Source organism: Mytilus californianus, unplaced genomic scaffold, assembly GCF_021869535.1.
Source record: "Mytilus californianus isolate M0D057914Y unplaced genomic scaffold, xbMytCali1.0.p SCAF_13, whole genome shotgun sequence".
NCBI classification, from domain to species: domain Eukaryota; kingdom Metazoa; phylum Mollusca; class Bivalvia; order Mytilida; family Mytilidae; genus Mytilus; species Mytilus californianus.
Window position 1 is genome coordinate 27,590,964 of NW_026262615.1, and position 66,195 is coordinate 27,657,158.

Here is a 66,195-nt window from a genome sequence, read left to right on the forward strand (position 1 = left end):
AAATAGACACGAGATATACATGTATGTTATTTCTGACTAAATCGTTACATTTTAGTTTAAAAAATGAATAAATACAATTAAATAAAGTTGCTAATCGTCTTTTAATTTTACGTTAGACATATTTTTTTAAGCCTTGTTCCATATTTAAAGCCTCACATATGTCTTGTGCCGAGATATATGTGTCATTCGCACTTAATTGGCACATTCCATTTAAATGAATTTAGATGTAGAACTGTATTTATAAAGAATTTCAACATCAAATGCTTTCAAATTATGTTTATTTCATGGTCCCCGTTACTTGTGATATATAATATAGTATTTGCTCCATATCTTTCACACGTAGTGTTGTTTCAAATACAAAATGTATAAAATATCATATATTTTTAAGACAATTTCGAAGTATATATCAAAAACAATAAATAAAAAAGTAATTCATGCAATGACCTCGCTTTAGCTTGGGACAAAAACTCGATTAAAGCAGCCAAGCCAATATGAAAATGATAACCAATTTATAGCTAGAAACAAGTATATCCGTTCTAATAGGACAAACTGATCGAAAAACACTGAAGCAACTTGTGTGACGTGTGTATGGTTGTTCTATTTCACCCTATGTAAGATAAAGCTGAAGATATATTAGATAAAGTCTAGAAAAATGTGTTTAATCCTTATAATTCTCATCCAAACACTTTCAATATCTAATTTACAATTTTTTGTTCGTTGCCCACATTATACCGACTCAATTCCACAGTTTACATGTCGTAACTAATGAGTGAGTCGCCATGTTGACTTGCTCATATCCATAAGTGTGAGTATAATGTAATGGAATAACAAAATGAAACAACACCTATCTGAAAACTGCATTTAAATGAGATAGTATTCGACTTTGGAGTGCGTAAACGTCACGGAATAATGTTTTTTTTTCAGTTTCAATTTGAACACAGCAAAATCGACAAAGTGTTTATAAATAGGTTACGATCCATATCTTATTCGGTTCTTTGTTTTTCAGATGTTCATTTGTGTAAATTTACCGTTTATAAAATGTTGAATTTTTCGAAACACGATGGTTTTTCTCACATCATCAGGTGGAGATTGTTTAAGTCGTATTTTGCACAGCTTTTTTGTTTATAATGCTTTTCAACGTCGCTTTCCGACTGCCTTGATGCCAGCGCCACTGACAAGCAGTATGTCGACGAAACGCGGATCTGGTGAACCTAATTACTAGCTTAGTAATTTTGAAGATTTTTTTTTTATAGAATGATGATGTATAATTGACGGTACAAAGTTGTTGTGTTTATGGTAACGAACCACTAATTCGGGCCCGGTCTGAAAGAACATACAAGAAAGTATTGCATATGATAAATAGTTCCTACGTATAATTGTAACTTTGTCAATGATTAAAATATTTGGGTAATTTTAGTATGAAATGAAAGCTGAAGGACTTGGAATCACGATAAAACCTTTGTTGAAAGTATCTTACGAATAACAAAAAAAAATTAACTAAGAGGGCGTATCAGCCATCTTATTCAGATGAAGTACTTGTTTTTGCACTATCTAAATTCCGGGAACCAGTGCGCACAAATATGCAATTAAAGTTGTGTTGAATTGTTCAGTTTAAGTCAAAACAAGGTGTAGGCTTGACATGCCATGACTGTCGCTTTATTTGAGTTGAAGACAAAATAGCTATGAATGCTCGACATTGCAAAATTTATCAAAGAAAGCAATGGGCCAGGAATTAGTGATGTCATTCCATATACAAATGTATATATATTATCCTTTCTATTTTTATACTTGTTTCATTTCACAACGTTTGTGCTTAATTGTGACGCCTTATCCTGAATTTTCTTAGCCAAAGCTACCAAAAGTTCACCCTAGTCAAATTCGTTATATCGTGCATCAATAATATTAACATGTACACCACAGTGCATAGCTCAATCATTAACAAATTTAAATACCACTTTCATAACTATAAAAAAAAAATATAAAATACCGGTAAACTTTAAAGGGGAGAGTTTATAAACCTGACAAACCCAAACGTTCTTCATTACTCTGAATCAGTATATTCTGTAAAGAAAATATTAGCAAACTGAGAATTTGCACACCTTTTTTAACTCGATTTGGTTAAATATTAAGTATCAGTAGATAGAAAGCACTGTGCTAAGATAGACAATTTCAATACAAAAAAATAGTATATGTGAACTGCACTTGAATAGTCAATTATTTTTTATAAATACAGTTTTATCAAATTATTTAATAGGACGTTAAAGCTAAATGGTTGATATTAACTCATTCTGTTTTTACTTCTGTGTATAGTATTTTTTCGTACACTTTGCTAATTTACTAAACAAAATTTGAATTTTGTAGTGCAACCAAGCACTGAAACATTTTTTCCACCAGCTATCATGACGTCATCGGAGTCAAGCTCGTTACATACAGAATACTTATCTACGAACGTATCACAACAACCAACAGCTGACACACACATACAAATGAAGAGCAGTGCATCGATGCATGTGCAGTCTAACATAGGAAATACCTTACTGACAACTAAAGAAACACCAGATCTACTATCTTACCATACAAGCAAAACTGTAGCTAGTTCATCGATTAATACCAGTTTTACATCAGCCACATCATATAGCGCAGTTGTTACGAATAAAAAAGAAACAGAATCATGTAAAAATAAAAGTACACCTAAAACAACAACGATGAATTCAAGTCACCAATATAGTACGGGTATGTATCTACCCTTATTAGTTCATTTTATGTCTGAATACATCATGACGAACCTTCCAAGCTATTACAGATGGTGCATCCTTGTCGTAACTGCAGATATTAACAAGAATGTGGGTATTTTTTTTACTCTTAATAGTAAAAAATTTTCTATCTTGCTTACTGTATTCTAAAAGAAAAATACACAATGTGAAGTCATTTTCACCTATGTGTTGCCAAGCGTGTTGCAATTTTCGCCAATTTAGCAAAACCTGAATAGCTCTTTGTAATACTGCTTCTCGAAGTAAACTTAGTTTCGTTCATAGATGTCCTTAGAATTTAATTTTTTGGCATCACTTGATGACTTCATTATAAAATTAAAGTGTAATGTGCTCTTCAGAGCAACACCAATGGTTAAGTTCAGTCAATATGTACAAATAGACACATTTTCAATTACATTTCACGCTAATTTTTGTATATACAATTGAGTTCATTGTGTTGAAACGCATTAGGAATATTTGCATATTTGAGACTGCAAATAACGAAAATCTAGAAATTGTTATTAAGAAATATTGTATATATAAAAATAAGAAGATGTGGTTTGATTACCAATGAGACAACTCTCCACATGCTTTCTTCTCAACAGGTGTATAAATATGAGATTGATTAAGCAACTTCGATCATTCCGGTATAATTTGATTTTTAATTTGTGTATTTTTTTCTTTTTTGTTTTTTATTAAACCAATTTTCAGAGGTCAGTGCTTTTCCTCTCTTGATTTTTATAAAATGATCGATAGTTAATAGAAGATGACTACGATTTAAAAGGGGGAACTGATAAAACTACGTCAGTAGTTGTCTAATGTCATATCTTTATACTTTTCGTTCTATTTGGGGAATTTGGTGTTAATTGCATTATTTTGGTTGTTTCTGTGTAATTGGTTATCAACTTATGTAGTGTTAAAACAATTTAGAGATTGGAATATTAAAATGGCACCTGATTATTGATGAAGACTGTACTTTGTCGTATATGTTTTATGATTATTTTTGTCGTTTGCCTGCTGTTTCAATGACGTATACCCCATATTTCCTTTCATTCATTGGTTGACGGTAAATGCAAACAACCACCATATTTACCGTGTTTACAGAGATACTTGAATTCGACAAAATAATCTGATAATATTTTCTTCGTCTTCATTTTCAATTACTAAATGTTCACGAACTAGTTGTCTTACGATCAAAATAAGAGAAGACTTGGTTTTTAAATTAATGTTACCAGTAGAATTTAGAATCTAACTTTTGTTTAACAGTATATAACAGGCTATTATTTCAACTTGCAATTATTTTTAATTATGGAATTTACATTATTCCTTGTGCTTGAAATTTTTAATAAATTGCATGTTTATTCTGTATTCAAGCAGAAGAAATTATGAAAATTACATAATTAAAATATGAACCGTCAGTTCCTCTTCAAAACATTTTAAGTTTCACCATATGATTTGATATTGCATTGACTATGTATTGTTTGATGTATATTTTTGTGTATACAAATGTGGTACGAATACCATTTTTTATTATGATAATTTTCTTAACACAACGATTTGTACTTTTTAGTGGATTTAAGTTTTGGAAATACGTTAATTCCAGCTATTATCACCTCATCCGAGTCAAGTGCATTGCATATATCTACCAACGTTCCACCTACATCTATAGTTGAAACCAGTCTGTGGATGAAAAACAGTGTATTAATGCATACGCAATCGAACATAGGAAGTTCAATGCTGCAAACCAGTGAAATGATGCATACGCAGTCGAACATACGAAGTTCAATACAGCAAACCAGTGCCACATCTGAATTAATTAATGAATATGCAAACAAAATCTTAGCATCGTTGACAACTATTTCAAAATCAAATATAAATAGTAATATTGACATGTCAACCGCAGTATATAGTTCAGTTGTGAAAAATAAAAACGGGACGGACTTAAACAAAAGTAATCAGATGTCCAATACAACAATCAGGAATCAGAAAAATAATTCAAGTCAACAATTAAGCACAGGTACAGGTACTTATATGCTAAGTGTAAGCGCATATCTCATTTTTTGTGTTTAACTACAATATATTCAAGCCTTAACAATGCTTAAAGTAATTCCAACCTTGGCAATTGGTTTCCTTTTTTAACTTAGACATGTCCGTTCATGCTTTCAAATTACATGCATGCAGAATGTTAGTATTTCGTCATATGATTAAAAAAAGCACATTAACAAGTTATATTTTTATCCTTCTTGGTCAATATGCAAATTTCACTTTAGGTGGGCAAAATAATTAACATTTTTCCCTTACCTGTGTCCAAATCGTTCACTTGGATGTGTATAATTGCTCGTTTTGAAGCTGATATATTTTTCATAATGTTGGCGTTTGTCAAACGGTTTTGACAAAATAAATCTTAAAACAATGACTCGGAAATTCTTGGCAAAAGTTAAATGAGTCCATATCTTGTCAAATCAATTTTCTGTGGCAACATGTAAAGTAACATTGTACAGAGAGTTTTTCTAACATTTTATATTTGTGTTATTTATTTTTAGGCCCATTAGATATATTTACGTTGTGAAAACTACAATTTACTAAAGCGTATATTTAGATTGCAGATAATAGTCTGATTAATTGCTATATAGCTGCACATAGAGAATTTCAATTTTGTTCTGGGTTAACGATTTTGATGTGAAAGTGTAGATGATTATTAGTATTGTACACTAGTTGCTTGAAATGCTGTTTTTTATTTAGGTAGTAAAATCTGAGTTACGATAAAAGAAAATGATAAAAGGATATGACATTAGATATATACTAATACTGTCACAAACTTAAGACAATTTTGTTCGCAAGTGACCAATGCCGTATAACTTTTTGTATACTTGATAATTCTGCTTTTTTGTTTTCTTATTTTCCTTACCTAGGCTTAATTGTTGGAATATCAGTTTCCATACTTTGTCTAGTTGTCCTGATTATTGGTGTATTTGGCGTTTGTCGACTAAGGTAAGTTTCTTATATTATTTTTCATACTATATTAATCCCTCCGTTTTTTTTTCTAAATTATGTAAAAAAAATTGTATTCTTAATATGTCCTTATGGATTTATATTTTATGAAATAGAACGGTTTCGAGTTTTACGTAAAATTTATCTACAATCGACATTTGACATATGCATGTTTATTTATAAATGCAAAAATATGTTTCTCTGTTTAAATTCTTATGGTCGTGTGAAAAATGAAATATATATCGATAGTGAAAAGATAAATAATATTGCATTAGATGACGAACAAAGATGAACAAATTGATACATTGTACATGTAAGATGCGTATTAAATTTTAACAAAAATACAGTTGAAATGAATTTAACAAAAGACATTGTACCGAGGACCGAAGTTCTTTGTGCAAATGTTAAAAAGATTATACACACATAATACATAGAATAAACGTAAGACTTGATCGATTAACAGTATGATGAACATTGCAGTATATCACATGCATATTCAGGATGATAACTTGGTAGTTTTATGATAACTTGGTAGTTTTATGATAACAATATTCCTTACTTTATATCAGACTTAACAGACCCACCGATTTCGTGTGTTTCTTTGCTAGCTAATAAGTTACGGTAATCTTAGGCGGTTCTCAAACCAATGTTCTCAGATGCATTTTTCTAACTACAAACATTCGCTTTTGGTTTTCTCCTAGAGGGCGTGTATTTAGAAGAGACGCAACACATGCGAAATTTTAAAGTCATAATGGTAACCTGTTTGAGATTTTAATTCATATCAAACGATGATAAACGATAAGGCAGAAAAGCAGTACAAATGGCAACCACAGTAACTGTTACACTTAATTTCCACGTTAAAAATTCTTACTTATTATTGTTACTTTTTGAAAAAGTCTTATGATCATAAAGTTTATGTCTTAACGTGTGATGCATATATGTATAGAAGAAATTGATATGTCTTACCACATATTTGTTTTAGTCAAATCTATATAATCTTTTAGAAATCAACAAGCATTTAAAGAAAAGTCGTCATTGGACTTCCCTATTCCAATAAAGCCAATAAATGATCCAAATTATCATGACATTGATATTGATCCTAAGAAAGAAACAAATGTTATTGAAAATGATCAAACACATCCCGTGGTTTCTGCCAACGACGATGATATGCCGTTTCGACTGACAGATAATATCCCAAACTGTAAGACGACAAAACCTAACAATGCACATGACGCATATGCTGTTGTGGTAAAGACACCTGTTACTTTCAAAGCAGATAATAACTCAAACGGTAAGACGACAAAATCTAACAACGCACATGACGCATATGCTGTTGTGGTTAAGATACCAGGAAAGAACCAGGACAAGGACAAAAAGACATCTTTAGATATACCTGAGATTAACAACAGCATGAACCAACCTAGACCCCTTAGTGGTAATGAATCTGGTAATATATACGATAATTCCATAGGACATCATGATAACAGCGATCCAACATATGATACGACAACACGCACTCATGCAAAGGAAACGAAATATGAATCTGACTACGACCATTTTTGAAGTCATTATGAAACTTTAGACTTGAGAGTTGAGAGTTAGTAATCTACGTCAAGATAAATAGAACATTTGAAAAAGGAAAACGATATTAGTTTATTATTTATAAAAAGAGGATTTACGAGCATGTACATTATTTTTGCCTTGCAATAGGTTTAACAAATTACGGTGCAGTCCGGTGTATCCGCGCACCTAAGACTTTTGGCTTCACTTTGGTAATCTAAACCAATAATCAGGTAATAATTTGTGAACAAATTCGTGACATATTTTAACTTCATGAAATCCTCTTTATGTATGGTTTCATCTATAAAATTTTATGTAATATGTGTCCAAAATTAGGGAAACCCCTGTTTTGACAGTTCTTCAAATGTCTGGTAATTTTGAGCATGCCTTCTAAAAATAGCTAATTTTAGATACAGGAAAGATTTTATGCTACGAAATATAGTTCAGTTTGAACCATACAGACTTCCAAGAATGATGAGCAAAATTTATTTCATTTTGAAAAAAAAACTTGACTTTAAATGAAACCAATTCTATATGATTATGTATTTTTTTAATGGAAAATGGCTAAATATGGTTAATCATGGGATTGCAATTGTAGATTTATGCAAGAACTTATCAATTTTATTCTTTTTTGTCCCTTCGGAAAACTAAAACAATTACAAGAACGATTCTACTTGTGTTAAATTGCAGATATGACGAAATCAGGTAATGCGCGATATCACCGGCCGCGCGGACACAGGGGATTCCCCTGTAATCAATCATTCCTCATTCATTATACGCATACTACAGCTGCCTATATTGTCTTTTATAATCTTACATGTTAAAGTGCCTGTCATAAGTCAGAGACCTCAAAATTACCTATCTGTAGTTGTATCTGAATGTTTTGTTTCCTTTAGCATGTTAAGTGAATAAGATAGTATTGTTAAATTCGTTGGTGTAACATATTCATCAATAATGCAATTTTTTGAAAATTTATTACTTAACATTTTATAAATATATCTATTGTTGAATTCTTATATCTTTTTTTTTCTTTTTTTGTGGTATTGAGTTGCTTTCTAATTTGGCGTATAACTTTACAACTCTTTTTTGCTTCAAAATGAAAATTTAATTAGATGTTGACATTGTAATGTTCTTCTTTTAAGAGGTGTTTTTTTTAACTATGAACACCGAGTTTATAAATTCAACAGTACTCTTTCTTATTATCATCAGACATTGCACGTAGTAGATTGAAGATTTCGATATAGGGTTTGAAAATGTAACTTAAATAAAATGAAATATAGCATCAATACTATATGAATAAAGGTTTATTGTTACTGATTTTACGACAAGTGATATGAAAATATTTTTTTACTGTTCATGCCTACAATTTGTAACATATGCTTTTTTGTATTGCTTATATTGCTTCAAATTATCAGTTGTTGACATAATGGATTGATTGGGATAATTTTATTCCCTGAAAGATTTGAAGGTTTTGATCAATATGTATTTCATGTTTTGTTTTTGCATTGATAACTGTGTCATCTCATTAAATTGATTATGTGCTATGTATTGAACATAAACTTTGCTGTTTTTCAATGTTTCTAAAGGTGACATGTACAACCAATGTACAAAATATGTTATGTTATGTTCTTGTTCTTGTTCTTGTTTAAATAACGGTTTATGGAACGTAATGAAATAAAACAGTTGTATAAGTGCTGATGATGCAACAAAAGAAGAAAAAAAAAACTATTCGGTTTGCAAGGATTTTCTTGAACACCGTGATTTGTTGTTACTAACCTTTATAATAGAGGCGAAAGATGCCAAATGGACATTCACACTCAAAAGTTGAAAATAAACTGACAACCCCATGGCAAAACAAAGCGAAAAAAAAAAAAACTTTAGGCAAAGAAAATGTTCAAACTCTTTGGAATTTCAATAGTTTATGTCCATGTTATAAAAAGGTTAATACTACCGAAATCTGCGTTAGGATAAAAAAAAAAACACTTATATAAAAGAGTTTTCTAACGTGACCATTCTTGCATTTGTTGTTGTTGACTGTTTTCTGGCACTACGTTCGATTATTACAGGTTTTGTGGACTTCCTTCGTTTTGAATGTTCCTTGGAATTTTTGTGAATACTGTTTTTAATTGTTGAACATTATGGCATTGTAGTTGATCGATTTTCAAGCAAAGTAATAAACCAAGGCAACAAACATAACCAGAAGAAATTGCACGAAATACAAAAAGGAGCCAGACTGGGTGTGCCCACAGGTTAATAGTATACTGAAAGACATAAAACAGCAAAACAATATCACTAATTATTTGAGACACCGGCATATTGTATCGGTCAAAACATTCAAGGTGGTGATCGTAAAACGTATATAGATCATAAATATATGTTTTGGCAGTTTGTGTGTAAGGTACATAAATTCGTTCAGTCCATTTAGAAAAAAATATGTTCATGGTATATATCCGTTGTTGTTATTAACAAAGGGTCAAATGATGGAAAAACATTGCATTCGCTGAAAATTAAATCTATGGAAGTTTTTGGAAAAATATTCTGTTTTCTGATTTGTACTTGTCGTTAGAGTAGGAAATTACCCGATTTGCGGTATGGGCTTTGCTCATTGTTTAAGGCCTTACGGTGACCTATAGTTGTTAATTTCTGTGTCATTTGGTCTTTTATGGAGAGTTGTCTCATTGGCAATCATACCACATCTTCTTATTTTTATATTTCTATTTTTCAAGAAAATAATATATAATTATGCCGTTCAATATGTATGACTTTCTCAAAGATAAAAAATAATTCGAGTCTATACAACGATCGCTCCGCTGTTGCTGGCATACCTTAATAATCACAATTGAATTTTTAGTCAACTTTCGGTTTCCAATCATCTCTTATAATTCTATTTATTATTTTGCAGATATTGTATCACCATCTGGTGAAAAACGCTGATACAAAAAAGTAGCAGATACATTTTGAAAATACAATTTTATGTTACAACCGTGTTTCTGAAAAGCTTATTTTCTACGACAACAGATCAGAAACTTACTGATATTCATTTATATACATATGCGGTGTTTTGTATCAATGAATAATACATGATCATTGCTGATATTATTGTAAATTTGAAATTGGGTTTTGAACATCCTATTTTCGATTTTTTTGAAATTGTTAATAACAAATTGCAGAATGCGAGTGCAATGACGTCAGATTAAATGTTCTGAAGAAGAACAACTCTTTTACTTAATCAAATAAATTAAAAAAACCTATGAAAAATATTTGAAAGGTCGATGACGAAAAGTGTTTGGTCTAATTTGAAAGAGTATACAAAGCACTTTTCTTCTTGAAATTTTCACGAGACAATCAATTATAAATATTTAATATACTGGAAAATTATTTCAGTTCAATATCATCTACACGTATTTTTTTTTAGCTGGGATGAAATGAAACATATAATAAAATCATCATAGATACTCGGATTAAATTTTGAATGTCGGACGCACGTTTTGTCTACAAAAGACTCATCAATGACGCTCGAATAAAAAAGTACAAAAAGCCAAATAAAGTACGAAGTATTTCGAAATTAAAAAAAATTAAAAGTTTTGTACAGTTATAACCATCAAGCATAATTATAACCAAATCAATGAAAATTCATGTCAACAAGGAAGCACTAATTTGAGAAATCAAAACACATCTAAACATTTGGTATACGGTCTTTCAGTGATAGGAACTATCTACTTTTTAACTTATACACAGAGTTATGGTTCTCGGTTCGATATCAATTTAATATTTGAAATTTTTTATAACAAATGATTTTTAACAACAGGTTTTTACTGATGTTCAAATCTCGTCAATCGATTAAGATGAAACAACTCAAGTTTGCAAACAAAAACTGTGGGACTCGAATGAATTCCAAAAAAGAGCTAGATCGGGTGTGACTGCAGGTTAAGCGTCTATTACTATGCATACTTTACCCGCCATTCGAGTTCACACTCAGTCAAAATTACACAATCGGGAAAAGGACATAATCGGTAAAATTACACGTTAGACGACTTTACTGCTATTAAGAGATCTAACAACGCGTAAACATGTCACTAGTGAGGTGAGACGCAGATACATCGTATCGGGCAACAAACTCGTGATGTTGACCATTAATATTGTGTCGATTTTAGTTGTTTTTCTGCGTCATTAGTTCAAGCAGTGATCGTGTAATGAGCACACTCTTGTTAATGAAGTCCGTATAGTGTACAAAAGTACAAGCACGACGTATTAATTGAGATATGTAAACGCCATACAATGTAGCACAGGGTATGCTACAGAAAGAGAGGTCAAAAATACCAAAGGGACATACAAAGTCATAAGTCAAAAATTAATTGACAACGTCATGGCTAAAACAGAAAAGGAACAACAGACAAATAACAGTACACAAAACACAACAAAGAAAACTAAAGAATGAGCAACACGAACCACACCAAAAACCGGAGGTGATTTCAGGTACTCCAAAAAGGGTAAGCAGATCCCGCTCCACATATTGCACCCGTCGTGCTACTATTGCGAAATTGGCATATGGCAATTGGAAAGTTGAAATCATCACGTGTGTCATAGGTACTAGTTTGAAATAGTCCACGTAACTAAGGTTACTATAGTGACGAAACAACGTCAGTGACCTCCTATTCATAAATCATGAATAGATGACCGAATATAAACATTTCATTAAAGTTCGATGTGCATGTAAACTATTCCACCATTAGAAAAATATATCAATCATAAGTTTTGTCATTTTCCCCTGTCATTCACTTGCAGCTAAATAAAGAAAAGCGCGTCAAATTTCCAAATTGATTATTTCTTTGAATTCTCCGTTTGTCCTAAAAAATAGAAGCATAAAAAAAAAGCCGTAAGTAACTACAAATATAAAACATACACAAGACTTATCATCAACACCAGCATTGAGATTAAGCTAACTAAAGCATATCCACTAGGGTCCTGATAGGGAATTAACATAAACATGTTAGCGGGTTCATCCACTTAATTTAACTTTGTATTCACACGATATTCATATACCTTTTTAAGTTTTTATTTGAATGTCACATATGTGCGTGTGTGTGCGTGCCTGTAAGTCTATATGCTTATAGTGTTCTCTCTTTTCATATATATGCCTAGATCGACGAAGACAATTTGGGAGAACATAAATGAAACTGATTTGATATATATACCAACAATCTACAGAAATAACTAAACAAACATTTTTTTGAAATTTTACTCTTTTCATTGATCGAAGATAGAAAATCAGATAGACACGAATATATTTATTAAAATGAAAACAACACTTTATAAATTTCATGCATGCGACGCGCTTTTCTGCATTTACCTTTATTAGGAACGCTCAAAACCGAATGTATGAAAGCCAACATGTATGAGCACCAAAACATTTGAAGAACTATATGACCGAAATTTATAGTTTACCAAAAAAGTCACCAGTGTTATCTCAAATTAAAACCAGTTTTTTGTTTTTTTTTTTGCGAGAAATGTTGCTGTCAAGGATTTTAAACACACATGTTTATCCTTAAGCTTTCGTAATGAAGATAAACCCAGACAAATGCTTCTTACGAAACACATGTATAAGTGTTATTGCATTTGCCAGAACTTAATAGATATCGTTGCTAGTAGGCTGGAAGATCCCGGGGATATCATCAGCTCAATTGTTAATGATTCGGTAATGACATGAATTATAGCCTTATGTCTAAAAAATCTCCGTTGTTTATTTTAGAAATTATCTAGAAACTACGATTCTAACTCCCTCACGCCAGGTTAATCTAGGTTGATTTTGCCATTCTTTTCGGGTCCGTGTTGGTAATTCAGCTCTTCAAGTATTTAAGAATTTAAGTATTTATACATCCTTGGCTTTCAATATTTTTGTTTGATCATATCTGATAGAGATAAATCCAGAAAAAAACGGGTTTGATATATATATATGGCTTTCGAAAATTCAAAATAGTTAAATATCCATTAAAATTTCAAATGCCATTGGTGATGTAATATATGACATTCTTCTTAGTTACCCAAGAATGTATTAGATAAACTATTCAATTATAGATAAATGTTAGTGCATATTACACTTGGCAAATTTTGATAAATTTTACCGAAAATACAAAAGGACAATTTCATCAAGGAAGTGCATTTTTGGAAGAAAGAAAAATGGATTTTAATTATCTGCTTCTTTGTGTAATTTCGCATATTTCATCATCACACAGTAAGTATATAGTATGAAACACTACTGACTATATTCTAGTATTTGTAGAAGATATACAATGCTGTACTATGCTTGTATTCGTACCATAATAGAGATTGAAGTGATACTAAAGAAATATTCTAATAGTTAAACCTTGTTTCATTCCACAATTTGGATGCATACATGTATGAAAGTTTTAAAACATCGTCCAACACGTGCTAAGTGCATGTATGATGAAACCTTGTCAAAAAAAGATCAAAAGGTAATGGAATGTGTAACATAGTATTTTGAAAAATATAATCGTTTTTATGTTCAGGATCAGGTTTTTAATAGTAATATCGATTTCTGATCTACGCAAGAACAATCACAGTTGTGGGTATTTGAATATACAATTATACGATGAGGTACACAATTAAAGGCATTACCAGTACTCTGTCTGAGTTTTACTTTAAAAGTCGAATATTAAAAGGTCGACGTCGAATACATACGACATATCTATTTGATATGGGTATGATTGAATTAAAATATGTTATAAAAAAACAACAACAAGAGATAAAGTATAAATATAAGGGGATGTGATTTGATTGCCAAATAGAAAAATATCCTGACCACAGAACGAAGATGTAAACAAATGTTCACTAAAACGAGTCAGTTTAAATTACAGAAGATTGTAAAATAAGAAGAATAGGTACTTTGAACTTGTTTATGAAAGATTCTGGGTGACAATAAGACTTCGATGCAACATACGACAACAAAAAGTATTGTAAATAAAGCAAGGCATTGGCATATGGTTGTATTTAACTGTCTAACCGAATTTAACAATTAAGTATACAATTCCAACTATAACACACTTACATTAAGAGATGATAGTATTAATAAAGAAAATTAATATAAGTGCATAATAAAAAAAATACAAATAAATATCTCATTTGGTATTCTAGACTTAAAATATTGTCTATTTCTTCGAAAGTTGTGAGGTGAGGTTAATTCAAAATTGTTTTATTTCTCAATGAAAGCTCAAAATGTGCCAATGCTATCAGAGGTCTCAAATCAATCGAGTTCGACATAACGAGATTTAACTTTTAATGGACATTTACTTATTATATATGGAAAGGTGCATGACATCCAAAATAATAATAAGAAAATGGCGTGTTGAAATGAATGATTTGAAATTTTGATACTTCTTTATTATCATCAAATAATGATTAATAAAAGAAAGTTGGTCGTATTTATCCACTAAAAAAAGGACCCCACTGTGTTTTCCAAGCATAACAATGCGCGCTTCATAATTTGTTTACACGAAGACGATATAATGTTTATCGACTAGGATATAACAAATCAATAAAAATGGTTAAGTTGAATTGAATGATCGTTGTTCAATACTTTTTGTCACAAATGATCCATCACACATATGTTTCACAATTAATGGCAAACATCCGGTCTTATTATCCTTCGGAAAATAATCTATAAAAATCCTAAGTATGTTTAGAGCACATTAACATGATACACGTATAAAATCAAAGATGGGACTGACCAGTGATAACCCAGATGTGTTTAATACAGAACATTTCCACTTTTATACTGATCAAGGAAAAGTACAAGAATCTTTAAAATAACGTTCGACAATTTGAAGAACTTAGTTTAAAGTTAAAACTCAGACAAAACATTAAAACTACAAAGTTATTTAGCAATATTTTCTTTCTTTTCTAGCATATGTTGAAATCTTTCACTATAGTACTAATTGGTTTGAAGCAAACAATCATTGTTCAGTGACTGGAGGAAGGCTTGCTTATCCAGATGACATGAATCAAAATAGCTGCACTAATAAATCTATGGATATTTAGTTGGGTAAATATGATCAGGAAAGACTTACATCATGGATAGCAAAACAAGCTTAAGGTAATTTTTCGATTTTATTCTGTACCAACTTCTTTTTAACTTGCACACCAATGTTCAGATATACTTTTAATAATTATCATATCAAAATTATTTCGGATATAATCAAAGACAGAAATTTTCAGTTTTAAAACATGAGCATGTAACCGTAAAAAAAAAACAAAAACATATACAAATTGTCATTTTGTACGAGATTAGTGAAGTCTCTTTCAAACTTTCTTTTTTAACCAAAAAATAATATATAATATTTTGCCGTTTTCTATTGCTTGCCTTATCTTTTTAGGTTGCTATTTCATTACCGACAGGAGACAGCCAATATTTGCAAAATCATCCTTGCTGGATTGTTATCGGTCATGCCAATCAACATCATTTGGTTACAAGGTCAGATGATCTAAATTATACACCACGGACACTTTTCGAAACTTTTAATGCTTTGTGTATACATAAAAAATTTGACTGATAATACATTATTTATAATAAGTTTCACATCTTTTTATAGCCATCCGGACTTAACAGCAGTTATTATTTACTTATGTTTGAACCTATTACATGTATCTGTGAAGGGGTTATTAATTGTTAATTGAAATTTCACGATAAAATTTTTATTTGAATCAAGTTCTATAGCCCTTACAAAGTTCTCTGAGGCAGACATCATAGACTGAAATGAATGACTTTTTTTCTCCAATTATTTTGTTTTGTGGACGTTATTTTCACTTTAGATTTATAATGCTCTTTCCAGAAACCTTGGTGATCCTGTGAGAGAGACGCCATAATTGATAATGTACCTGATGCTCCATGTGTTTCTGAAAGAAGGAATGCTTTATGGTTATATAATAACAATGGTGTGTATTGTATGAACCAAAGGAAAATAACCGGGTGAATTTTCAGGAAATTGCGATTTTAGTGCTGATTATAAGCCTTTTTAACACAGGGAATAATATAAGATTTTGAATATTTTTATTCCTGATTACGAATTGAACTTAAAACATTTACATTTGAAAATTCTTTGAAATTCAATGCAAGCAATATATATATCCGACATCTCTAATTCAACAGTAGGTGATCAGGATTTTGTATGGAAATTTCTTTGGATCTAGACATGTTAAATATGTTTACCCATATGCTAATATTTAAAATTAATTAATTAATTTGCCGCATTTATTACTAGTGTTAATGTTTGATATATTTTTTTCATTACATATTCAAGGAACGCGATTGTAAGGAGCGTATTTTTTTTATTTAAAACGTTCAGTTCAACGATGTTGGAACGTCTCTTATCAAGATAATTTGAAAGCAAATATGTATGAACCCAATTGATTGAAAAGATACAAGCTTATAATTTGTTTCGCCAGACGCGCGTTCCGTCTCCTGAGACTAATCAATGGGGCTCGAATAAACTTGTGTGAATGTCAAATCAAACATGGTCTAGCATTTCAAGCCCAAAAGTCTAAAATGGTATTTCTATATGTTGGGGGTTGAAAAGCTTTATTGTTTTACTCTATATCTTAAGGTAGAACAGCATTACGTTTTAGAATAATCAAAATATAATAGTCAAAGGACAAAAACGTGAAAAAAAGACATAATTGTAAAACATGATATACCTAGTTATCAATAAGGTAATCAATGTAATAATGATGAGATATATATAAGTGCGTTTTTTTAAGTATTTTTTTTTTCTCTCTTGATTTAGAGGTTGCTTTAAGGGACGATGAATATACGATGGATTGTATAACTGCAAAGTGCACGGGTAACGAAACAATTTTTAGAGCGGTAAATTGCAGCTCGCATAAGTCTGTATCTTGTCGTAAGTATATACATAATGTTATATGCTTTTAATTATATACTTAATTCATGTGGTGTCTGTCGTTGATGGAAGATCTTTGTGCTGTATTTCTGTCACGTAGTGTTGTCATTTTAGCAATAGATTTTTTAACATTGCTATGTTAGCGGGAGGTTTGGCTTGCCATAAAATCAGGTTCAACACACCATTTTGTCTTTAAATGTCCTGCACCAAGTCATAAATCGATTGAGAGAAAACAAATCCGGGTTACAAACTTAAACCGAGGAAAACACATCAATTATAAGAGGAAAACAATGGAACAACAGAAACACAAAAGTGCAACAAAAACAAACGCCAACATACATAGAAACGAATTATTTGATTGCAACTGTCATATTAAAAGATATTACTGCGGTTTCAAATTTGTTTCCTTAAAATAATGATATAAAGATCAATATGTTTATATGGATTGTATCTGAATTAACGGGCTTCATAAACAAATTAATCGTAAAAATAATTAGGTCATATTCGTTTTTTATCAGAATTCTCATGGTACAACAAAACTTCAAAACAAAATATTAGTATCTAAGAAAGCACTCAGTAAAAGTTGAAAAGTATTTTTAGGTTACCACATCCCTGGCATAATAATTAATCCGTCATACATAGATTACATTCGTTAAACTTTATAACGTCACTACAGACATAAGCATTGCGATTGAATTCTTAAAAATTACGTCATTTCTTTGGTCGTAATGTTTAAATTGAATTTCCCATATGAAAACGAACTATCTAACAAATCTATCTTGTCTCATATTTTTTAATTAAATCTCACATACCTTTACCTTCCTGAACGTAAGCCTTATAAGCTTTGAGTTTTTATGTTTTGTCTTCATATTTTTTGTTATTTATGAACAGACCAAGCTTTTAACTTGTGTTCTAAACTTAAGAAGATGTTTTGCCAATGAGACAACTCACCACTAGAGACCAAATGACGTAGCCTAAGTCAACAGCTGTTGGAACACAATTGTTCATAAGGTTTCAAGAAAGAAATGTTGTATAACATCATGTTAAACGTGTCATACTTTGTAGAGGCACAAGGCTCTTTCTTAATTAATGCTGGCAAGGACTCACAAGACAACGGTGAAAAGTTCTGTAATGAAAATTCAGATCATTTGATCACAAAACAGATGTGTTCATCATTTGATATGGATGATCGGATAATACCAGAATTTTGGACTGGGATACAACGATTTCGATACAATACCACATACCGGACAGGTAAAGTTCTTTTGATTATTAATAACACTACCAAATGTATGCAATTTTTGTTTCTATAAGTACGTTTTTCAAAGTCTGTGTTTTTGTTTTATGATGTTTGATCTTTTTGTTGACCAACAACTTAACCAAATGTTTAATATTAAATTGAATACTTTTAAATACATATAGCCTTCGATCAATACAATGATAAGTTCGTGTTTCGTTATTTAGATTATATCGTTTGAATTTAATTCATGAACTTTGTTTCGTCATAGGCAATAGATGAAAAGATAATAAAAGTACAGGTAAGTAATAAACTGATTAAAAATGCAGTGGTGTTTGTTATACCTGCTTTTTGTTTAAAAACATATAAAGACATTTATTTATATCACTATTTTCACATCTTTCAAGTTCTATCATTTGCATGATAAGGTTGTACTTATGCTTAACTTTTGATGCATGTTGTGTCATCCACCATAAATATATCGTTTCAATGAAGTCACTAAACAAATGGTATCCCCACAACAAGATATAGATAATCGAGACTTTTTATACCCCTATGCATTGTGTAGAACGTTTCCATTCATACTTACAAGCATTTGTTTTGTAATGATCCATTTTAGTATGCAATATCAGACTGATATCTAGTACTATACAAACTGTTGAGTATTTCTCGCAAAGATATCTGCATATTGTATAACTTGAGAGAGATGTGTTTTAACTTTTCTTGAGAAGTTGTATTTGATTACAAATGCATAATGTTAAGGTGTACAGAGTTTCTACGGTGGTTAATTTTCGAATGACATTTTTATGATACTGGTAATCACTTTTAAATTAAGAAAGTAGAGACAAATAGAATAATAAAGTATGCAAGCCAAACGTATACGTATAGATCACATTTACATATTACACCAAAGTATCATATTCAATTATAGATACTCTCAGAAAAGAATGTGTTTTCAATGTACGGCAATATTCAGTTTGGTTTAAATACTATGTAGATAATTCCATATTAGGTTGCAGCTCCATCAGGTACGACCTGTTTAATTTGGTTCTTCTTTTAAGATCCTTTTCTATACTCAAAACACGTTGTTTGGTATAGCCCGAGCATACCCGATGAAGGTTATTCTAGAAACATACGAAGTGTGCATCGTGCGTTCATACAAGTATAGAAAGCAATACAGTATGAGTCTCACAAACATTTCATTTATTTTAACGTTTAACCATTATAACAGATTGTTTTACAACGACATTTTTTTTCAGTACTTAAATACTGCTAAATCAGAACTTGACGTGTTTTAGTTATTCGAGCTCAAGTCTTTGGATGATTGTAAAATTTATGAAATATCAACATCTTCTATTATTTACATTCATTATCACTATAATACAGTGAATAATCAATATTTTACAGGTATATCTAATTGTGTTTATGTTAAATGTCCAAGAAAAAGTGGCCTCAAACTAGTTGAATACTTAGAAAACTGCGAACGACTTCATCAACAGCAAGTCATGATTAGCGCACAAAGATTACAACTACTTCAATGAATTCAGACATCAGATGTTATTTGCTTTTATTATACTTTATGTCAAAATGCCAGATTTTGATTGGTCAATACGAGGGAGACAATTTACTCTATTCTATGGTAAATACTCTATTACCCTTCACGGAGACGCTTGATCAAGTGTGCGCTTTATTAAATACGGATGGTTGTTATGTACAAGACGTCATAGTTTATTACTTTGAATTTGAAATTTAATCGACAGTAATAACAGAACATTCAGTATAATAATTGTTTGACACATTCCCAGTTTCCATTCTCAATTTTATCTTGATGATAATATTAAATAACACATATCTGAGAGGTTGATAGAGCAGATTGTTCCCCCTCGAAAAGACATTGTCAACCTTGGCTTCGCCTCAGTTGACAATGTTTTCTCGGGGTAATAATCTGCTCTATCACCCTCTCAGCTATGTGTTATCTATATATTATCATCAAGATAAAATTGAGAATGGAAACTGGGAATGTGTCAAACAACCCGACCAAAGAACAGAAACAGCTCAAGGCCACCAATGGGTCTTCAACACAGCGAGAAAATCTCTTTTTAGTTTTGTTTTATCAAAAGGTTAAATGTATTTGACTTCTAAAACATCTCGTCTCAAGCATACTTTATTCAAGATATTCAGGTAGCACGTGCCATGCTCACTTTAATGAATATCACGTTTAGTTGACTATTTTAATCACAAATAATTATTAAACCCAAATTATTTAATGACGCTTTTTATTTTGAGCTGGTGGTATTAATTAAAATTGATCTATTTTTTCATAATATTTTACATGAAATGTTTTCCAGAGTCACAAAGAAATTATGTAATATTAACAAAAATATTCCGAGCGTTTAACCGAAGCTTGATAGGAGCCCCATAAGAAGTTAAGATTGAGAAAGGCATTAGATATTGCTAAAATTTTGTGCATGTTTGTTTTTTCCTTTAAAGCGGGTTAATTATGAATTAGTCTCATTACATGCTTTGATTGTAGACTGGCGTAGTGGAAAGTTTAAAACTGCAACTTGTTCTATTTATGGAATATTCTTGTCAATTGTTGTCTTTTGTTATATATCTTAAGGTTGTTTTTGTTTGTGTCTTTTGCGACAATAAGTGTTGATGGTAGACAGTCGACAGTCTCGTGTTTGTATGAAGTAACGAATAAGAACATTGCATACTATAAAGGCTACTTTAAATTGTAAAATAAAACATTTAGTTTTTCCTGTGTCTTTTGGTTTCTGTCTCATTTGCAAAAACCCAAATTTTCCTTTAGTCATTTGGTTGACAATTCATGTCATTCGTGTTGCAAATGAGCATTGGAAATACGTTAACATTATTACTGCTTTTTTGATTTAATAACTATTGTACCTTTTAGTAAAACCAAGTCCTGAAAGTTCGTTAGATCTAGTTGTTATTCGTTCATACAAACCCAGTTATTTGTCCTTCGAGGACATATCTACAAACGTACCACTACAATCTATAGCTGTTACTAGCTTGTTGACAAAGAGCAGTGTATCACTATATGCACACTAGTACACAGCAAGTTCAATACTGCCAACCAGTGTTACATTACAACTTATTTCCGACAATGCAAGAATACATGTAGTTAGCGCATCTGTAGACACCAGTGCAGAGTCAGCTATAACGAATACTATAGACATGTCAAACACAGTGTATAGCTCAGTTGTAACAGAACAAAATATAAAACAAGTCACAGATAATAACGGTAGGTACAGTAAAACAGTAGAAATTCATAAAAATAGGCATCTTCTAGATACATACATGAATTTTCAGCATTTAAATTCCAGAAAATGTCATGAATCACAAATCAAGTATCAGTCTAAATATCTACTGGTGATGTTTGAAAGAGTTGCAGCCCTTGGACTTTAAAATTGCACTACAACTGTACTTGATCCACCTTGCATTGTGTTCAAGTAATACTGTCCAACAGACTCAGTTGGTGTTTTCTTTATCAAATTTGTTATATTTTATCATCCATTGGCATTTTATCATTTTCTATACAGTATACAGGTATGTGTTTTACTAATTGTTGAAGGCCGTATAGCTACCGGTTTTCATTTACATGATTGTCCTTTGGTTTTTTATCACGCTTCATTACTTAAAATATCTCCCCCGGCTTTTAACGAACATTGTGTTTTTCCAGGCAAACTTCTTTGATAATTATAAATGATACATTGTGTTAAAATTTCGTTGAAAAAGGATATATTTGCTAGTACAGTCAACGGATTGTAGGACTATTCATGAAATATGTCATGCTCTGTTCCTATATTGAAGATAATGGTCTGATAATGTGAATGAAGATAAACTGTTGGTCTATTCTAAAAAGGAACAGAATATATAAAAAGGGACAATCAAACACCACATATCGAAGAAACAATGATAATACTATGGCAAAAAAAACCAATCACGAATAGACAGTCATCAGCCAAAATAACAATACACAGTAAACTTAAGATCAAGCAAAACGAGATCCACCAAAAAACGCGAGTGACCGGGGAGTCGAACGTTGGTTGTATGAGTGATCCGTTGTACAGTCCATATTTTCATTTTATACTGTACAAGGACATATTGAAGCATGAAATTGTATTCGTCCTGTCTGTTTTTATCTATTGGATAAATAACATTTTATGGTTGTTTAATGATAAATGACTATTTGAGTTTGTATATCATTCTTAATAACAAGTTTGATGTTAGAATGGTCCATGGACAACGACAACTTCATAAAGTCACTGTCATGGCGGAATTATGGCTGCTGTCGATTCTTCATATCCTTTCGATCCCAAGCGTACCTGATGCATGCTGTTCAAATAACCGTAACGTGCCATGTGTATTTTGATTGCGTTTAAACATTTATAAAACAAATGTAGAAACTATCGTTTAGATTTTTAAAAGAAGTCAAATACGATGTAGCAATAATAAAATAAGTAAAATAATAAACTCTGCATTTAATTCAAAACTTCCAATTCCATAACAAAATCAGAACAATCATTGACACATGTATTGTTTTGTTGGCTATTTGTTTTAGGTTTTTTTTGTCATATAGCTCTTCAACTGTTTCGGTACTTATACATCCCTCGGATTTCAAATGTTTGGCTTTGAGCGTTCCTGATGAAGGTAAATCCAGAAAAGCGCTTCGGACGCATGAAATTATTAAACGTGTTGTTTTCAATTTATTATATACATATTTTATATGCAAATTAACACAAATACGAAATCAGGTGTTAAATGAAAAAGTATAAATAGCTTGATAAGTAATCTGGTAGATCGTCAAGCTAGAGTGATGAACATTTACAAGTGAAAGTTACATTAGTGGATAAGTTAAATGTCATAGTCATACAAGTCTTATTTCATTGATGCGCGTCCTGGCAACCATGTACAGACCTGAGTCATGGCGTCAATGGATGAATTAGCTTTTTGGGGGGCATAATTGTATTGCATTTTATTGAAATTATTAGTAAAACAGGTTATTTTTAAGGAGTCTTTTTTATAATTAGACTCAAACTTTTCATTAGCAAACTTAACATTAAATCTTTCAGACCTTATTTAGTGTAAATTTGTGTCATCCACTTTTACATACAAGAACCTTTTCAAAAAAACATGTACTCCTATAATAAACACATCTGAAAGAAAACACACGTCAATTGGTAGATAATATGTGATGAACGGCAGACGACCCCATGACAATATCGTTAATTTCAAGAAATCATTCTTCCTTCTAGTTTTTACTTTGTTGAACTTTTTCTTGTTTATCTGTAGCATTTAAAACAAAATCCGTATTTATTTTATATTCAAAACTGTCCTGAGAATATGTGAGAAATTCACGATTTGTCTAGACGAATTAGTTATGTAAGAGGTATTTTGTATTTGTATTAGTCAATTGCCAATTAATCCTAAACATGTATGAAATATATATTTGCCTCTGGGTGTTGATGAACCAACAATCAATCAACCAATCAATTGTCAAATGTTGTACTATTCTTCGTACTTCATTTATTCTAACCTTGTAATTTTCTTTTCATAACTTATTTTAGGTTTCATCGTTTATGTGTCAGTTCCCACAATTGTTGTCGTCGTTTTGTTCTTTCTCGTTATTTATCGCTTTTATCGATTATGGTAAGTACTTTTCGTAGATCACGCTTCATTTTACATTCGTATTTATACATGAAAGAAATATGTGTTTGTCATTTTCTATTTCGTAATGGATTCAACTTTGATGAAGCAAAACAATGTCTGGTTTAATTTTTCTTCTTGAAATAGCTGAATATGACATATACATATATCATTAACAAATTGCGTTCTAATTGAATGCTTATGGTTCTTTGAGATATTATACAATAACAATAATGAGCAGTTTAACACGATTGGTTTTGATTGTTTCATATTTTTTTCTTTTTGTCTTTGAAAAGTGTTTGTATGTATTCTGCTTCATATTAGTCAAACACAAGTCAGGAAATAGTTGTTAAAATGTCAATTGGAATACCGACAGCCTGGTGAAGACTGAGTCCACCAAACACACCAATATCTTTTTTTTTTCGATCAAAAAGTTTTGATGATATCGTCCTCGCCGTATTTGTTTATCTGACATCAGAGCGACTCTCCACAAAGGAAGATTGTTCATGGACGAACATGTTTTAATTGTGTCGTTGAACGTCATTTTGAATAGAATTTCGTTCTCGTTTATTATAATCATCCATATAGGTTTGTGTATTAACAATCTCTGACTTTTACGTTTTCGCGGGATCGGAGACACGCGACACTTATGAAATTGTATAAAAGTATTATTTTCACTGTGAAAAACATTTCAAAATTGCGTTAAAACCAGTAACTGAATTTAAAAGGGCAATATAATTATCAAGTTCAATAATGGATATAGGCCAACTTAAAGGCTAGATATAAAGCATTTTATTTTTACAAATGTATTGTTACAAAAAAGTGAAAAGCGATATTGAACTTTAATAAAAAGTCTGAGGTAAATCAATCTTGAAACTACTTTTTTCTACATTTTAGGAGACGAAAAGCATTTCAGGAGAATACATTATATAACGATATTCATATGACGATAAACAATAATCCGAATAATCAATATACTGATTTGGATTTACAGAAGGAAAACAATGCTATTGAAAACAACTATGAAAATGAAGTGCGTGTTTCCAGTGATGATCATGTTCAGTACATGAATATATAGATATATAATATTCAAAATGATGCAACGAAAACACTGGTCGATTCAAGCTCTTTTGTTGTAAAGTAAGCAGTAATTAAACTAGTTTCTGAAGAAGAAAAATCTTGACGGCATCGAGGAAAGATCGTAAATATATCTGTGAGTGACTACGATAGACTACGTTAAACCGTTTTATTTTACTTAGTCTATCGTAGTCACTCACAGATATATTTACGATCTTTCCTCGATGCCGTCAAGGAAAGATCGTAAATATATCTGTGAGTGACTACGATAGACTAAGTAAAATAAAACGGTTTAACGGTAATATATTTAGTAAATTTAGCATGCAAACGAAACTTAACCAAGACATAACAACATATGTAACTTAATAATTTACATGTACATACAAAGAGCGCAATTTATGCTAATAGTAGGATAGTATTGCTTTTAACATGTTTAATGCATTTAAAAATCTGTCATTGTATTTTAATTTTTAATATCTTTAACACGATAAAAATGATTTATTTATTAGTTTATTTTGGCTTTGATCTAGCTTACAGTAACATTGCGTACTCTAAAACCGGTGCTTAATGTCATTTGTCTTTATGTTAGTTATTTTTTTTCTTCATGCCAATTTGATGAGTCATATAGATTCCACCACTGTATCAAATGTGTTACGATATTTCTCTACTCGAGACAGTTAACTTCAAATATTAAAAGCGCGAGGCTTGCCGAGCTTTTTAGATAATTAAATGTTATCTGTTGAGAGTGGAGAAATATCGTAAAACACGAGTTATAGTGGTGTAATCTGTTTCTCTAATCCAGTCTAATTATATTCTAGTCTAATTTTTAGCAATATCTAAACAACGTTTATCCTTCCTTTTCAAAGATTTTGTGTTCTTTATATGTGACGTCAGCATGCATGCTAGCCTTATTTCATGACGTCACAATAGGAAATCCAGACCATGCAGAAGAAACAAAGAAAACCTGAAGTCATAATTAAATTTCGACCAATCATTTGCCGAGAACAAAGTTTTCTCTAGAGATGAGAAATACATTTCTCATACCGATCGAGAAATGTGAAAAAAGCATGAAAATTAGATCAAGCTGTTGGTTTTTTGTTTGAATTGCTTGACAAGTTAGTATGTCGGGGCCTTTTATAACTGACTATACAGTATGGATGTTATTGTTGCAGGCACAATGGCGATATTTAACTGCTTTAGTGTTATATATCAACACAGAGGATGTGCCTTTTTTGCCTGTTTTAATGTTTTCGAGGCGTATCTTCAAAGGATTGACCCACAACACAAAGAACATTTATTAGAACGCTTGCAAACTACACAAACAATTGTTTCTTTTTTTCATTATAGCATACATTAAGACATTCAATTAATATATTGTTGACCGTTAATTGGTCATTTTAAAGGTTTATTGTGAATTCCATAAATATCCTCGCTCGTGAAAATTTTAAAGTGTGGAATCATTTGTGTCATAATTTCTTTAGCGTATGTATTTTTCAGAATAGTAAAAGTGATTATCTGTGTATTTTCAGTTTTTCACCATCATCCAGTAAATAAACTAAAGTTTGAACAATCTACTTGGTTATCTGTTACGCAAAATTTATGCGTGAGGCAGAACAAAGTAAACGCTACAAAAAAGTCAAACATGACTGAAACTGTCTATTGGTCCCTTAAAAGAGTTATTGCCCTTGGCAAACTTTTTTTTACTAAATCGTTTAGTTTTCCACAGAAACTATGATAGAAAGAGAGAAATTTCAAACATGAAAAACGTTCAGCAAAGTAAGAGCTACAAATAAGTTAACGTGGACGATTTCTAATAGAAGTTTTTGCCTTAGAAAGATGATTTTATTTTTGTTTTTTGCAGGAACTATGATAGATAGAGAGAATCTTTTAAAGGCATGTATAAACACACATTAAATGTTAGGAATGCATGTGTTTTATTGACTTCTTTCAGTAACTTATATTAAGTAAGACTGAGACAACTTTTATTGACTTCTTTCAGTAACTTATATTAAGTAAGACTGAGACAACTGTTGTGATTGTATATTCAGATGACGCAAATGAAATGCATCTTCTGTTTTCTGATGGCTAGATGCTTTGGCTCGTACTTAACGTTTGTCTATGAAATAATCAACCTAGTTGATTGAAGAATGAATTTGTTCTTGTTCTACTTTGCCGTAAATAATACTACAAATTCTGAAAGAAAAAGAAAAAAATTTATTAGGCATATAAAATGTACATTTCCATGTGATTTTGTATATATTTATTTCGCCTATGAAATCATCTGAATAACAGTGTTTCGACAATTACAGAAAAAAATACTGGACCTTAATATACATTTCTTTTCTATATAATCTTGAAATGAATAGACATTGCTCAGGACTCGTGAAAGAAAATAAAGAGATTGCTTATTACTTTAATTGTACCTTATTTTATCATTCAATCGTATCATACTCTTCTAATGAATTACTGAACCTCGATACGCTTTCTTTGCAAATTTGCGGTGTTAATTGAAGGAAATGGTGCACCTACTAGAATTTACATTGGTATTTACGTGTTTGTCAGAGGTTGTGTGAGCAAACGTATCACAGATATCAGAATTTAGATTTCGTATGCAAAACGCGCGTTTCGTTTAAAAAGTTAAAAAGGTCAAACAAAATACAAGAGCATTAAGGACCCAAAATTCCGAAATACAGCTACAGTAATTTATTCCAGGGTTAATAAATCATTTTTGTGTCGAGATATTATGAGTGAGCGTTTTATTGTGAATGTATGTAAAATAACGTCAAACAAAATAAGCTATTGTTCAATAGGAAACAAATGTATGCATAGCTGATAATTACATTTCAAACTACACCAATATATCCTAAAGTAAAATAAAACATGTTCAACAAACACTGTAATAATTGTGAAACTTCATATACTAATGTACCTTCGATGTCTATTTTTCCATCGTTGTTAGTATCAGTAAGATTAAAGAATTCATCACATTCCTCCTCCGTCAATTGGTCACCAATATTTTTGAGAGCTCGCTTTAGCTGTGTGTGGTCCAGAAATCCCGTTCCGTCCGTATCAAATCGTTTAAATGCTTTTCTTATTTCCTGTTCCTGGTAATCAAGAACGTCGTAATATTGCGTCATCATTGTTTCGAATTCATCATACCCAATGTAACCGTTTTCTGAAGAAAAAAGGACATCATCAAGGTACATGTATATCGGATCTACAGGTACCACTATTATAATTTAAACGAGATCTACAATCAGTAACTTCCTATTTTATTTTTTACAATTCAAGAGATACGAAAGCATGATTCTTCTGTTTTATAGGAGTAAACCGTTTGTTTTACTAATTTATCTAAATGACTTCGGATGATCATGGACGGCTGCTTAGCGGTCAGCGGCAAATTAAATGCATATTCAGGACAAGAAAAAATATTAACCCTGCTTAACCTTTGTACTAGGCCGACACACTGAGCCGGATTTTAAGCGTGCTAGGTGAGAAAGTAACAGTACTAGCCCGCAAGAAGATATAGCATCTTACCCGAACATATTATTCTGACTTGGAGCCGACCAGTCTTTGCTCTTGCTCCTCAATGCCGCATGTTTAGCAGAGAAGCAGCAAGTACCAATTTAAAATCTTTGGTTTGACCAGGCCGTGGTTCGAACCAATGACCACGACCTCCCGCGTACGAGTTTAACACGCTACCACGAGACCACCGAGACGGTTGAAAATTATTTCGGAGTAAACTGTTTATTGTACGAATGTATTTTAAAAGTCTGTTCGAAACCTTAAATGACCGAAATGACTACCACGTAAGCTCCACTACAAACATATTCATAAAGTTTAAATGTCGAATTTATGTTCTAATCGAAAATACATAAAAATCATAAAACGGTAAATAGGCCTATAGCATTGTCCAGTATGTTTGATGCGTTAAAGCCTTTGCAGTATAAGGGTAGCTAATAAAAAGCAAATTATTCTAGGCTATGTGTCCCAAACAAAATATATTCTGCAATTATAACAATGTATTACGCTACTAACATTATGGCGGCCATGAATAAAAAATAGTCGATTTTACTTTAAAAAAAATTTTTTTTTTCTGATACCGAAATTGTATTTGATAATCTAGCTGAAGTGTATCACATGTATGTATCAATCTTGATTCAAATGCCTACATCAATCTGTCTTTTTCTATTCAAGATATAACAATAATGAATGTTTATTCGTAATTGAAGTTTTTTTTATTGACTATAGTCATACAAATTAGGTTTTAAGTATTAGATACAATACAAAGGTAACAAAGAAACAGGCCGGTAACAACCGTTGCCGGATAGTTTTTCTGCACGAGTAGTCACGTCAAGTTCCGAGGCGATAGCCGAGGACCTTGACCTTACTACAAGTGCAGAAAAACTATACGGCAGGTTGTTTCCGGCCTGTTTTTTGTTAGCTTTGTTTTATATTGTACTTGTACGACGTTTCAAGAGTTGTACATTTTGCATTTAGAAGAGGTAGCAAAACTAAACATAATAGAAACTTAAATGGCCATATACCAGTTAATAAAAGTTACAGTTTAAGCACAATTTTTATTTCACTTCCCTTCAGCCGAGAGTTTTTTTTCAAAAAATTCAAGAATCTAATAATTTATAAAAAGAACAATTTCAAGTAAAAGGTGAATGTTACAGTTACACATTTGAGACTTTAAAATACAACTTCGCAAGTAAGATAATGTATAAAAAAGATTTCAGAGGTAAGCAAAGTACCATTTGATTTTTATTAGGGAAAAATGGAAAAGGGGGGGGGGGGGTAAAATAGATTTAAGATAAACAGGCTTAATCATTTTTTGTTGAAAAATGCAGGATGTTCCATTCCATCCCTCCATTCCCCCTTAAAAAAATCGTAAAAATTGTACGTTTTCCGCCAAATATATGAATTCAATAACAATATATGTGTATCAAAAGAATGAATTTCCTTTCTCATTAGTGAATGAAATGTTATGAAAAATGGATTTGTCTTGTTACTATGCATATATTTTGGATTTAAAAAAAAATGTTCATGCTTATAGGTTTATATATGTCTCTGATAGTGTTGATCAGGATTAAACACGTGTCACTATATGATCAGTCTCAACTAACCGTCAAAAATTGATGACATAAGTTGAATGATTTTCCTCAAGATTTGCTGCCTATTTGAACATGTATTTCACGGAGACTTTTTATTTATAGGATCAATCGTGCATTGGTGAGTTGATAGGGATATTATTTTTTGATTAGATTTGATTTTTTTTTATATATTTCCTGTCTTTTTTATTGAAATATAAACGTCGGTATTAGCATTTCTTTACTTTTAGCATTGTCCAGAATACTATTCATGTCCATGTATTGAAAAAAAAATACATTTACGGACCGACCATTTATCTTCAAAAGGGGGGTAATGTTTTTTTTCTGAGTAAGAACATTATTTAGTTTTTCAACGCTATCACCCAAATATTTTTTTTTTCGAAATTAGCACTATTATATACGGTATTCAGAAAATCGGGAATCAGAACATATATTTTGTCATCTGCTTGACCACAATATATTTTTCTCATAAAATTGAGGATCAAAATATTTTTTTAGGAAAAAACCATAACCTCCCTTTTGAAGTTAAATGGTCAATCCCTTAGTGTATTGATATGAATAGTCATTTACTTGAATTGTTTGAAAAAAATATAGTTATTGATGCTAAAAAAGACGGGGCATATGTCGGTGAAACAAAAAGTTCAAATCTAATTGAAATTTAAAGTGCCCATGAACTCACTGATCATGCACGGGTGATTCTATTCATAAAAAGTGTCCGTGTAACAAATAGACGTGTTTAGAATATAGCAAAGTACTCTCGACCAATGAAATTGTAGGATTGGATGCCTCTTAATTGTGAAGAATGAATGTAAATCATGTTCTTAGTAAGGGATTATCCTATAATTTGGGTCTATTTACAGTTCAAAACAAAGAGTTTCTATAAATGAGTTACAACTGCCCCGAAGCACATTTATCAGATTGAAAGGATTTATCACAGAGTGATTGAAACTGACTAAAAGTTGAATTATGAAACAAACAAAAATCTCAAAATAAGTTGAAGTTTACTGGTGCAGTAAAATTGGTACCGTGAATGTTATTATGAAAATATCAATAACTTCAAATTACTATAAAATTAAACAATACCAAAGCAATGCAAAAAAAAAAAAAGAAAAAAATCTTTCAGATAAAAAATAACCTAAATCTTTAGCTTTCCAAAACTTTGATTACTTGATCAGCGGTTGGGGAGAATAGTTATTTCCAATACATGTATTCCGATAAAAAAATTAAAAAAAACAGGAATTTAGTTTTGAACATATTAAAAACTTTTAAGTGCATTATTTTTGAACATTTCCCTGACATAATGAAACAGTATTTGATGTAAAAAGCCGGACCAAATTATTGGTTGTGAAATAAAATTTAGTTGTAACTCAAATGTATAAATTGATTTAAACTGTAAATAAAAAAAGGATAATTCCTCACTAAAATATTACATGATTTACATTCATACTCACAATCAGGAAACATACAATTCCTACCTTTTCTTTCTACTTTTGTGTCACCTAATATCTATAACGCATTTTTTTTAAAATATTTCCCAAATGATAAGAAAGTCCTCACATCACTAAAACTAATCCATAAATGACATGCCGAAAAGGGAAGTCATGCATCAATTATAAACATTGCACTGACAATGAAACTAATTGATATCATTTGAGCCTTGAGCACTTTACAATATTCTAAGTTTGTAAGAGAATGATAATCCCTTACTTCATGATAAGTACTCGCTAACGCTCGTACTTATTCATGAAGAAAGGGATTATCATTCTCTTACATATACTAGGAAAGTCAATTACGATTTTGACGCTGATGTTAAATACCAATACCACTACAGGCTATAGTGGGGACCATCTCAAAAAGTACAGATAATCATTTATTATAGTTACTTGTATTGGTTTGTTTGATAATGCTGAGATGATTTTTAAACAATGAAATAGTAACAATTTATTCCGCAATACACGGACGAGGATCCAGCAAAAGAACACGATCATTATTCTTAAAATGGCATTGTTTCATGGTAGTGATCGATTAGGTTTAAGATCGTTTTCCCCCCATTTCTTACTATTTTGTTGAACGACTACAAGGAAAATCTACAAATTGATCAAAATAAATGAATAAAAAAAAAAACAACACAGGAATAAAAACACATTCACATTCGATGTTTTACTCAACAGCAATTTCGTTTATTTGAAATTTATTTAAAATATACTTGTCATGTCGGGGCCTTTCTTAGCTTTTATGCGGGATGGGTTTTGCTCCATTTTGGGGGTCATACGGTGACCTATAGTTGCAAACATTTACGTCATTTGGTCTGGTAGATACACTGTAGTTTTCTATTTTGGCAATTATACCACATCTCCTTATTTTATATCATTTTCTAGAATAGAGAAATGTGTAACACAGTAGCGTAAAATACATAAAAAAGCGTTGAAATGTGTGAATTTATTATTCTTATTCACATTTTCCCTGACATTTTCTTTCTATCAACTTTAATCAGTTAGTTTTATCGGAAAAGAGAAGGTATCGAAATAAATTTTAAAAGATTATAACGTTTGAACATTATTAAGCATATCAAATTTACGTTCGATGAAGGGTTGGAAGGGTTTTTTTGTTGTTATCACGGCTTCCCCCACCAACAAAACAGAAGACCACGATTAAATTGAGAAATTGTTGAAAGTGGCGTTAAACTTTCATATGGAGAAGTTAATTTTATTATCTTTGGGTCAGGAGGATATTTTGAAAATGGAATATTCATTTTCACCTCTTGCAAAACAAAGTCTGCTAAATTATATGTCGGGCATTTTTTTTTCGATTTCCTTCATTTTGTTTTGCCTAATATTCACTATGCACTCTGCTTTCTTAATTGGACGGAATATTGTGATGGGTGAATGGGTCCATCCGTCCGTTCTTTCGTCCATTTGTCCATGCATTGCATTCATACCCAGATAGTAGTAGACAACACGAATCACATGTAGCTCGTGAAAAGTGGGTTTCTTGAACATTAAAACGATGCACAGCAAGACAACCTTTTTTCTGTAGCCCAATGCTTCTTAAAGTTTTATATAGAAAAAGCACTGTGTCAACATGTGTCAGTCTGTAGCCACCAGTTTCTATAATTTTATATAGAATGAACGTTGTGTCCACGTGTGTCCGCCTGTAGCCCCTCTTTCTTAAATTTAATATAAAAATTACGTTGTGTCCAGCTGTGTCCGCCTGTAGCCCCCTGTTTCTGTAATTTTTATATAGAAATTGCACCGTGTCCACGTGTGTCCGCCTTTAGCCCCTGTTTCTTTAAATTTTATATAGGAAATAATACTGTGTCCTGCTGTGTCCGCCTGTATCCACTAATTTTTATATTTTGTACATAGAAACAGGACTGTGTCCAGGTGTGTCCGCTTGTATTCCCTGTTTTTTTAAAGTTTTATATAGGAAATAGCACTGTATCCACTTGTGTCCACTATTTATTAATTTTTTTATATATAGATATAACGATGTGTTCAGATTAGTACTGATTTGTTTAAGCCACACATACGTGTCCCTGTATCCCCGGACACAAAATGCATCTAACTATATTTTGCAACGAAAATAGGACATATCTATTGTGGAGAGACAAACATATTCTAATCATATCTCTTAATGTATGTATTTGGACTTGTGGCTGTAAAATCCGTCATTCCTATTCTTGGCTCTTACATATATTTTGTTAAGTTTTGATTTGCACTCCTAAATCAAACAAATACACATGAATTTATGAAGATCTACGCAAGCCGAGGCCAATGCACGTCGTAAAATTTGGAGTCGACGTTAACCGTTCGCTTCGTGTTGTATCAAACACACCACAAAGCTAAACTATACTACGCCGGGATACTTTTCAATGTAATTGCATTTTGAGAAAGTCCACACTTAAATCTTGTATCGGTATTGGTATTTAACATCAGCGCAATATTTAAATCCCATTCCTAACACGTCTAATAAAAAGTGTCCGTGTATCATCTAAAATGTGTTCGTGTAACACCCGTTAATGTATTGTTTTTCTATAGCTCTGCTGGGGGCAAAGTCGTACAAAGTTGTATCTCGATCAAATTGCTAATATAGTTTATTTAATCGTTATAAGCGAATAAACGATGCAGCTATAAACGCCCTATAAACAACAAAATATGCACTTGAAATATTGACCTTTCTTGAGCGCCATAGGTCATTTTCAATTTTGATTGCATGGGTTCGTGCAGGTCATTCTCTAGTTTTCTGTGTAGTTGTGGTGGGCAGTTATTTGTCTTTTTATGTTTTGTTTTGTGATTTTTGTACATGGTGCTGTCGGTTTTTCTTCATCTTTTGGTTTTTGATTGCCACTCTGATACTTCTTTTCCTCTTAAAGATTAATCTTAAATTTAACCGTGTAGATCATGCTGACCATGCGGAATGGGTTTTGCTAACTGTTGAAGGCAGTTACGATGACATACGGTTGTTAATTTCTGTGTCATTTGGTCTATTGTGGAGAGTTGTCTCATTTACAATCATACCACATCTTCTTATTTTTATAAATGATATATATAAGAGATAAATAGCAATTACTGTTTTCGTCAATATCTTCAATCCATGCTTCTGCCTCTTGCAAAGTTGGGTTCATGCCTAATACCCTAGAACCACGAACTATTTCACTAGCATTGACTTGGTTATCTCCATTCTGGTCAAGGACATTCCATGCTCTTCTTATTTCTATAATTAAAACATGGAACATATTTACGAATATTTATTATATAAGAAATCCACTATATCTATATTGATAAACTTAAATTTCTCTTTTATAGCAGGGTTAACATTTCTGTCAAGACAACACAAAGTCATAATATAACAACAATTTAGCAGACATCTTCTCTTTAAGCATAACATAATAAATAAGCTTAGCAACCGCTGTTGTCAATGAGCTACTCATGCATCATGGGTTAATCCTGTCATATCGGAGGCCGTGAAATTATACCAAAATTACCAAAAAGCTTTTGATAACGGTAAATCAAAATGGGCAGCGAATGCATCAATCATGTATGGTATATTTCAGTTTTAAGTGTACGGCTTCTTTGCAGACAAAACTACGTATACTTTTTTTTTATTAGGTCCGATTAATTGATTGATTGTTGGCTACTTAACGTCCAGTGGAAAATATTTCATGCATGTTCAGGTTATTGGGCCGACTGTTTGGCTCTGAGGTAAAAGGTATAATCTGTTAATGAACTTCATATTTTCGTTCCAATTGATTGATGGTGGTTTAAAGTCTTTTGGCAATATTAAATTCATACTACCACATGAAAGACGATACGGTCAAAAGTTTGCCACACTATCGCATATTTTTGTTGTTGTTGATTTTTTTCTATTTGAAAGGTTATAACTCTTTAATAACTTGGATATTCAGGGAAATAAAACAAAGAATTCTGATTCACTTTTTGTAAGCATTTAATTTAAAAACAATCTTTTAAACACAAACCTAATGAAAAATAATTATCATTGGTTTATAATTATCGGTCACTTTCAAAATTACTTATACATCCTGTACTATCAAAACAAACACGCAATACCTTTTTTGTATTTATCTGAATTTGAATCTTTTGTATTTTCTCCATCCATCTTAGAACTGCATCAGAAACCAGGCATTCACTAGAACATCTTTAGAAAAGGAATATTCTTATTATCAGTCAGACAGGTTATAGTCTTAGAATTGAAAATGGAATTATACCATGATTGTTATCGAATAACGAACAGAAATAACATTATATGGTACAAGGGTTACAACATAGAAAAAGTGTGTGTAGTGAATAGATAATTACAAAATTTTAAAACCTAATAAGTGAGAAAAAAATTGATTGATTGGTTGCAATTTGCTTAACACCCAGTTCCAAATAGTTCATGCATGTTTAGGATTGACACAATTGAATTAACAAGTTTTCAATGAGAAGGTTCTGCAAGGTAGTTGGACCGAGATGAAGTGCGAAATATTTGAACTGCCACTGGAAAATGAGGGTGATATGATTAAGATTGAATAATTTGCCTAAGAACAGGTAACAGGTCACGTTTGGACCCTTCAGAGATCAGTTGAAAGGGGTCTTTAACCTGCGGTGAGTAATTTTACATCCCACACAGCAAAACAAACGGCAAATTTTAGCAAGGGTTTTACTTCCGGTCGGGAGAATCTAAGATGACTATACTAGTTATACATTGAATGTGTATACTCGAGGTATACTGAATTCTTTTGAAAAAATGCTAACAAAGGTTATTGTAAATCCACTAAACACATAACTAGATTGTATTACTTAATCTTATAAGACGAAAGATGTGCGGTATGTACGTCAATGAGAAAGCAACTCGACAATACAAAGAAACAAAGGACATCGAAAAGACTATTACTAGTGATAGTTTACGACCATAACCTGTCTTACAAAATGATAAGCAAATATAAAATAATACCCCGGTTTTTTTTCTGATGACGTATTAAACATATAGACATGAATCATTTTTAGATATATTTTTAGACACATGTTTCTTAGATACGTGATTGTTTTATTAGTTGTTATTGGCTTTGAACTAACTGTCAATAACTGTTAGTATACTCTCAGATCTGTGTTTTGTGTCTTTTTTTGTTGTTAGGAATATATAAATACTCTGCCACGTCTAGTCTGTGTTTTGTTAGATGTTTTTCTGTTTTGTGTCGATCTGATGAGATGAGCCCTTTTTAACAGATTTTTATATAGATATAGGGAGATGTGGTATGAGTGCCAATGAGACAACTCTCCATCCAAGTTACAATTTATAAAAGTAAACCATTATAGGTCAAGGTACGGCCTTCAACACGGAGCATTGGCTCACACCGATAGTTTGTTCTTATGTTGTGCTGTTACACCACTGTCCAAGGTTAGGGGAGGGTTGAGCGCTCACAAACATGTTTAATATCGCCATACACATTCTGTATGTGCCTGTCCCAAGCCAGGAACCTGTAGTTCAGTGGACGTCGTTGGTTCATGTTTGTCATATTTGTTTTTCGTAAATTATTATGTAATACATTAAGCCGTTATTTTTCTCAATTGAATTGTTTCATATTTTTCATGTCGGGGCCTTTTATAGCCCACTAAACGGTATGGTGTTTTTCTCATTGTTGAAGGCCGTACGGTTGCCTATAATTGCTTACATCCACTTCATTTAAATTTTGGTGTATAGTTGTCTCATTGGCAATCATTAAAGGGGGGGGTCAAATGAAAGTGTTGCAACAACCATTAAGATATATAAGACAATCGCTAACGATGTTCCTGATTTGAAACAATTACGTTAATATGTGTTTAGGTTTTAACTGTCGTTTTGAGATCACACTAACCATCCATTTAAATCACAATCAGTAGACCAACAAAAAAGTATACGCAACAGCATACAATACTAATCAGTACTGGAAAAGAACAATTCTGAACTGAATCCATAACATAAAATAAGGAGTTGTGGTATGGTTGCCAGTGAGACAACTATGCACCAAATGACGTAGATTTAGAAACCGAGGGTCACCGTATGAAAGTCAACAATGGGTAAAACTCATACATGTATTGCACCTCAAGCTATAAAAGGCCCCGAAATGAAAAATGTTAAACAATTCATACGAAAAAAACTATAACAGCTTGATTCATGTACAGAACCTTTAACGAAAAACAAATATGATATTCAGCAACAAACGAACGACAACCACTGAACTACAGGCTACTGACTTAAAGTAGACATATACAGAATGTGGCTGGAATAAACATGTTTGCGGGCGCGAAAACATCCCGAACTTCTGACAGTGATGTAACAGCGTGACAACATAAGACCGATACAAAGCACAAAACAACTTAAACAAAAACAGTAAAGACATAAAACACAGATCTGATCGAGAGTACTTTCACTTACAATGTACTAAAAGCTACATTTGTAGTTCAAGCCAGTAACAACTAATAAAAAAATCATGTTTCTAAGACTATATTATCAATTAGTACACATTCTATTTCGAGAAACCTGATATGAAGTTTCGCGCGTAATCGTGGTAATCACTTTGTAAAATTTAAACAGTAATGCAAAATGATTTAGAAATGGATAGTTCTAAGTTGTCTCATTGCCAATCATACCACATCTCCTTATTTTTATATTTCTTCAAATTCCAAACACCCTTAACTGGTATTCAGGAAATATATATAATACAAAATATGGATTGTGTGCAGTTATATTAGACATGTAACCTATATATAATACTATTCAATCCAATACAACGGCTTCGTAGACCCACAGTCCTAGACTTCGTTTTTATTTTATAACGTCACGTGTCGTATGCACAACATTGTTGCTATTTGCGACGTCTAATTTGTAAAATAGACGATACGAATTGTGCATTATAGATCAAACGAATCCGAATTAATACGAAATATATAGAAAAGAGATATGAAATCAGAGTATAGATATCATTAATTACATAAACAACTAATCATTACATTGTAATACTTACTTAATCACAGATAGTTGTTGGTAATTGTCACACCCCAGTTCGTGGAATTAAATAAACTCTAAATTGGCGTCATATAGACTGGCATAGTATTTCAAAATATTGGTTGATTGGAATTAAAAATACTTAATTTAACAAATATTTAATACCCAAATTTTATTAAATCAATAATTCTGTACACGTTAAGCTCATAAAATATAGTTAAGCTAGCTCTTTTAACTGACCAGTGATTATCTTATTTGAATTTTAAGATTTTAATTGTTTGATATTTAACTATTATTGTTCGAAAGCTTAAAACAAATATACTGGAATTTGGGTCATTAATGATAAGGATCATTTGTGCCAACAGGTCACACACACTATAAAACCCGTTAACCTAATCAGAAATTTAAAGTACACCCTTTAACAATGACACCACAAACATCTTCGACATCATGATGACATTCTCAATTTCTAAATCGAATTTAAACACTGTTGGTGGCATGGGTGTATAAACAGTGGCAGATCCAGAAATTTTAATAAGGGGGGCACTGACTGCCTAAGAGGGGCCCGTTCCAGTCATGCCTCAGTGATTCCCTATATAATCAACCAAATTTTCCCACAAAAAGGGGGGCGGGCACCGTGCCACACCCCCATCCTTAATCCACCTCTGATAAAATCTTCTCGGCAGTCACGAACACATAGTGTACACGTCCGAGAACCCTCCTTGTTTCGTCCAACCCTAATTAATACTAGATCTCCCTTTCATTTCGTTGCATGTTTTTTTTTTTGCTGCAGGGGCGTTGCACAAAATTTTTATAAACTAATACGAAACACTTACAATGGAAATGTCTGAACACAGCGCTGTTAATACTCTCTAAAGAAAGAGAGAGGAGTACCGAAAATATTGACAAATTAACTCAAACTAGCGTAAATTAGTGAATATAAAACGAATTGATTAATCAAAGACAAAAAATCGGAGGAAAGCGGACAAAAACTGTTTTCAGCACGCACGACTGTAAAAGACTATGATATAGTTTAAAAAAAAAGATCTTTAAAAAAAAAGAAACACAATTTTATTATCCTAAGGCCATTCGGATGCGCTCTCAAAAAATATTACTTTTGGTATTAGTATAAACGCGGGAAATAAGTTAACTCTCTAGACTTATGCTAGCAATCCATATAATTATCAAAGAGATTACGAACTATTTCGTATGCAAGTCATGTGACAGACATATCAACAGAAGACGAGTTAATTGTCTTATACAGTGGAAAGAAATGTCTTAATTAAGGAATTTAAAACAATATATACACTCATAAACATTATACGATATATGTGATTGTAATGGTAAGAATAATCAATATATTAAAACTGTCAAAATCTAGAACTTCATGCACAGCCTCCATATTCACTAAAAACAGACCCCTTTCCTTTCTTTAAAAAATAAAACTAAAAGAGGTATGAGTTCTATAAAACTAGTGTCTATACCTCACAGTCGAGGGACTATCATAATTCTAATTTGAAATTTAAAATTATCATCTAGCTGTATACAAACATTTAATAGGGCTAACACGTTGTCCTATACTTTGACCTTTAAATTTCATTTATTTATAATTTACAACATACTATTGTGAAAATTCATAAATCGGGGGAAGTATAACTTGAGATATTTAAAAGAAAACTTTACATAGACTTTTTGAGCCATAACAATGAGACTAGGTAAGGAAATAGAAACACAAATATTTTTTAGTTTGACCTGAGCTAAGACATTTATCTTTCTGTACTGGTTATGAATATATTTGACCTGTGAATAACTATAGAATCATGATGTACAATAATAATTACACAATGTTGAAGTATATGTACAATAATAATTACACAATGTTGATGTACATGTATATGTAAAATAATAATTACACAATGTTGATGTATCTGTGCAATAATAATTAAACAATGTTGAAGTATGTGTATAATAATAATTACACAATGTTGATGTACATGTATATGTACAATAATAATTACACAATGTATATAAAATATGTGAACAGTATTAAATTGACAAACATGATTGACACATTTATGTACACAATGTTTTTTTGTCTTGTTTGTGTAATCAATACCTCCAAGATGCAGGAATTAACTCTTGAGCTATACTGACAGTACATCATGTGACTGCCACTTTAAATATAAACATATTTCTCTTGACACCTATATTTAAGTATCAATTAATATATTTTTATGTTCAATTCTTGTAAAACTTCTGCTGACCGTCTCAGCTGACTGATAAATGTGATTATGATATGGTTTTGAAGGCATGATAGGGTAAGGGTTAGGGTTGATATTTACATGTATCATATTTCCAATATTTCAGCTAGCTGAAGCTGGGCTTCTCCCAAACTAGGCAACATTTGGAAGTGGACATGTAAAAAGTCTATGCATTAACCTTATGTGTAGCTCCAAAAGGGGTAGGGTCCCCTTGGTCTCCCCTAAACCTGCCTGTGGAATTCCTGAAACCACGAAATCAAGTTTCCTGAATTCATAAAAATTGGTTCAAAAGAAAATAGATGAATTTACAGTATCAATTTTAACATTTTGTTACTGTACATTTTTTAGGTTTTAGTAAATTTTGATGATAATTTGAAATATTAGTGGAATGATTTTATTGCAGGCAGCTACAGTGGAGAAAAGAGAGCTCTTATACAAGTTTCTAGTGATCGGGGATATTGGTACAGGGAAAACCAGCATCAAGAACCGTTGTGCTCATAACTTATTCTCTGAACAATACAGAGCTACAGTATCCTTATATTAACATACTTGTCGGCTGTTTTCTGCTCTTTGGTCGGGATCTTGTCTCTTTGATACTTTCCCTGTTTCCATTATCAATTTTATTTAACTATAAGTTATTTTTAGGGGAACAATCATTGTGATTGCTGAACTACCGACAAACATGTGAGAAGACTTATAAAAAGTAAAATACCAAAACTACAGAACTCCAAGGAAAATTCAAAACAGAAAGTCCCTTATCAAATGGCAAAATTAAAAGCTCAAATGCATTAACCTGATCATACAAATGGAAAACAACTGTCATATTCCTGACTTGGTGATTTTAGAAGATGCTGCATACAGATAACTATCAAAGTTTAAAATGTGAGTTCTTATTTTTGTAAAAACATGAAAACTGCCGTAATTTATGCAAGAATAAAAAACGTCTAAAACATTTGGAATTCTGAGTTTTTTAAAAGGCCTGTTTGCAAGGTAATAATTATCTGTTTGTTTTGCTTTTGGTTTTATCATTCTTACCTGAAAGGAAATTTTCACAATTTTATCTTAATCGGTAAATTATCTGAAATAAAACCCTAGCTAAAATTTCTCAGTTTACATCATTGCCATCCAATATATAATAGAGAAGTATTTTATAGTGAATCATCTTAATTCATTCACCTGCATCCTCTGTGACAAATCACCACTAGGAATGATTTTAAACGGCATCAGTAAATCAGGTTAATACTGATTTTATATGATACATTGCATTCCCTAACTGTGACCATAGATAGGTGTAGATTTTGCGTTAAAGGTAATGAATTGGGATGATGATACAGTCGTGAGGTTACAGTTATGGGATATTGCAGGTTTGCGATTAATATATAGTATAGTACAGTCTGCTTTTGTGTATGATGTGCATCCCCTTTTAAAGTGCGTATAATACTCATCAGAAAACGGTAAAATTATCTGTGGCTCTGTGCACAGATTTTATATTTTCAGGAAGATTAGAACAATGTATCTAAAATGTTAAGTATTTTAAAGGATGCAATTAAAACCACTGTCATAAATGCATGCAGGTATTTATGAAAATCTGTTTTTTACTCTCCATGAAATAGTGCAATATACATTTAGGTTTTTTTGTAAAAAAATATAAGATTTTATTATTTTAAAAAAATATTTGAAAAGGGTGGGTTACTTGATGCTCACCCCTACCACATAAGGATCAAAGTGGCCCCTGGAGATGAAAGCAGCTACTTCATTTTGTCCACAAAAGATTAATCAGTGACGCTGGAATCAAAAAAGTTAAAAAGGACAAAAAAGTATGAGTTACAGAGCATTGAGGATCCCAAATTTGGAAAGGTTTTGCCAAATACAGATAAGGTAATCAATTCCAGGGGTCAGATCTATTCCAAGGGTATAAAATTCATATTATTTCGAAAAATTCAAAGTTGTATTAACATGTGTAATTACAAATGTAAGTTAGTCTATATTTCTGACATATCAATGATAAATCATGTCAACACAGAAAAAGTCATACCATACATATACACTTAACTTTTACTTTTATTTACTTCTTAGTAAAGAATAAATGGTATTAAAACATTTGAAGTTGATTGGACAACAGGGTCAGATAATTAGTGAAAACAGTAAAAAGGGTAATCAGTATATAGGTTTTTGCTCAAATGTTTATTATTTTTCTTAGAAAAAAATATTATGAAAAGAAAGAGGCTGAAGATAACAAGGGGACTTTCAAAATTCATAAGTCAAAGAAAAATTACAACATCATGTGAATAAACGAAAAAAAACAATGAAAAGATGAATGATCCACAACACTGCATAGAAAACTAAAGATTGAGCAACATGAACCACACCAAAAGCCATGGGCAAACTCATGTGCCCCGGAAGGGTAAGCAAGGATTTCCTATCCTACATGTGGCTTCCTTTCAGTTGCTCATGCAAGGACAAATCTGGTATGAAAGTTGTCAATACTGCAATACTCTGTTAAGGATTTTGTTACAGAACTCTTGTCTTTTAAAACAATTGAAATATTGACATTTTTGTTGGCTCTATTTCTAGGTCAAGAACGATTTGGTAACATGACTCGTGTTTATTACAATGGAGCTTATGGATGTTTTATAGTTTTTGATGTAACAAAACCATCAACATTTGAAGCTGTCACTAAATGGAAAGCAGATTTAGATAGTAAAGTAACACTACCAGATTCAACACCTGTACCTTGTGTTTTATTGGCAAATAAAGTAAGTTATGTCCCTTATTAAGGTAAGAAGATGTGGTATTAGGTGCAGATCCAGGTTTTGAAAAAAAAGGGGGGGGGATGGCAAGCCAACATTCGAAGTGATACTAGTATAATATATCATCTAATATAGTTTATGCATTTATCATATAAATGATATATAAAGGTCCATAAAGGGGTGGGGTTGTCCCTGAGAGGCTCCCCTTCATCAACATCTAGGTAAGATATAACACTCCACCAGATTCCAAATGTTTAATAAGCTAGCAACTATAGGTCACTATACAGCCTTCACATATTAGCAAAATCCCTAACACATACAAAGGTATGAAAGGTCCAAAAATGACACATGAAAAACAATTTACCCAAAATTAACAGACTAAACTATGTACAAAACAATATATGAAAAACAAATGTGTTATACAGCAACAAACTACAACCACTTAATTACAATCTCCTGAATGAATCAAATCGGTAGGCATTATATATATGTAATATGTTTTCAAAGAGAATAATCATATTACTATCAGTTATTGTTACCTTTAAGATGGGATGTCTTCCTCCATCTTGGATTTTGAAGTAGCAGATACCAATTGGTCTAGATCTTTAATGATATGTGCAAATTTTGAGAGTAGTATATAATTCATGTGTAAGACTTTTCAAGTTAATATGGAAAATTATGTGTTTTATCATATTTACGGCTGTTTTTTTCTAAAAACACACAATACTTTTGTTTGATTCATTTTTTTTTTCAACTTTGCCACATAAGGGGAGATAACTCAGATAAAATAATTTTTATAATAGAATGTGTTATGAATTAGCCTATTTTAATATGTAGCAAGAAAACAAGTCCGGTGACCCCATTTTTTCTTTTCTTTAATGAAAGCATGTTATAAGAGCTATCTTCTCACATTTTATCTTAAAATTCTATGGTGTAGTTTTCTTTTTATCACACAAAGTTGGATTTTCCATGCACAATCTATACAAAATCGGACAATTTTTCACAACCTGTAGCGTGAAAAATAGTCCGGTGACCCATACTTTTTATTATATTTTTGAAAAAAGCATGATAAAAACTACATTTTGACAAATTATTAAAAAATTCTATGGATTTTAATTAAGACCCCACATACACCTTAAAATCATGTGAAGTGTAATGTGTGTGACCACAATTATGATGTTAAGGCCCTTTTGGAGTACTGATTTTATGTAGAAACTTGTTCAAGACTTTAGCTATGCTTAGAATTGAACAAAACACTTTTTCACTTACTAAAAATCCATAAAGATTCAAACTAGACTTATGCAACCATGATGTTACTGTTATTTTACTAATTATTTTATTTTTTTAAGACTGCCATGAACATGTATGATAACTTTGTTTTTCAACAAGCTATGATGCTTATCTATGAGAAAGCAGTGGCGTAGCTACCATTGACGCAACAATGCACTTGTGTGCACAAACAAAATGGCCCAAAAAAAAATCATTATTAAAAAATCATAACAGTCAAAAAAAAGAAAGAGTGCGATTGACTGTTACTATATATATATATAGAAACCAAGAACTACCGGTCGTCAACGTAATCGGGCAAATCCCGCTGTTGTCAGTATCCAGGATTATTGGGGCGTCACACTGTATATACAATTTTTAGACCATCTACTAAACGAACTACGAGATCGTCTTGTCAATTCGGAAGAACGTTTTCTTGCCCAGATGCTTCTTCCATACAATCTCAAAAGTTTGAATCGGGACCATCAAATTCGCATATTTCGCGCCTACGAGTCCGATCTTCAACCAAAAGATCAGTTTCTTCTCGAAATTAAAAGGTGGGTTGCGAGATGGGATATTTATCCATCTAAGAAACCAGACCAACACTGTGCAACATTGGAGATGACGCCGAAAGAACTTTACCCAAATATATTCTGTATTCTGCAAATACTTCTCACCATACCACCCTCAACCGCTACTGCTGAACGCTCTTTCAGCGCTCTGAAACGCGTAAAAACGTATCTGAGATCGACCATGGAACAAGAAAGACTTTCTTAACTTGCACTGCTGCACGTTCATTCTGATTTTGACATTGACACTAAAGAAGTTATTGACACGTTTAACAATGCTAGGCAAAGGAAAATGTTACTCTCCTAAAGGACCTCGGTTGATAACTTCAGTCTTACATACGAAGGTCACATTCCTATATCACAAAATTAAAAATTGATTGTTTGAATTGCTTTGTTTTCGTATGTTAACTTATATATGTCATGAGATGATCCAGTTCTCTAGCCCTTTCTTTCTCTGAAGAATAATAAATTGGGGAGCATTGCAAAGTTTTTAGATTTTTTTAGTCAGTTTTAGGTCTTTGATTTGATATATAGCAAAACTCTCAACTGTGCATACTTCACTTACTTCAAAATTAACCATCTTAGATCGAAAAAAGATTCATTTTCTGCAAAAAAGGGTCAAAATTTTTGTTTTGCCTCGCTACGCTCGGTATCTTCTGAGTGCACATCATTAGAAGTGTAGCTACGCCACTGGAAAGGCATTTGATAAAACAAGTATTTTACCCTCTTCCATTAAAGTATAATTTCTATTTTTCAGTGTGATCAAGCCAAGGAAGGAACAGTAAACAATGTCTCTCAGATGGATGATTTTTGTAAAGAAAATGGCTTTGTTGGATGGTTTGAGACATCAGCTAAAGAAAATATAAATATAGATAAAGCAGCTAGGTTCCTTGTAAATAGGGTAAGAATTTGTTTTTAAATATGTTATGCCCCACTGGGCCTCAGTGGCCAAGATGTCTAAGTAGTTGAACTACTGTATCACTAGCCTCTCAACACTGAGGTAGTGATTTCCAATTCTGCACTTGGCAGTTGCGCTCAGCTCCAATCATTATTGACTAGGATTGTCATTTTTTCCTGCCGAAGGTCGGTGGTTCTCTCTGGGAACTCTGTCTTTCTCCACCAATAAAGATTGACTGCCACAAAATAGAAAAATGGTAATGAAAGTGGCATTTAACACCAATCAATCAATTGTCTTTAAATTTGTTATGCCCCACCATTGTAGTTGAGGAGCATTATTTTTTTTTATCTGTGAATCTTTCCCATGTCATGATAAAATCTGGTTGAAGCTAGTTACACATGATCATGATGAAGTTAACATTCCAATATTATTAAATCAAAATAAGGGTTTTAACCCTGATTTCACAGTTCACTGAATATTGAAATATGATAATCTTGCTGGACAGGGTGTTATATGAACACATATTCTTGTTTTTGCCTATTGCAGATTGATTTTTGTTTGAAAACAGTTTACATTAGCTGGTTTGTGACAATTACTGGGAACAATTCAGGAGTAGAAAATGATTAGAATCATGTGTCATTCTTTTGTAATCAGAATGTAAAAAGGACAGATATTGGTTACCATTATTTTACTTTCTTAATTTTTTTACTAATTCATCTTTGAAAATGAAGTTTAATTCTTTTTTGTTTGTTAAAAAACAAATTATTTTCACACGGACTGAAACAAATTCTTATCTAACACATAAAACTTCAGTTCTTCTGTCAACTGGTTCTTTGGTGACAGTAATTAAAATTTGAAATTATGATAATGCACAAAGAGTAATATGTATAGGTCCTCATCACCTGCCGTAAAAACAACTAGTACCATTTGAATACCGCCTATAAGTACTTTATTTACATGGTTTATTCCTTTCGAGCCAATTCAGAAAGTCTACGAATGTGAGATATAGGAATGCTAATACAGGAGCCATATTGTAAATTGAAACTAAACTATTTTTTTTAAAGATTTACATTACAGTAGGTAGGAGATCTGAAAGCTTTAGACCTGTATACAGATACCTTAGAATACAAAGTTTCTGTCTGTTATATGTCCATTGTCCTTAATCATGTTAATTACCTCATATTCTTGGACTTCCCCCTTTTGAGCTCACCTGGCCCGAATGGCCAGTGTGAGCTTTTGCTATGACTTGGTGTCAGTCGACTGTTAACTTTTTAAAAAATCATCTCCTTTGAAACTGAAATGTTAAATAGCTATATCTAAAACAAAACACTTTGGTGGAAAGATAACGAGAAGAACATTTGACAATTCATAAGTTGTTTTATGCCTCCGCTGTAGCGGAGGGGGCAGTAAGTTTTACCCTTGTCCGTCTGTGAGTCCGTCCGTACGTCCATACTTTTGTACTTTTGTACGTCTGTACGTCCCGAAATTGGTTTCCTTTCTTTAACTTTAGTTTGCCTCAACCAAATGTTTTGAAACTTATACACATTGCTCATTTTCACAAAACACAGATCAAGTTTTAAACTGGGGGCGTCACTTTTACCTTTCTAGATTTATGCCCTTTACAAATGGAAAAATTGCGTTTCCGTTCTCTAACTTAAGTTTGCTTCAACCAAATGTTATGAATCTTATACACAATGCTAAAACCACAAAACACAGATCAAGTTTGAATTTTGATGGTGTCACTTTTACCGTTCTAGAGTAATGTCCCTTTATTACGTTATATATGCAACCAGGGGCATCATCTGTATCCCATGGACACATTCCCCGTTTATTTTATATCTGCGCCAGGTATTGTTTGACTAACAGTACAAATATTTTGGTGATTTTGAAAAAAAACTTTTACAACAGTTAATAAATTAGTTTATAAATATTGTAACCAGCATTATAGTTAATAGCAGAATTTAATGTTTATAGAGTGTTAAAAATTCCTTTGACATCTTTTATTAGATACATTGCTTGGTAGGTGATTAGTCTCCTCGACATTTATGATAATGTTTCTACTCTGTATACTGCGCTACCACATATCCTTTCGAACAGAAATTTACGTATGTCCTAAAGTGCATCTTTCAATACATTTGTATACACTGGTATCTGGTGTAGATTTTAAGCTACTAGTATTCAGATTGTTGTCATTCACATTTTGTCTACTTTACAAGTGTACTTACTGAACATGTCTGCATTACTTCTGTTCATCATGATATAGAGTTGCGAAAGATACCAAAGGGATATTCAAACTCATACGTTGAAGAAAAAAACTGACAATGACATGAAAAAAAACCAAATCAAAATATATCAAAAATACAAACTACAGTCGTTAAAACAAAACATAGAAAACTAAAGACTGAGCAACACGAACTCAACCAAAATCAGGGTTGATCCCAGGTACTCCGGAAGGATAAACAGACCAGTGGTACAGTTCATGTTAGTAAAAACCTGGTGATAAGTCTAATTCGGTGATGTAACATTCGAGGAAAAGATGACTTGATTGATGTTACAACAATTTGAACACATCTTTCGTCATCTGTGAAACAGATATTTCATACCAGTCAACCAACTCGTGATGGCATCAGTAAAATTTCCGAAGTGATGACTTAAACTTCACCACTTGGCACTATTGGTAATATAGCTTCCTTGTAAGCAGAAATATCCTTTTAATGAAAGATGATGTGTAATGCAAGCTCTGGAATATCCTATCAACTGGGAGATATATACTCCATATTCAGGAGTTGCTGGAATGATGCTACATAGCAATGGAAAGTCCATAATTGGAAAACTTAAATATCTCTTTTGACGTAAAGGTTTGTTCTCAAACGATCCTCTGTAAATTTTCAGTTGTAAGTTGTATGATATGAGGCATCTAATATGTATCTAATGTAATAGATCAACTATATTTGGTGTATGGAATGGTTGCAAGGTGTACATGTCAGTCTAGCCAGTATCATCTAACATTGACCTAATTTTCATGATTCATTGGTCAATGTTAAGTTTGTGTGTTTTTGTGTTTTCAAATACTAATAGCAATAGGTCAGCTATATTTTTTGTACGGAATAGTTGTAAGATGTACATGTCTGTCTGGCAGGTTTCATTTGACCTTGACCTCATTTTCATGGATCTTTAGAAATGTTAAGTTTATGTGATACTTTTTGTAAAACCTCTACCTTTAAGACTTTCAACATAAAATTAATTGGCAGTAAATCAGGCGAGTGCACTTTATCTAAACTTGACATCAAAATGTTCCTATAAGCTCGTGCTATGGCACCGATATATTGATTGTGTGTGTCTTGTTTAGCTTCCAGATTAAAATATTTCGTTCACTATCAGGACTAGCACAAATAAACACTTTTAAATACAAATAAGAAGGTTCTGGAAGGTTGGTAGACTGTGAATCACTAGCCTGTCAAAAAATAGGTCAAACCTCTCTCTTGGTATGATCATTCGACTCTGTACTTAGTTGACTTGGATTCCTAGCGTTTCTGTCGAAGGTCAGTTGTTCTCGCCGTATGCTCCGGCTTCTTCCACAAACTAAAACGGGCATTCATTATTTAGCCAATATTTTGTAAATATTAACTTACAATGAACACATCAATCAATTCAACAAAGACATTCAAAAAAGCCAACGCTCCGTGTTTAAGGCAGTACTTTGACCTATAATTGTTTACTTTTTACACATTGGCACTCATTCCACATCTTCTTATTTCTAAATAATTCCTCCTTTCCGTTTTTTTAATTGAAAGTCTTAAAACCCAATACCAGCCACCACCACTACCACCGGATGTGTATCTAAGATCAGCAGCGAAGTGCAACTCATGATAATAGGTCAAAAACTACAAACAAATGGGATCATTCGAAAAATATTTAAAAAAGATATGCATCAACCTCTCTTGCAAAAACGAGAACAATACAACCTTATCTGTTGACTCATTGTCTAATGTCGTAATTTCAGCTTCACAATGACGATTTCAGTGTTGACCTGTCCATTTGAAATCTTATATCAATATAGACATATATATTTCTAATCTTGCAAATATTATGTTCTATCTGGAAGTGTTATGCTGGGACTATTATGTCTGAGGTTCTCCGAAACATTTAGAGCTTCAAAGCTGGATCAATATCAGATACCATATGTAACCACTGTAAATCAGTTCAGTAACATAATAAACTATCGGTGCTACTTTCGACAGCAACTAGCAATTTAAATGCAGTTTGGATTTTTCAGTGAGACAAAAAAACTATGTAGAAAGTAAATCTGATATTTTTGGGGAACAGGAACTTTCGAAAGATCGGTAGGGACAATCTGTTGTTAACCTTTCTCATTTAAAACTGGACATTTCTCACTTCCAACTTGACATTTTTCAATTCCAAGTTGGCATTTCTTAGTTCTGAGCTGACATTTCTCACTTCAAAGTTGACATCTCTCATTTCTAAATTGACATTTCACAATCCCAAGTTGACATCTCTTAGTTCCAAGTTAACATTTCACAGTTCAAAGTTTACATTACACAGTTCCAAGTTTACATTTCACAGTTCCAAGTTGACATTTTTCACTTCCAACTTTATATTTCTCAGTTCCACTTGTACATTGCTAACTTCAAATGTGGAACAGAGAAATGTCAACTTACAATGTAGAATTGAGAAATTTAAAGTTGGAAGGCAGAAATGTCATCTTGGAACTGAGAAATTTTAAAGTAGAATTTTTCTACCAGTCTTTCGTTCAGACTATCACAAGCGCTTCCGAAATAATTCATTTTAATTCTGTGTTAAAATATTAACAAAAAATTATATTTGTCCACCGATTGGAAATGTTAGCTAGAGGCTATACAGAGCCTGTGTCGCGCACGCAGGTCTATGTGTATCATCAACAGTAGACATTGTGGACTAGAATAGAAATCATAACAAAAATCTCATTTTGTTGATCTTGTTTTGGTGACCATTTTTTTCTTTTACAGTTTCTCTCTATCTATCGACCTTAGTTTTTGCCCATAATACTTAAAAGTATAACAAATCGTCTTGAAAGGGCAATTCCTCCTATAAAGAGTCTACCAAAATAAATTTGACTTGTTTGTCAATCTTGTCATGCTGATCATTTCTGCTATTCATAGTCATCAAAATAATACGCAAAAACGCAAAAATTGGTAAACATAGCTATTATAGAGCAAGAACTCTAATAAGAAGTCGACTGACGATTAATAGATCTTAATTTGCTGATCATTTTGTCATTTAAAGTGTCTATTATCAAGATAATACAAAACACTAAAACACTAAAGTTAGATAAAACTAGTCCTTAAAAAGCAATAATTAGAGGCTGATGAAGGGATGGCCCAGGGTGCTCGTGTCCTTATGGAGCTTTATATATGATAACTACATAGACTTTTTACAAGTATCACTCCAATGGTCGGATGCCCGGGGGTGGGTGGGTGGGGTGGGTAGTTGCTCCTTTTTTTTTTTCGAAATCCGAGATCTGCACCTGATAGCTCCAATTAGAAGTCATAGGCCGATTTCGGTCATTTAACTTTTATCTTGATGATCTTGTCTTGTGGTCATTTTTGCTGATTTCAGTTTGTATCTACCTCTTATACATTGTAGTTTATAAGATATTAAACAAAAACTAAAACAGAATTGTAAAAACATGTCTTTAAAGAGGAATAACTCTACTATAAAGTCATTGGACGATTTCGGCCATGTTGACTTATTTGTAGATCTTGTCTTGCTGCTCATTTTTCTTCATAAAGTTTCTCTATCTATTATAGTTTGCAAGATAAAAAAAAATGGTAAAATTCATCACTTTTCCAAATATTAAAATATTGGATACTCCACATGTAAAAACTACTGCTTACGGTAAGAAAATTTTAAATTTGCTGCTGCTGCACTATGGAACAGTCTTCCGGACCATTTTAGGACGGAGAACATTTTGTTTTTCTTAATTCAAGACTCTTGTACAGTCCTGGAATGGCTCGGAATATCGCTGTTCTTCGTGAAGATAAGCTTTCATTTATTTCACTGTGCTTATTTTACATTACTTTGCTTTTTTATAGTTATTCTAACAATTATAATTTTCTTTGCCATGCTTGTGGTGTGCTTACTTTTTTGTGTGCTTCTCTATATTTAGATTTCTTGCATGATTATGCATTTTATATTGTTGTATATGTTTGTATGTATTCGGTTAAAACTCGTATGTATTTTTAGTTTGTAACTGTACCGAATCTTAATAAAGCTTTTAAATGTCATATATAAGATATCGTCGGATAGTTTTGATGTAATTGGACAATTGGTATATCTCAACATCCTGAACATTTTTACTGATGACAGATTTTCTCTATTTATAGCGCTTTTCAAAAATAATAGACCAAACTTGCATTTTACCGCTATGTTATAGGTTTAGCCATGTTGGCCATGTTGGTTGACTGATGGGGTCATTGAACTATTTTTTTTCAACTAGATACCCCAATGATCATTGTTGTATTGCGGGTAATCCTTTAAATGCAAGAGAGTTAGATTTTTTTTTTGTAGATTTGAATACGTTATTACGGTGTTAAATTGCTATTTATTTGTTAAAAAATAAACGAATAATCAATTTATAAACTACGAATTGTATATGCCATTTTCCATGTTTTAAGTCCTGTCAGACAAATGGAAGTTTCTTCGAATTATATCCAGCGAACAATCAAGTTTTTAAAAGTCAAAACTAAAATAGAAATTTAAAACATTGCAATTTAAATTACTTTTTATTTATTACAAAAATAATAGATGGTTTTACTTTGTATCACTTACTAACCATATTTAACATGTAAACGTTTATAATTATTTTCCCTTTTGTCTGTCTTAGAGCTTCATATATGCTTTCAGTGTCAGCAGTAAATATTGTGCTGTTTTCGTAGATATTTATTTGCATGCTGCATGCTTTGTTCTATTTGTTATTTTATATGTTTTATATTCAGTTAAAAGCTCATCGAAGCTTTGTTAAAATGTTTGTCAATATGCTGAATCAAAATAAAGTATTAATTACTTACTTACTTTACATGAATTGAGGCTTTGGAGCCAATAAAAGACGATAAAGGTTACATGCAATGATCATGACGAATTCCATGGAATTTGATTACCTTATTATGGTTTCAGTAAACAATATTTAATTTTTAGCTCATCTGAACAAAGGCCAAGTGAGCTTTTTTCATTGCTTGTCTGTTGTCGTTCGTCAAATTTTATAAGTATCTTCTCCTCTGAAACTACTTGGCTAAATGTGACCAAACATATAAAATTTTGAGTGGAGTTCATTCTTTTTTTTGCCATATGTAGATTCGATATGGTCGTGTTTATCTCCTGTAATCAAAAGATCATGCCAAAAGTTGAAATGTTACATTTTGAGTGGAGTTCATTCTTGTTTTGCCATATGTAGATTGGTACGGTTTAATCCTGACTTCATACAAAGTACATGTATATCAAATATAATCCATCTGAAGTATTTAACAAGTGGGGTTAAGTAGAGAAAATGAGGCTTTTGGTAGATTAACATTAAACGATTAATGTATTATAGTATAACCTTAAGTGATCACAGCAATGAATTGATAAAATAAAGTTAATTGCAATTAACGTCAATCATAGGAAATTTCGTAGCCCAGTGCTATTGTGAAAATTGAATGGAATAAAATAATTACAATATATATTAACTGTTGGACCCTTGAAATATGTCACAGGTGAGACCATTATTGAAATGTTTATTACCGCTTATTAAGCATAATGTAGTTGTATAGAAGAGGTTAATAAATCCAAACACCTTAACAATCGTTCTCAGTTCACATACTGGCATTTTTTCATCTTCGGTAAGTAATTGTCAATTGTTCTAATTTGCATTCCTTTCTCTTCGATAATCTAAGCATATTTTTCGTCAATCACATTTGACACGTAATCTAATACTACGATGTAAGATGGGAAACAATATTAAAGTGGCAAAAAAAAATTACTCTAAGAAAACAAAAAAAGATAACCAGAACGGTGAAACAGAAAACTTAGATTGAGGATTATAGGAAACGACCAAATAAAAACATTATGTTGACTTTGTCCTGTTTTGAAAGACTATCTGTGACTTTGAGATGAAGAACAGCACATAAAACACTGTTCCTTCGCATTAAGTTTTGTAACAAAATTAAAAAGGGATTTTGTCTAAATAAGTAATTCACCATAATTCTTCGTTGCTATTTTAGTACTCACAGTCAACACGTGGCAGGTGCATTCAATTCCAGTCTTAATTGACCTGGATTGTCAATTTTCATGTCGAAAGTTGCTGGTTCTCACAGGGCACTCTAGCTTGCTTCCCTTATAAAAACTGACCGTCACGATATAGCCAATGGTGCTAAAAGTGGCGTTAAGCACTAACAATCAACCAATCATTCTGCAAAGACAATCTCACTCAGTTACTTTTAAGATAAAACAAGTATTACATAGTTATTTTTAGCTTTATAATCGTCATTATTGTTTCATTTATAGTTAAATCCAGCACCATCCCATGAAGTTGAGTTTTCGGTTTCAAAAAGTAATCAAAATAGAACAAGTAAGGCTGCTGAAGAATATTCAAAGGATCGTGAAAATTCCATAACTGAATCTAGTAAACGGGGAGAAAGCTTAATACAGGATATTAATTCAAGATTAGAAGTACGACGAAAGAGCATAGACTTAGATGGAATAGACCCTCTTGAAAAAGAAGCTTTCGAACAGACTATTATATACGCAGCTAAAACAGCTTTAAGGGTAATAAAATCAGCTAGACTTGAAAGGTCAGATACATGTGATAATATTTCTGTAAAATCCGAAAATCAGTCGGACGAAGACGATTATAGTGAAATTATCAATGATTACCGGTATACAAAAAGAAATTCCAAAGATAAATGCATAACAAATTTTAAAGAACAATCGAGTAGACCAGGAAGTAAAAATAGGACACCAAGACGACAAAGCTCAGTTCATGAAGTAAAAATATACAATAAAATGGCCGAAAAGAAGAAGAGTATTCGAAGAAAGGAATCGTATATGCTGTTGCCTTTAAAGGATGTCAAAGGACTCACCCAGCAGCAAATTGACGGTAAGGAATTTATGACAAGAATAAATATTTGACATGATTAAAGATGTTTGTTTTAAAAGGCACGGTAAAACTTAAACGAACACATTTTTCAGTGACACATTTGGAAAAGTTTTAAATGTTGCAAAAACAAAAACATTGTCATTCCCTCATGTAAAGTGTAGTATGTATATTAAAAGTAAGTATATTAAAAATAAGATACGAAAGTGTTTCAATGCGAAACAAAGTTGGGACCCCTCTTTTCTCATCATTTGGCGTCCGTCGTCCGTCGTCGTCGGCGTCGTCATCGTCCGTCGTCGTTAGCTTTTTACAAAAATCTTCTCCTCTGAAACCACTGGGCCAAATTTAACCAAACTTGGCCACAATCATCATTAGGGTATCTAGTTTAAAAATGTGTCCGATGACCCCGACAACCAACCAAGATGGCCGCCATGGCTAAAATAGAACATATAGGGGTAAAATGTAGATGTTGGCTTATATCTCTGAAACCTAAGCATTTAGAGTAAATCTGACATAGGGTAAAACTGATTATCAGGTCAAGATCTATCTGCCCTGAAATTTTCAGACAAATCTGACAACCTGTTGTTGGGTTGCTGCCCCTGAATTGGTAAATTTAAAGAAATTTTTGCAGTTTTTGGTTATTATCTTGAATATTAGTATAGATAGAGATAAACTGTAAACAGCAATAATGTTCAGCAATGTAAGATCTACAAATAAGTTGTCATGACCAAAATTGTCAGTCGATCCCTTTAGGAGTTATTGCCCTTAATAGTCAATTTTTAACAATTTTTTGTAAATTTTTGTAATCTTTTACAAAAATCTTCTTCTCTGAAACTACTGAGACAAATTTAACCATACTTGGCCATAATCATTATTAGGGTATCTAGTTTAAAAAATTTGTCCGATGACCCCGCCTTCCAACCATCATGGCCGACTTGGTTAAAAATAGAACATAGGGGTAAAATGCAGTTTTTGGTTTATATCTCTGAAAATAAAGCATTTAGAGCAAATCTGACAGGTGGCATAAATGTTCATCAGATTTAGATATATCTGCTCTGAAATTTTCAGACGAATCCGACAACCCGTTGTTGGGTTGCTGCCCCTGAGTTAGTAATTTTACAAAAATTTTGCAGTTTTTTGTTATTATCTTAGATATCATTATAATATCTAATATCTAATACTATTAATTATGATTTTAACCTTATTTTACATGATTTCCAAAGCATCAGTAAATACAGGTGAGCGACACAGGCTCTTGAGAGCCTCTAGTTCTTCAATGAATTACAACTGAACACTTCAGAGGTGAGATACATTCGCTTAGAATTCGATGACATTATTTTCAGGCTTTTATTTCATCTGTTCTACTGTTTATTGGTATCCGTGTATATGTATACCCGTGAGATGAAGAACAGCAATAAAAGTGCTGTTCCTTTGCTTTTTGTGTATTTTTTTTTTGCTGTGCATGTACTGATTTTGTTTCATGGATGGATATCCCATATCCTTTGTTTTCCTATTATACAAATGAAATGAGACCTTAATTTAGTTGCATTCGGAAGCTTGAAAGTTTGGAACACATATTGTTTAAGCAGTACAATCTTTTTTTTCATTGTTTCTGTAATCAAAGAGTTTGTAAAAATTTGAGAGACTCAGATAGTTAATTGAACAATTCTTGGCTCTCTGTTCCTTCAGTTATTTGACTTGAAATACATGTATTTGAATAATTGCATTTAGAAATAAAGAAGTCGTTCAACGACCTTGATGTCAATAAGGATGGGAGAGTATCGAGAAGAGAGTTAATTCTCGGAGCTTATCGACTTGGAATGAATCCAACGGATGCTGAAGTTGACGAAATGTTTAAGTCATCTGATAAAAACAGTATGTATTAAGTCAGTGTATTTTCCAATCATTGCCTTTTGTTATGATTTTTATACCCCCGCTTTAAAAAAAGTGGGGATATACTGTTTTACCTCCGTCTGTCCATCCGTCAGTCCGTCAGTCCATCCGTCCGTCCCATGAATATTTTCGTCGCATTTTTCTCAGGAACTACTTGACAAGGATTTCGGAAATTTGGTTTCAGGGTTTATATAAGTAAGTTACACCATGTGATGCGTTTTCAGATTCATCACTCAACAACTTTCTGTTTACTGAAATATTTCGGCGGGGTATCATCAGTGAGCAGTAGCTCACAGTTTTACTTGTTGTTCTTGTTCTTGATTGAAAACCTGACAAATATACTAAATTGCAGTTTGTAGATTCTACAATTTACAAAAGGTTATTCTGATTCTGAGTATTAAAAAAAGTGATTAAACTAGGTCTTTGATCGTTTTTGTCATCATATACTGTTTGTTGATAATTAGCATAGAAGAATTTTCCATTTTACATATACAGTGTATATAAGAATAAAAGAAATTGTCTGGTATACGTCAATGACAGAGCAAACAATAGACATAAACAATCGCAAAATACATTTGAGGTTTAACATACTCCGCTTATTTTTTTCATTAATTTGTATAATTTGTGTATAAATTTTAAGATGATGGATTCATAGACTTTAACGAGTATGTAGAAATGATGAGAGAGAATTACGTCACAATTGATATAGAACGTGAGAGAATGAAAGCTGCATTTTGTTTATTGGACAATGACGGTGATGGTTTCCTAACCAGACAAGAGCTTATCTCCGCTCTGTGTACCAAGCAATCTGGGATAACAGTAGAAGACATTGACGAAATACTACATGATGCTGACATGGACGGAAATGAACAAATTGATTTTAATGGTACTACTTTTTAAATAAAAAAAAAAATAAATGTGATATGATTGTCAATGAGACAATAGGACTCAGTGGCTGAGTCTACTGTATCACTAGCCTGTTAACCCTGAGGTTGTGATTTCTAACCTGGCACGCGACAGGTGCGCTCGACTCCAATCGTAATTGACTAGGATTGTCATTTTTCCAACCGAAGGTTGATGGTTCTCTCTGGGCACTCTGACTTCCTCAATCTATAAAAACGATATAGCCATCAGTGCTGAAAGTGGGCGTTGAACACCACTCAATCAATCATACCGTATAGTCAGCTATGAAAGGTCCCGATATATACAAGTCAATTATATAAAGGATAGTCCAAACTAAATTGAATGGATATTTAGTGAACGAAGGTGCGGCAAATTCCTAACTATCAATTAAAGGACTGGTGGGGTATACGCCAATAGGACAGACGCACAACGATATAAATTACCAAAATACATCCAGAGGCCAATAAACGATATTTCACATTAACAGAAGACTGTTGTCTAAAATGTTTGTCAAACTCCGTTCATTGTCATGTACCAACTGAACAGAATTTTATTTCGGTGTAGAAAGAGGAAACAGGAAAAGTCAAGTATTGTTTTAAACTATAAATTAGCGAATTGATGTTTATCAAACAAAAACACAGACTTGAATAACATTAGTATAATTGTATTTGTTCTTTTTTTTTTGGTGGAGGTCCGATTTCTACTTATTCGTATACTTGAAACCAAATAGCATTCATGTTTGACCTCATATTTGACATAGTGCATTTATATACAAATATTGATAGATTTTCGGATTTGATACTTAAGTATTTTCACGCACGGGATGTGAGTAATAAAGCGTTTTACTTGATTCAAATACCATCGAGTTATTAATCCTCTTTTTATTAGAATAAAAATAAACCTATATTCAATAGATTATTCTATTTTTAGCGTCGGAAAGCTTAAAATAAATGATATGTACTGCTAAACGGTATTTAACAGGAGATCAAGCCTTAAATGGGCATTAGCTTCGAAGTTGACAAAAAATCAAAATTGGATTTGTTTTATTCATCTCTATCTAAATCTAAGAATACACAAAAAATATTTATTATTTAATACTTTTTCTTTTCTTTTTCAGAATTTGTAGATTCAACAATATGCGCAAAGTTATTCTGAATGTTTATAAAAAAGTGATCAACATAATCCTCTAATCGTTTGTTTGTTGATAGATTGCATGGGAGAATTGTCCTTAAAGAAAAGAGGGGAGGAAAAGAGAGAGGGAGGCATTGTATAGATCGTGAATAAAAGGAAGATTAGAGAAACACATATGAATTAACTAAAATATAGGATGTTTTAATTAAATCAAAAACTTGTATATACAACTCAATGATGGACAGACTGATATATTTATCAATTTGTACATATTCTGAATCTCACATGTATGAAAGTTTTACTACATATGTGTATATTTTTCTACATATGTGAACATTTTACAACAAATGTGCTCGTTAAGCGTTATGTGTTACTTAAAACAGTCAAATATATTACTAATATTATTTAAAACTAATTATTTGGAGTATCCGTCCACTCGGCTTTGAGGTAGTTTTTAAATAAATAGTTTAGTTTTTGTCATTTTATTTGTGTACGAATACAAATATTTTATTAAACCATTTATAGGTCAAAAAGGGCATGGTACACTCCTCCGGAATTTCAACCATAGCTGAAGAACTGGTCTTCCTTTACTGTATTTGATACCCAAAATTGCATAAGGGAGCTACCATTTGATTTTTATGGGGGGGGGCTAGGATGAAATTTGAAAAAAAGGCAGGACATGAGTTTTGAGTAAAAAAAAGGCAGGATGAGCAACTTAGCAAAAAAAAAAAGGCAGGATGACAATTTTTGTAAAAAAGTCAGGATAAAATAATAAAAAAAGGCAGGACCGAATATAGTGAAAAATAAAAAGGCAGGACAGAGATTACCAATAAAAAAAAAATGCAGGACAAAATTTTTCATCCTAGCCCCCCCATAAAAATCAAATGGTAGCTCCCTAAGTGTCCTCACACACAACGTTGTATTGCTGGGTTTTCCAAGTGCTCAACGAAACCTCTTTCTAAATTATTAACAACGATTTGGATTTGATCAGCAATCAAAGCCGGTCTTTAAAAAAGAGAGGCGAAAAAATACCAGAGGCTCATTCAATCTCATAAGTCGAAAATAAACTGACAATGCCTTGGCAAAAAAAGACCAACAGACAAACAGACAAACAGTATTTCAAAGTTATTGTGAAACTACTTTCTCTAGGGGCGGAGTAAATCAGATGTGGTTACTAAAAAAATCAACAGATCTGTTAGAGTATAATACAATCTAAGACTCTTTCATCTTGCAATAGTATAAACACATTTGACCTTTCTACACATAACATAAGTTTAGCCCAATCCAAACTAAAAGACAAATTGAAAGAGTTGGTCATAGAAATAAGAAGATGTGGTATGAGTGCCAATGAGACAACTCTCTATCCAAGTCATAATGTGTAAAAAGTAAAAAGTTATAGGTCAAAGTATGGCTTTCAGCACGGAGTCTTGGCTCACACCGAACAGCTAGCTATAAAGGACCCCAACATGACTAGTGTAAAACAATTCAAACAGGAACACCAACGGTCTAATTTATATAAAAAACGAGAAACGAGAAACACTTATGAACCACATCAACAAACGACAACCACTGAATAACAGGCTCCTGACTTAGGAGTTTTGTTTCATTAAAAAGAATTGCAAACATAGATACGAAGTATCTTGTCTTAGGGAGGGGTATATCGTACTTTGTAAAAAATCACTCTAATTAAAACAAAAAATTCCCACAAACTGACATTATCACGTCAAGATGCTTGATTTCTTGATTGAAAAAAATATTTGTAGCGTTTGGAGAATGCGGTTTCCAACAAACAATCAGCATTTTCATTGGAACCAATTGTGTTCCTCTTCTTGTCGACTTGTTCATTTATTCATATGAGGCTGGCTCCATACAGAAGCAGGGGCCTCGGTGCCCCAGTAGTCTAGGTCTAAGTAGTCGAACTACTGTACCACTTCCCAGTCAACACTGAGGTTGTGAGTTCGAATCCCGCACGGGGTTATTGAATATCAGTTTCACAGATGAAGACGGATATGTTCCAATCGTCGTTACCGCAATACCGTCCTCCTTTTCCCGACTGTGACCTACCGAATTAGATTTATCACCGGATTTGTACTGAATTGAGCAACACGACGGGTGCCAACGTGGAGTAGGATCTGCTTACCCTGCCAGAGCACATGAAATTACCACCGGGTTTTTTGGTGTGGTTCGTCTTGCTCAGTCTTTTGTCTTCTATGTTGTGATTTGCATATGAGCCAATCCATGCAAAAAGGTACAAATCGAAAAATAACGAAATTCTAGAAAGTGTGCATAACTATTGGTAGCTGACTTGTAATCTATAAAAAACCGTTACCTTTCCTCATATGATTAAGCTGTAATCTGTAAGTTATACAAAAACCCACCTTTTATTGCTTAACCACCTCCCCTTTTTTTAAATTTTGCTCAATTATTCTCATTTTTTTTAATTATTTTTTCCATTTATATTTTAAGTGTCTTAACGTGCCTCTGTTCTCTTGGGTAGCATTGGGAATAAGGCTTTTGCTCACAAAGCAGAAATCAATGCAATTGTATGGGATCAACGGTTCGAATCCCGTCGAAGGATGGTTGATTTACATTATATTTAATAACTTAACTTAGCTTAAATTTCATTCTCAGAAACACAAGATGGATAGATGTTTTGCATTTTCTCTTACGTTTTACTGTTGTGTTCCTTTCTTTACGCATAAATAGAGATTACAAAATAGGCATAAGTAAGGAAACAATATGATAATGCTTATGATAATATGGATTTAACTATAGCAGTGTATGTGTCGTCTTGAATATAACATATGTAACTTCTTGGGCAAAGAGGGCTTCCATAGGCTGTAGTCCAATCTAATTTAGTTAATTTGACTATGATGTTGTTTAAATTTAAACTAAAATGATGCCGCTACATACTCGGTACTTTTTGACAATGCATTACATTTTTCTGACTTAGCGAAAGTGCTGGGTTGATCCTGAATTTATTTTCAGCTGTAAAACAGCGATTCAAATTCAATTATTATATTCATTGGTGATCTTTTTTTTTAACGGGAACAAACGAAGTATAAAAGTATAACACTTGTATATAATATTTTCAACTCTCAAACATTACAAGTATACGTGTCTGATTTTAACAATATTTTACAAATTTCAATGCATAGACTAAAGTCCACCAATAATCAAGATACATTTTCGCTTTATGTTACTACGATCCCATTTTAAAAGAAGAGTTGACCGTATTTTTTTCGGAGAATGAAACAAATTTTAAAACATGTGTACATGAAAACAAAAGTTGTCGACCTACTGCACGAGGTATTTTTATAAATTAGTTGTTTTGTATAGAACATTATCTTATTGGTCGAAGAAAGACAAAATACACCACAACAAAAAAAAACAACAACAAAAAGGATAAGAGACAGTCCTTAATACGAATGTATCGTCTATAAAGAAATAACTTTACTAATTAATTAGTTCAGAGGCTGCTTTGTATGTAGAAAATCTAATTTGACAAGTAAATTATTAGAGGTAATTAGAATATGTTCTAGAGTAGAGTTTTCAAAACTACCCTAAGGTTTAACCGCGTCTGGCAGATAATTTTCTAAAGATGTCTAGAAACCCGTTCTAGAGCCTGTTCTATGATTGACCCGCTTCTTTCTGAGAAAAATTCAAAGATGTCTAGAGACTCGTTCTAGAGGCTGTTCTATGATTGAACCGCTTCTTCTTGGGAAAATGATCAACAATTGTCTAGAGAACTGTTCTAGAGCATGTTCTATGGTTTAAACCGCATCTTTCTCAGAAGATTTTCTAAAGATGTCTAGACACCTGTTAGAGCCTGTTTTATGATTGGACCGCCTCTTTCTGAGAAAATGATCTAAAGATGACTAGAAACCCTTTGTAGAGCCTGTTCTATGGTTGAACTGCTTTTTTTGAGAAAATGATCTACAATTGTCTAGAGACCCGTTCTAGAGCCTGTTCTATGGTTGAACCGCTTCATTCTGAGAAAATGTTCCTAAGATGTCTAGAGACTCGTTCTAGAGCCGTTCTATGGTTGAACCGCTTCTTTCTTAGAAAATGTTCTAAAGAAGTCTAGAGACCAGTTCCTGAGATTGTTCTATGGTTTAACCGCTTCTTTGTGAGAACATGTTCTAAAGGTGTCGAGATAACCGTTTAAGAGTGTGTTCATAAGGTGTCGATATAACCGTTCTAGAAGTAGGGTCCTTCAATTCTGTATTCATCTATTTTTTAAGTCATTTTATTCTTCATAAATATCGCCCATTATTCTCTATTCTTTATATTTTAGCACTTCATTATTCTCTGTTCTGCAAAAACACTAGATTCTCATATCACCGTAGCTAGGTGAACATGAGTGTTTTAATGTATATTGTTTTACCTCAGAGAGTTGATTAGGTTAAATGTATTAGAGAGTTTTTGTCATATTGGGTGTATCTTATTTACAACAAAGACATATAATACATATGTTTTATAAGTCTCTGTGTACACCTAGTTCTTGATATAACGATAAATGCAAATTGCAATTATTCAATAATTCAAAGGGGAGTCTTTTAGCATTTCAACTTTATTTCATGTTAAATTATGAAATGGATAAGAAATTCAATAACATTTTATTGGCTGTGGGGCGAGTAATCCATTTCTGAAAAGGGGTGTCTATTTGGCTCTGCGGGATGTATAAATGCGTAGCCACGTCTGGTCGGAATGGTGACGTATATGTCTCCCCTCTTGAATGAAGAGTGTCACGTTCTCTGTATAATTAAGAACCTTGCAGTAACTGCTAAAAAGGTTTGTATGTGGGCCGTTTAAAGGCACTGTTCCTGATCCCATTCAGTATACCAACGTTTACCGATATCAATGGCAATTCTAATTAAGCGCGTTTCATCCCGGCCGTCTGACTCAAAAGATTCTACTCACTGCTTTAACTCTTATAATATATTGTTTTTCGCTCTGAAATTCAGAATATCATGAAATGTCTGATAATGCATGGACGTTAAAAATTACACAGGTAAATGGTACATCATTATAAAACAAACTGTGAAAAACTGATTTTATCAGGACAATTTCAGGCTCCCGGCCTGGCGTCTCAGTAGTATAGATACAATGAATAAGCGTTGATTCTTGAAAAAGAAACCATGAGCCCGGAGGGCGAATGGTTTGTTTTTCATGAATCAACGCTTATCCATTGTATCTATAACTTAAACTATTGTGTTGATGTCTTTTCAAAATTAAAGACTTTTGTTAATTAGAAGGTATTGTAAGTGAGTTTAAATAACCACATTATTATGTTCAACGATGCATTCATAAATCTAAGTTCACAATTAATTGGTTAGAGAAATACAAATATAACATAACACGTCTGTCTTTAATTATCAAGCATCTGAATATTATCCGTAATTTACCAAATAAGACATATTCGAACTTATTTCTAAGTACATTTATATATAATAAGTATTTTACCGAAATTTCTAGCAAGAAGCCTAATTCTAGACACACCAAGATTTACTTGCATAGGGATTTGCGAATAAACATTTGGAAAATTATGTAGTAAAACAGATGAAATCATACTATATTTATAAAACAAAAATGGACAAATTGAAAGTTATCATTTTCATTTCAAATATGTGATATGGCCAATAATACTCCAAAGATAAACGGGAAAACACGTTATTGCTACACAAATATCAACATTAACATACAAAATAAAATGAACGGAAAAACTAAAGAATAGGGACAACAAAGAGAATACAGGGATTCGAACCTGAGCCGACAAGTCTCTACCTTTAACTTGACTCTTTAACGCATTGATCTTAACCATGCCAAACCTCGCGGCTACCAACTTATAGTATACGATTGCTTATTATGTATATATAAAGGTACAAGCCCTGTCTGTCCCTTGTACCGATGTGTATCACGTGCTCATTTATATATATAAAATAGACATCCAAATGAAAACCCATTGGTAGCCGAGATGTTTCGTCGATGTGTTGATGTCAGTCACACATAACAGATTTCAAGGAGGGGTTCGATTCCCAATGAAGGCATATAAAAATTACAAAAATTAAAGGTAAGTTTTTAAATTAATTCCATTAGTGAACAGAAATCAATAAATTAGCCAATTAAAACTTAATGACATTAGGCACACAAAAGGAAACAATTATATTTAATTTGGTGAGTCCATTTCAGCGACAGATCTAGGAAGCGTTGATTCTAGGTCTAGGTTAGTCTATGGAAAGGTATATACTATGAAATTTAGAGCGAGGGGCTTGCCCCGAGCTCTTAATTTCATAGTATATACCTTTCCATAGACTATCCAATTTAGCACATATTTACAACTTGAGTAATCTTTTAAATGGTCTATTGATAGTTTATTTTGGCTGACTACTTGTATCACAGGTGTTTGTAAAACGGAGCTCATTAACGAATTTTGTAAATCTACTCACTAGTATCATTGTAAAATATGTGATTTCAAAAGGCCCTTCACTCCAGAATGAAAAGATGGTAGCTGCTGGTGTAAGTATGTATACTGATATAAAGCGGTGTTTTACTATACATGTTCTTCTTACAAGGTAAGATGACAAAATAAATTGACCAAAA

At 32.3% G+C, this 66,195-nt stretch overlaps 2 protein-coding genes across 4 annotated transcripts; one reads left to right on the forward strand and one right to left on the reverse strand.

Annotated features, from left to right (window-relative positions):
* Positions 1 to 27,182: 27,182 nt before the first annotated feature.
* LOC127723461 (calmodulin-like) lies at positions 27,183 to 39,663 on the reverse strand. Of its 2 annotated transcripts, none has more exons than XM_052230108.1 (5): positions 39,631 to 39,663; positions 35,878 to 35,965; positions 34,880 to 35,023; positions 28,126 to 28,371; positions 27,183 to 27,389 (listed from the first exon to the last, which is right to left on the reverse strand). In XM_052230108.1, the coding sequence occupies exons 2-5, from the start codon at positions 35,924 to 35,926 to the stop codon at positions 27,361 to 27,363; spliced, it is 468 nt and encodes a 155-aa protein (XP_052086068.1). In that variant the 5' UTR covers positions 35,927 to 35,965; positions 39,631 to 39,663; the 3' UTR covers positions 27,183 to 27,360. The 2 variants fall into 2 exon arrangements, with proteins under 2 accessions (XP_052086068.1, XP_052086067.1); XM_052230107.1 differs by lacking the exon at positions 39,631 to 39,663 and adding an exon at positions 38,814 to 38,910.
* A 328-nt stretch (positions 39,664 to 39,991) lies between these two features.
* LOC127723460 (uncharacterized) lies at positions 39,992 to 60,067 on the forward strand. Of its 2 annotated transcripts, XM_052230105.1 has the most exons (9): positions 39,992 to 40,137; positions 41,459 to 41,584; positions 42,341 to 42,419; positions 43,630 to 43,811; positions 46,398 to 46,541; positions 55,077 to 55,668; positions 57,397 to 57,540; positions 58,199 to 58,444; positions 59,579 to 60,067. In XM_052230105.1, the coding sequence occupies exons 1-9, from the start codon at positions 40,135 to 40,137 to the stop codon at positions 59,614 to 59,616; spliced, it is 1,554 nt and encodes a 517-aa protein (XP_052086065.1). In that variant the 5' UTR covers positions 39,992 to 40,134; the 3' UTR covers positions 59,617 to 60,067. The 2 variants fall into 2 exon arrangements, with proteins under 2 accessions (XP_052086065.1, XP_052086066.1); XM_052230106.1 differs by lacking the exon at positions 58,199 to 58,444.
* Positions 60,068 to 66,195: the final 6,128 nt, after the last annotated feature.

What these genes read in the sequence shown, in the direction of transcription:
- LOC127723461 (XM_052230108.1), bottom strand. Translation starts at nt 35,926, where the DNA reads ATGGATGGAGAAAATACAAAAGATTCAAATTCAGATAAATACAAAAAA. An exon ending in TGAAGATATTGACGAAAACA is followed by an intron (nt 28,372 to 34,879) that starts GTAATTGCTATT and finishes TTTTTTCTTCAG; the next exon opens with AAAACGGTTACATTGGGTAT. An exon ending in TGGAAAAATAGACATCGAAG is followed by an intron (nt 27,390 to 28,125) that starts GTACATTAGTAT and finishes TTTTTCTTTCAG; the next exon opens with AATTTGTAGTATTATTTACG.
- LOC127723460 (XM_052230105.1), top strand. An exon ending in CTGAACAATACAGAGCTACA is followed by an intron (nt 41,585 to 42,340) that starts GTATCCTTATAT and finishes CTGTGACCATAG; the next exon opens with ATAGGTGTAGATTTTGCGTT. An exon ending in GTGTTTTATTGGCAAATAAA is followed by an intron (nt 43,812 to 46,397) that starts GTAAGTTATGTC and finishes TCTATTTTTCAG; the next exon opens with TGTGATCAAGCCAAGGAAGG.